Source organism: Carassius auratus, chromosome 17 (assembly GCF_003368295.1).
Source record: "Carassius auratus strain Wakin chromosome 17, ASM336829v1, whole genome shotgun sequence".
Lineage (NCBI taxonomy): Eukaryota > Metazoa > Chordata > Actinopteri > Cypriniformes > Cyprinidae > Carassius > Carassius auratus.
In genome coordinates this window covers 10,219,510-10,291,598 of record NC_039259.1, presented here as the reverse complement: position 1 = coordinate 10,291,598, position 72,089 = coordinate 10,219,510, and the positions used below count along the sequence as shown (strand labels likewise).

General features: G+C 36.7%; 3 protein-coding genes across 8 annotated transcripts; 2 read left to right on the top strand and 1 right to left on the bottom strand.

Annotated features, from left to right (window-relative positions):
- Positions 1–15,305: 15,305 nt before the first annotated feature.
- Positions 15,306–48,239, top strand: LOC113117211 (deleted in malignant brain tumors 1 protein-like). 4 transcript variants are annotated; one of them, XM_026285732.1, is made up of 21 exons: positions 15,306–15,383; positions 15,774–15,930; positions 18,138–18,322; positions 19,425–19,523; positions 19,680–19,721; positions 20,072–20,170; positions 20,327–20,368; positions 20,719–20,817; positions 20,974–21,015; positions 21,151–21,177; positions 21,366–21,464; positions 21,621–21,662; positions 22,013–22,111; positions 22,268–22,309; positions 22,445–22,471; positions 22,660–22,758; positions 22,916–22,957; positions 23,270–23,445; positions 23,606–23,997; positions 24,614–24,858; positions 48,077–48,239. In XM_026285732.1, exons 1-21 carry the CDS (start codon positions 15,335–15,337, stop codon positions 48,082–48,084), a joined length of 2,112 nt encoding a protein of 703 aa, XP_026141517.1. In that variant the 5' UTR covers positions 15,306–15,334; the 3' UTR covers positions 48,085–48,239. The 4 variants fall into 4 exon arrangements, with proteins under 4 accessions (XP_026141517.1, XP_026141518.1, XP_026141519.1 ...); XM_026285733.1 differs by lacking the exons at positions 19,680–19,721; positions 20,072–20,170; XM_026285734.1 differs by lacking the exons at positions 20,974–21,015; positions 21,151–21,177; positions 21,366–21,464.
- A 228-nt stretch (positions 48,240–48,467) lies between these two features.
- On the bottom strand, positions 48,468–52,676 carry LOC113117212 (zinc finger protein Pegasus-like). Of its 2 annotated transcripts, none has more exons than XM_026285737.1 (4): positions 52,265–52,676; positions 51,707–51,869; positions 50,399–50,572; positions 48,468–50,303 (listed from the first exon to the last, which is right to left on the bottom strand). In XM_026285737.1, exons 2-4 carry the CDS (start codon positions 51,837–51,839, stop codon positions 49,354–49,356), a joined length of 1,257 nt encoding a protein of 418 aa, XP_026141522.1. In that variant the 5' UTR covers positions 51,840–51,869; positions 52,265–52,676; the 3' UTR covers positions 48,468–49,353. The 2 variants fall into 2 exon arrangements, with proteins under 2 accessions (XP_026141522.1, XP_026141521.1); XM_026285736.1 differs by having other exon boundaries at positions 51,707–51,889; positions 52,265–52,675.
- A 14,744-nt stretch (positions 52,677–67,420) lies between these two features.
- On the top strand, positions 67,421–69,993 carry hmx3a (H6 family homeobox 3a). Of its 2 annotated transcripts, none has more exons than XM_026285731.1 (2): positions 67,421–68,086; positions 68,519–69,993. In XM_026285731.1, exons 1-2 carry the CDS (start codon positions 67,801–67,803, stop codon positions 69,121–69,123), a joined length of 891 nt encoding a protein of 296 aa, XP_026141516.1. In that variant the 5' UTR covers positions 67,421–67,800; the 3' UTR covers positions 69,124–69,993. The 2 variants fall into 2 exon arrangements, with proteins under 2 accessions (XP_026141516.1, XP_026141515.1); XM_026285730.1 differs by having other exon boundaries at positions 68,516–69,993.
- Positions 69,994–72,089: the final 2,096 nt, after the last annotated feature.

Sequence of the window (72,089 nt, the reverse complement as noted above, 5' to 3'; positions counted from 1 at the left end):
GTGCTCTGTTTGACAGAAACCTGGCTAAAACCTGATGATTACATTATTTTAAATAAGTCTACCACTCAAGATTAATGTTATAAACATGAGCCGCGTCTAAAAGGCAAAGGGGGAGGTGTTGCTTCAATTTATAACAACGTTTTCAGAATTTCTCAGAGGGCAGGCTTCAAGTATACCTCGTTTGAAGTAATGGTGCTTCATTTAACATTATCCAGAGAAACAAATGTTAATGATAAATCCCCTGTTATGTTTGTACTGGCTACTGTATACAGGCCACCAGGGCACCATACAGAGTTTGGTGAATTTACATCAGAGTTAGTTCTGGCTGCAGATAAAGTTTTAATAGTTGTTGATTTTAATATCCATGTTGATAAGGAAAAAGATGAATTGAGATCAGCATTTAGCACTCTATTGGGGTTAGACAACACGTTTCAGGACCTACTCATTGTCGAAATCATACTCTAGATTTAATACTGTCACATGGAATTGATGTTGATAGTGTTGAAATTATGCAGCCAAGTGATGATATCTCAGATCATTATTTAGTTTTGTGCAAACTTCATATAGCCAAAATTGTAAATTCTACTTCTTGTTACAAGTATGGTAGAACCATCACTTCTACCACAAAAGACTGTTTTTTAAGTTATCTTCCTGATGTATCCAAATTCCTTAGCATATCCAAAACCTCAGAACAACTTGATGATGTAACAAAAACTACGGACTCCCTCTTTTCTAGCACTTTAAATACAGTTGCTCCTTTACACTTAAGGAAGGTTAAGGAAAACAGTTTGACACCATGGTATAATGAGCATACTCGCACCCTAAAGAGAGCAGCCCGAAAAATGGAGCGCAGCTGGAGGAAAACAAAACTAGAGGTATTTAGCATTGCTTGGCGGGAAAGTAACCTATCCTACAGAAAAGCATTAAAAACTGCGAGATCCGATTACTTTTCTTCTCTTTTAGAAGAAAACAAACATAACCCCAGGTATTTATTCAATACAGTGGCTAAATTAACGGTAAATAATACCTCTATAATGCCTCTATAATACAATATAATTAATATAAATATAATAATATTTAGAAACGGTTCTTCGTCTACAGTTAACAACTCTTTCAGTAAATTAGTGGGTACAGGATCTAATAAACATGGTGTTGGTTTAAATGCAGTGATAAGTTTATTTAGCTCTTCCTGTCCTATAGTTGTAAAGCACTGCAGTTTATCTTTTTGGGCGATGGATGAAACTGAAGTGTTAGATGCTGTAGTATCTACATTTGCTATTATATTTCTAATGATATCTATTTTATCAGTGAAAAAATTCATAAAGTCATTACTATTTAATGTTGATGGAATATTTGAATCAGGTGGAATCTGGTTATTTGTTAATTTAGCCACTGTGCTAAATAAAGACCTTGGATTGTTTTAGTTATTTTCAATGAGTTTGTGGATATGCTCGGCCATGGCAGTTTTTAGAGCATGTTTATAGCTGGACATACTGTTTTTCCACGCAATTCTAAAAACTTCCAGGTTAGTTTTTCTCCATTTGCGTTCAAGACTATGAGTTTCTTTTTTGAGAGAGTGAGTATTACTGTTATACCATTAAACAGTACATGGTATCTCTAACCTTTTTAAATTGGAGGAGGGCAATAGCTTCTAATGTATTAGAGAAAATATTTTGTCTAGTTCATGTGTATTTTTGGGTACAAATAGCAGTTGAGATAAATCTGGCAGGTTATTTGCGAATCTGTCTTTGGTGACTGGTATAGTAGTTCTGCCCATACGGTAACACTGAGCCATATAGTTAATATCAGCGATACGCAGCATGCACAATACAATGAAATGGTCTGTAGCATCATCACTTTATCATTTGGGATTTTGCATTGGATACATTAAAAGGCAATTTTAAATAGTAATATCCATATTTGGGTTCAGCAGTCTTTCTGATTGTGTCTATGAATTGTTATTTTCTAATATTTATGAGCCCAAACTTTAAGAATTGTTTTTTTTTTTTTTTTTTCATTTATTTTAAATATTTCTGGTTTAATCACAATAAGATTTTTTCTATATCCTACATAAATTTATATTTGGACACCACTATTTGGAGAACAGACAAAATCTTAATAGATTGGTCAGCGCAAGTACTTCTATCATTTCAGTATGTAGAATAAAAGTCGTCAAAATAGTTATTTGAGGATTGGCTTACTACTCATATGGAGCGAAGTGTCCTGGAGATGTTGTCCGAGAGCAGCTCTGCTCCGACTCTGCTGGGGTGCAGGCCATCATCGCAAAAAAGCCTAGGACACTCCCAGAAAAGATTCCAATTATTAACAAATAGCAGTTTACTGTTCTTTACACCCTGACAACAACCATTCATTTAAAGCACAAGTCTACTGAAACTTTCGCGTCCTCGTCGATATGTGGACAGTGGTCCTGACCAATGATCGTTGCAGCGGGCGTCATGCTGCAAACAGTCTTGATCAGGCTCCAGAAGTCCCTCTTCTGCCGCAGCATGGTGTTGTTAACCCCTGGTGTAAAGCACGACCACTCTGGGGCTCTCTTTGGCCTTCAGGGTCGCAGGTATCTGTGCAGAAACATCGAGAACACGAGCACCAGGGAAGGAGTGAATGTGCACTTTACCTTTGGCTATCTTGGCATGGACATGTCGGACGATGGATTCTCCGATGATCACAGCGTCACATCCTGTCTCGCGGAGGGGAGCGAAGTGGTTCCGGGTGGAGATCTCAAAGACCGGAGGGGGAGAAGTCATCACCTGGGGCCTGGCTCGCGTACTCCGCTGTGGATGCACCCAGGGTCCATGGTGTCCCAGCGCCGGAGTGAAGTACATCTGGGAAGATCGCGTCCTGGGTGCACCGGGCCTGTGCAGAGAAACACAGGGTGTGGAAGTGGTGGGACTGTTAGCAGCGCGCTGTATACTTGCCCCGGACTTGTGAGCATCAGCCCGGGAGGATTCCAGTGCAGCTCTGGGCTCTCTTAGCTGGGCCTGCCTCACCTCCAGGTCGCGAATCTGCTTCTCCACGGCCTCGAATGCAGCTCAAACGTGCCTCACCTGCAATCAAAGGTAGACATACATCCACCATTAAAGCAAGAAAAAGTGAGCAAAGCAGTGGTAATGTGTGTGAATAGAGTATTAGCAATGCAAGCGCAGTTAGCAGCGACCACGCTACCAATGCTAATGGGCTATAAGCTAATAGCGGACCCAGGAGATCAAAATAAAATTAGTGATAATGAGGCGCTCTGATTGTTTTTGTTGTAGAATACGATAGAGGATATAGTCACATGTTATAGAATGAAAATGATGGTGTATACAATAGATTTTTAAGATAAAAAAAAATAGTAGATAAAAATAATATAGTGACAGAGCTCAAATGCAGTACACACCACAACAACCTTTCCTTTTGGGAAAGTAGTGAGGGAGTATATAACAAGTATGACCCGAACCATTTGAGGACCATCCTAAAAAGCCTGACCAGGTTTTCCAGTCTTTCTAGAAGTATGTTATGATCGACAGCATCAAACACAGCACACAAGTAGTACCAGCACAAAATGCAATGGAAGCTTTGGATATACTCAAAGGTAAACTTAACAATAAAGAGTGGAATTGAATAAATTAATTATGAATTGTTTAGGAAAAGGAGTAAAATTTGTAAAATGCAAGTGTTGTCAGATTTGTCAGTAACATCATCCAGCCATCCTACATATAGATATTAAAAAATGTAAAGAAAATGCTAAAGTTTTGTCAAACAAGGCATCAATATAAAATGCATTGGATTCCTTCAAAGATAATATTGGGGCTGGTTCAAGACCAGAGTCTACAGTCTAATCAAGATTTTGTTGAACAGCAGTACAGTGAAAAGAAAGAAATGTCCAAAGAAAATAACAATTCATAGACACAATCAGAAAGACTGCTGAACCCAAATATGGACATTACTATTTAAAATTGCCTTTTAATGTATCCAATGCAAAATCCCAAATGATAAGAATATTATACCACAATGACCATAGCACTTTTGCAAATGTTCAAAAGAGACACATAGTTCTTTGCTAAGTACAAGGAATTTATTAATGATATAATTGAAAAAGGGGTACGCAGAAGTTGTATGACCAACTGGAAGTAGAGAACCGAAAGCTATGGTATATTATTTCTATTACAATGCTGAAGTGAAAATATTGTTGAGATCTTGCAAAAAGCATGATTTGTTGAAGTGAAATTTATGCTTGAGGCATGATGTTTCTGGGGAAGTGATTATGGGGGAGAAATGACTGTTTAAGTTGCTAACATCTAGTAACCAGGAAAACCTGGAGAGCTGACGAGAAAGTGAGATAAAATAAATGCTTTGATTGAAGCTGTGGAAAATAAACGGTTGCTAAACATGTTGAAACTTTACAAACAGTTAGGTTCTGAGAATTTCTTAATATTGAAATATGGATGGGTGAAAATTAAAATAAGGTTTTGGAAGGTGCTGTTGGCCCTAACGACAGTATAGAGATCCTAAAAGATCCTCCGGTAAGTCACCTAGTAGAGTTTCTTTTAAAAGCAAAACAAGTGTTTCTGCTACTTTCCTGCAAGCTGAAACAGAACAAGCAGCGCTAAAAGCATCGAAGCTATAAATTCTGAAACATGAAGACTCTGCTACTCTAGCCAATACAGTTCTTGCAGATGTTTAAAAAAAAAAAAAACTAAATGAAATAGACTAACTGCTTTGTTGGTATCACAATTCGGTCAGGCTCATCACTCCCAGCACACTCCCTTACTCGAGCATTTATCACCAGCACCTGTTCACAATCCAATCATCTAATTACCAGCACCTGATTTCATTCACTCACCACCACATATAAGCACACACCTCAGTCATCTTCAGTTGTCTGATCTTGTAGCTGCACAGCAGAAATCTTTCTGTTATGAGCTATAAGCATTGATTTGCTACTGAATCTCGCTATCTATGACTTTGTCAGCACTATACTCCCTAGCACTAGAGTTCCTCCAGTGACCCCTCCTTCAAGATCTCCTATCGTTCCCCCTGAGGTGTGTGCAACTATTCCTCCACCCTGGTCACCCCACCAGCAGTACTGAGCAAGCCCATATCAAATCAAGTCATCATCACCCTGCTCAACGCCTCCTCTGGTTTCTCTCCCTGCATCTCTCCTGATTTGCACATCTGTTTTAAAATAAACTTGTTATCTTTAACCTTCTCTTCAGGAGTCCGTGTGCTACAGAAGATCGGACCAAAAACAGAATGACCTGGGCAGATGAGTATCTCTGTGGAATCCGGTGGGAGGGAAGGCCTTTGGAGAAGTATGTGGAGGAGTTCTTGAGCTTGATACCTCTGAGTTGGAACCAATCCATAATTAATGTATGTGAGATGAGTGGGGCCGGTGGAGTGATTGGAAATGAGTGACACCTGCTCGACCCACCGTTATTGAGTCCCACGGAGGAGATGGAAGGATATAAAACAGGAGCGACGAGAGAGGGGGGATTATTGGGGGTCAGGCTCATCTCCCTCACTTGAGCATTAATCACCAGCACCTGATTTCACTCGCCACCACATAAGCACACCTCAGTCACCTTCAATTGTCCGATCTCATAGCTGCACAGCGGAAGTTTTCCTATTACGAGCTATAAGCATTGACCCTCTACTAAACCTTTATACCTCTTTGACAGCACTAGACTCCTCTGTTCCTCCAGAGTTTCCCCTGTGTGTCTCTAGTGATTCCCTCCTTCAAAGTCTCCTCTCCTGCATTGATGCTGAAAAAGTGAATCATGAAATCCAGTTGTAAAAATTAAACTTATTGGATAACATGAAGTGTCACAGAATTTGTCAAATTTGGATGGATAAATCAAAAGCAGGTCGGTACACTTGGATCTAAACATGATATAGACTAATGTCTGTGAATATTAAACTGCAAAAATACAATTTCAATATGAATCCTGTGTGCCTCTGTATGAATGAAGACGAATGTATGAACTATCTCTAGAACTGCTCTGAGTCAGTTCATGATCATTTTATCACATCATACCATATACAAAAAGAAATTTAAAGATCTTCAAATAACCTACAAAAAAGCTTTTTAGTGTAATGATAGTAGTGCTACTACTAATAAAATTGTAAACATTTTTATAGGAATTTTTACCAGAATAATGTAAATGCACAACACTGTATTTGTGGAATGAATGAAGGACGTTTTATAGTGTCTTTTAAAATGTAACTTTGTTAAACTTTAAATAAATGACATTTAATTATTGCATTAAATTAATTAGACCAGCTTAAATTCAGCCATTAAAATGAAAAAAAAATTACAAAATGGATTTTCTATAGGGCCCTAGATATGGTGCAGCACTTAATTTTTTTTTTTTTAAAGATGCATCGTTATTTGCTGAGTTTAAGAAAAAATTTTTACGCTGTGGTATACAGAGCAACCGGGAAAAAAAAGTATGTATGTATGTATGTGTTATTCGACAGTACATCAACATTTGGCAGAACTTCCTTTAATAAAGACCGACAGACCCCCCCCCCACCGCCCACCCCCACGCCCAAAAAAGGTGTCTGCAACTATTCCTCCACCCTGGTAACCCCAACAGCAGTACTGAGAAAGCCCATATCAAATCCAGTTGTCATCACCCTGCTCAACGCGTCCTCTGGTTTCTCACACCCGGAATCTCTGTATACCTGTTTTAATTTAAACTTGTCAACTTTAACCTTCTGTTCACGAGTCTGTGTGCTAAATGTGATCTGGATTAGTGTCTGTGAATATGAAACTGCAAAAATACAATTTCAATATGAATCCTGTGTGCCTCTGTATGAATGAAGACGAATGCATGCTGTGTATTTACATTATTAAGATGAAAAAAATATATATAAAATTGAATTTCTATAGGGCAGCATTTTTTTTTTTTAAGATGCATCGTTATTTGCTGAGTTTAAGAAATTTATGTACAGTGTAATTGCAAAGGGGTATGCAGAAGTTACCCACTGGAAGTAGAGAACTGAAAGCTGTGGTATACAGCGCAACCAGAAAAAAAGACACTGTATGTGTTATTTGACAGTACATTAACATTTGGCAGAACTTCCTTTAATAAAGACATTTTTCCAAGGTCAAGGTTTAACAAATAATTTATTAGGAGTTCTATTTAGATTTCATCAAGGTCTCAATGCCTTCATTACCCATTTTGAAGGAATGTTTTACCAGGTTAGACTGGCCAAAGATGTGAATTTTCAGCAGTTTATTTGGTGGCTTGATGGAGACATTACAAAGGACCTCAAAGAGCACAGAATGGTTGTCCATATATTTGGAGCAGCATCTTCATTGAGCTGTGCCACCTTTGCCTGATTACATAGGTGATGTAATTAACACCATCAAGCAGAATTTCTGTGTTGTTGATTGTTTAAAATCTGTAAACACAGCAGACCAAGCTCAGTCTCTCTATAGTCGACTCACAGTGGTGTATAGCAAAGGCAGTTTCCATCTCAACAAATAGATCTGCAATTACCTTTCCTTTCTCAATGTAATCCCCTCAGGAAAACAAAGCCAAGGGAGTGAAGATGCTGGACCTTAACAAAGATCAACTTCCAGTGGAAAGGGTTCTGGGTGTTTAGTGGTACGTAGTGAAAGATGTGTTCACTTTCAGTATAGCAATCAAACAATACTCAATAACAAGACATAGCATTTTATCCATTATAAGTTCAATCTATGATCCTTTAGGTTTTCTGTTACCCATCAGTATTTTTGCCTAGCTAATTCTGCAGAACCTGTGTAAGATCAACTTCAATAGGATGAGAAAGTCCCTTTGAATACTCTAAAGAGGCAAAGATGACTCGATGAGTTGATTCCTTCACTGTAAAAATAAAAAAAAATTATTATTCACAAACAAAAAGATGCATTGTGGTAATGACAGCTTAAGGTCTTCAGTTAAAATTAAGTGAGTGGAAACAGAAACAAATATAATTCCCAAGAAAAGATAGATATTCGTCACAAGAAATTAAGGTGAATATTGTGCACTGAAATTATATTCCAAAGATTTTGCTTTAGGATCTGGTATAATGTTTAGACAACATTTAGCAGAATGGTGAATTCATACATTCACTTGTTTCATGATCATCGTGTTTTCTCGGTTACTTCATAATTATCTGATGGTAGCCTATAGCTTTCTTTTCCTCAAGTCATATATGTTTAAAACACTGTTAGATCAACTACTGAGATGTAATTTGCATGATCTGTGCACCATGAGACTTCTGAACACAGTGTTGTTAGGTTGCAGCTTGTGTCGGCCTCTTTCTTAATAAGCCTCATTATAAAATTAAGGTGAATATTGTGCACTGAAATTATATTCCAAAGATTTTGCTTTAGGATCTGGTACAATGTTTAGACAACATTTTGCAGAATGGTGAATTCATGCATTCACTGGTTTCATGATCATCATGTTTTCCTGGTTACTTCATAATTATCTGCTGGTAATCTATAGTTTTCTTTTCCTTAAGTCATATATTTGTAAAACACTGTTAGATCAACTACTGTGATGTAATTTGCATGATCTGTACACCATGAGACTGCTGAACACAGTGTTGTTAGGCTGCAGCTTGTGTCGGCCTCTTTCTTAATAAGACTTGTGATATCAAGCACATCAAGCTTGTGATTTTGTTATTCATTCATTTTATTTTGCTCTGATTAAATGGTATATCTCAGCCTCATTATAAAATTAAGTAACTGTTCTGTCACTTGTCAGATGTGATGCACAGGATTTTTGTCATTAACGTTGAAGTTTTATTTGCAGGTAGCTTTTGAAAAGTTTCTTCACCACATCAAGACATCCTGTTATGCAGAAGACTTCTTGAATATATTCAGTGTTTTTCCTTATTTCCCAGACCTTCTTCTGGCCTGGACAACGGATTGTAAGCCTGAAGTTTAGAATGGAATAAAGAGTGAATTTATTAAATTAATTATGAATTGTTTAGGACAAGGAGTAAAATTTGTTAAACGCAGGTGTTGTCAGACTTGTCACTAACGTCATCCAACCATCCTACATATAGAAACTAAAAAAATGTAAAGAGAATGCCTAAACTCCTCTTGTCAAATAAAGCATCAATATAAAATGCATCGGTTTCCTTCAAGGATAATATTGGGGCTGGTTCAAGATCAGAGTCTACAGTATAATCAAGATTTTGTTCAAAAGCAGTACAATGAAAAGAAAGAAATGTCCAAGGATCAACAATTCATGGACACAATCTCAAAGACTGCGGAACCCAAATATGGACATTACTATTTGAAATTGCCTTTTAATGAATCCAATGCAAAAAGCACAAATGGTTAGTATATTACACCACAATGAGCAAAGCACTTGTTCTAATATTCAAATGAAACACATTTTTCTTTGCTAAGTAGAAGGAATTTATTAACGATATAATTGAAAAAGGGGTATGCAGAAGTTGTATGACCAACTGGAAGTAGAGAACTGAAAGCTATGGTACTGTATATTATTTCTATTACAATGCTGAAGTGAAAATATTGTTGAGATCTTGCAAAAAGCATGATTTGTTGAAGTGAAATTCATGCTTGAGGGATGATTGCTGGGAAAGTGATTATGGGAGAAAAGGAAATGTTTAAGTTGCTCACAACTTGTAGAGGAAAGCTTTGACATCTGATGAGAAAGCAGGATAAAATAAATGCTTTGATTGAAGCTGTGGAAAGAAAACTGTTGCTAAACATGTTACAACTTTACAAAAATATAGGTATGAGAATTTTCACCCGTCTTAAAATATGGATGGGTGAAAAGAAAAAAATACAAATAAGGTTTTGAAAGGTGCTGTTGGTCCTAACGACAGTAAAAAGATCGTAAAAAATCCTCCGGTAAGTCATCTAGTGGAGTTTCTTTTAAAAGCAAAACAAGTGTTTCTGCTGCTTTTCTGCAAGCTGAAACAGAACAAGCAGCAAAAAAAAGCCTGTATTCTTGGATCAAAAGCTTATTTTAGACATTTAGACAGGAGGTTCAGTTGAAAGTAAATAAAAGTCATCTGTGAAATTCTATAAAAAAGCACACATCAAAGCCATATTCAGAAACATGAAGACTCTGCTACTGTAGTCAATACCGTTCTTGCAAATGTTTTGAAAAAAACAAAATCAAAAAGGCTAACAGTTTTGTTGTTAAAGCAACATTAATTACACAATCTCAATGACTGAACTTAATGATGAACATTAATATTTAAAATTGGCTTTTAGTGAATCCAATGTAAAAATGCTAAACAATAAGAATGTGAAGTGATTTTCTCAGTGCTGAAAATGTGAATAATGAAATCCAGTCATAAAAAGGGAGTTTATTGGATAATACGAAATATCATACAATTTGCCAAATTCTGGATTGATAAATCAAAAAGCAGGTCAGTACACAAAATTATATGGGCTAGTGTCTGTGAATATTAAACTGCAAAAATGCTATTTCAATATTAATCCTGCTTGCCTCTGTATGAATGAATGAATGATGCAGACAAGTGTATGAACACATGAATAATCTCTAAAACTGGTCTGAGTCAGTCCATGAGCATTTTATCAAATCACACCATATACAAACAGAAACTTAAAGATCTTCAAATAACCCATCAAAAGTCCAAAAATTGTATTTAAAGTGGCCCTATTATGCTCTTTTACAAACTCTTGATTTTGTTTTGGGGGGTGTACTAGAACAGGCTCTCATACTAGGTTGTTCAAAAAACACATTATTTGTCATTATTATTATTATTATTATTATTATATTATTATATTTTACATTATTACAATCTCTCCCCAGTCTGGCATGAACGGCTCGTATAGTTCCTGTATCAAATCAAGGCCTGCCTTCCGGAATACAAGAGGAGCTGTGATTGGTTAGTTGGGCCAGTCTGTGCTGTGATTGGTTATCTGGGCCAGTGTGTGTTGTGATTGACAGCACTCTGCGCCTGGTCGAGCCTACTGCCTACTGTGAGCTTCAAAAACACTCAAATCAATGAGGTCAAAACAAACTTGTAAATCCTGCTCTGCTTCATTAGTCCATCTTTTTACAGTCCTTAATACAGGTTTAGCTGATTTTAGTTTCTGCCTGTAGGTTGGTTTAAGATGAACCAAACAGTGATCAGATCGCCCCAAAGCTGCTCGTGGAACAGAGTGATTTGCATCCTTTATTGTGGTGTAACAGTGATCCAATATATTACTGTCTCTGGTGGGCCATGTGATGTGCTGTCTGTATTTTGGCAGTTCACAGGAGAGATTTGCTTTATTAAAGTCCCCAAGAATGATTAAAACAGAGTCCGGGTGTTGTTTGTTCTGTCTTTGTGATCTGATCAGCGAGTTTCTGTAAGGCCAGACTCACTTGCGCTTGCAGAGGAATGTAAACATTCACGAGAATGAAACTCCCACGGTGAATAGAACGGCTTGCAGGTAATGAATAGTGTTTCTAGATCTGAACAGCATATCTTCTTTAACACTGTTATATCTGTACACAACCTTTCGTTGATGTAAAACCATGTCCCGCCACTGTGCGATTTCCCTGCTGATTCTGCTTCGCGGTCTGCTCTGAACAGCAGCAAGCCTGGCAGATAGAGTGTGCTGTCTGGAATGGCATAGTTTAGCCAAGTTTCCATGAAATGCACAGCAGCAGATTGTGAGAAATCCTTATATGTCCAGGAGATCAGAAGGAATTAGTCTGTTTTGTTGGGTAGACAGATGGATGCTAGACAATGCGGTCGAAATCCGCACATTCTAGGAATTCATTTTTGAACTTTGCTTTTTGAAACATGCTTTTGCACCATTTCACTTGTTGTGTTGATTGTATTTTTCTTTTCAGGTGTGCCTATTATCCTTGGTTGGTCTGAGTACCTATGTTCACTTTGAGTTGGTCTGGTCTTACGTCTATATGTGTTGAATGTTGCTGTGTTATATTGTGTTTGAATTTACCCTTGTTGGATTAAAGCCTTATGACATATAACATTTCGTCTTTGTTGTGTGCCCTTTAATACAGTGTAGCCGTGACAATTATAGACTGTAGGCAGAGTCTGCAAGAGAATCATTTAGGTTCTAACTTGTGAAGAACTGTTTTTAAAGTCTTGGAATGTGTCTTTGAATATGTGTCTGTGACATTTCAATTGCTGCTTATGAAAAACTTGGGTTGGGATGATTTTACCAAGTATAGGACATATTTCTGGAAATTATTTGAACATTTAGGGAGGAGATTTTTATATGTCTTTACAATATTTTGACTATTGTTGATGCTTAAATCTATTAAGGCTTAGTGTGGCCCAGATAATGTACATTTATGGTTTATTTGGTTCCTTATTAGCTCAAATGTGCTGTGCAGTGGCCTGCTTGTGGACCAGTGCCAAAATGCCACCATTCCATGTAGCATGTGGACCACATAAGGAATTTGGGGAAGACAAGTTTTAGAAAAAAAAAAAAAAAAAATCAACTGTGGCCTACAATAGGGTCAGTTTTGGTTGGCTTACATGCTGCAATGCTAAGGCTTAATTGAGGCCCAAATCTAGAAAACAGCAGCAGACTGCCAAAGTGTCATCATTCTACACTGTATGTGTGCCGGAGCAAGACATTTGATCTGGGCCAGATTTGGGCCAGAATTAAAATCAATATGGCCCATATAGTGGCCAGTTCTGCTTAATTTGATTTATTCATGCATGGCTGACATTGGGTCTGCCTTTGGCCTGCTTGTGGTCCAAATTTGGTAAACAGGAGCAGACCACCCAAGTGCCATAATCCTTCACGGTACATGTGCCGGAGCAATGTGTTGGATCTGGGCCAGATCTGGGTCAGTTTTAAAGTCAATATGGTCCTGTTTTGGGCCAGTTCTGCTTTATTTGGTTTATTCATGGCTGACACTGGGCCTTACTTTGGCTTGCTTGTGGCCCAAATCTGGCAAAAAGGAGCAGACCATCAAGTGCCATCGATCCATACAGTACGTGGGTCAGATGAGAGTGTCTGATGTGGACCTGATTCTGTGTTCTGTATTTAGCTTAATGTATTTTGTCTTTTGGAATAGTGAGAAATAAACAATTGCTACAATAATTAAAAATATTTTAACATATTTCTGAGTGAACCAATGTTAACAGATTATTTCCACAAGTTAAATTCACAGTAAATCATTTTGGCAAATAGAAAATCTGAGATGTAATTGGTACAGAGTTTGAACACCTTTTGTATAAAACAGGAGATTCACATGTAAAGATTTCGGGAACGTAGCATCTGCAGAGTTACAACTTCTCTACAGGGCTGTGTCTTATCTCAGGCTACTGGATGACAAAGGAGAAGTGAATGTTGCATTTGCTGACAGTACTCTGACAGTACAATAGCACTGAAATACATAAGCCATAAAAAAAAAAAAAAAAAAAAAACAAGATTGTTAATGGAGTGTTGAGAGTGGGCGGGAGACTAAGTCAGCTTTATCAGAAATAAAATATTCAGCAATTTTACCAAAATCATGTCATGTTTCAAAAATTATTCTCTAGCATGTACATGAAAAGGCACTGGATTCCTCATACTAGCTCAGCTTCTAGGGTAAGTAATTTACAATGAAAGGATCAAAAGCCAGGTGAACACAATTCCCAGATCTGCCTGCTGAAAGAATTTCTGTAGAAACCTGCTCTGCCAAAGTCTCCAGGCCCTCTTCTTCTCCACAGGCCTAGCCCTCGATCCCTCCCCACATCCCCCATTCCACCTTTGCTACACTATCCTCCTGGGGTCCGTTCTTCACATCTCGCGTAATACATCTGAGATTATTTGACAGATGGCAGAACTTTTAATCATGAAAACTAATCTCTGGCTAATTTGGTTCTTCAAACAAGCTTGCAGATTTGATTAAAATATCTGGATTAAGTTCATTGGAATGGGAAGATATATTGATACTCGAAACCATGATCAGCAATGCAGAGCAATGATTGGCTGGTGGCAAGACAACAATGTAATGACATCAAATAATCACAATCAAGGAAAAAGTGAAGCAAAATGACATAAAGGTAAATAAAATCTGAAACTGTTTGTTAAATGACTATTTTTAAACAGGCTTTGCATTTTTCAATGTCAAGTGTATTGTAATTAGCGATTCATTAAATTTTGAAGAGGATTTGTTATATGTGACTATGATTGGTCAAAGTTTCCTAATCCATAAGGTCTATTTTAAGACTTTACTGTGTTGAAATTAAATGTGCATCATAAAAGCTTTTTGAGATATGAGAATTGTTCTGCGTCTCCTGCAATGCATCAAAGCCCACATTATAGTTCACCATTCAAATTCATGGCTTGGATAAACTGTACACAATGTGTGTGTGACTACAATAAAATTATGAGATTATTATTCCCTTTTTGAATAAATTCCTCAATGACTAAAATTGGCCACGTCTATTAGATTACACATTTTAATTATTTTTGAAAATCGTTTTAAAATTGTTTATTATTATTATTATTATTATTGAATATTTATTTTCCTGGTTTAGTATAGTGCTCTTGTAAGTAAATAGTAGTGGCTGGGACAGACTTTCAGTGTCATCTTCATTATTAATTTTTGAATTATACAATCTAATCCTGTTTTGGTGAAATAAACCTGCTCCTGAGCATGTTTGCGCTAATAGATCTTTTGCTATGACAGCAACTCCAGGATTAACTACGAAGAACCTAACAATCCTGGATCATGTGAAATAATCAACAAAATCCCTGGACTTTTGGTTTGCGTTTTTGTTTGTGTCGTGTCTGCAATCCACTCATTAAACTGGGGGCTCTATCACGTGTGCTTTGTGTAGATTCTTTGTATTTGTTTTTGCACCTCATTTGTTTTCTTTGTTACTTTAATAAGAAAACCTGCAACTAAATCCTTATCTCAGCCTGCTTTCTCCAGCGCATAACAGAAAGTAGCTATGGTTATGCAGCATTTAACAGTCTAATGTTCAAATAATCACTGTCATACATAGTACATATCTCAGACCATTCATTTCTTTTGGGTAACTGGCGCTACTTTCATGTCATATGGCTAAGGCTACTCTCTCTTTTATTTCATACATTAATTTAATATTTTTGTAAAACTGTACATATTTTTGTAATGTAATATTAACAACTTTGACCAACTTTGTGTACAATATAATTTCATTAACAATTACTTCATAATCACAAACATTGAGTAAACAGAAATATTGATAAACACAATACACAAAAAAATGCATATTATGCAACTCTCCATGATTATGCTGATCTATATAGCTTTTTCTGTTCATGCATCATAAGGACATCCCCCTTGTCATTTTAAATATATAAGTGATGGTTGAAAATTTTAAAAACAAACTTCATCAGAAGGGAAAGATGAAAGCTCTGACACTCCTTCTCTGTCTGTTTCTTACTAACTTTCAAGGTAAGATTATTGTTCACTGAAGACTGAATATTGTACTGAATTTGCAATATTTCAAAATTAGTTGCTAGTTTGAACATCATGTGTTTCATGCAAGTGATACACAAAATGTAGTTCATAAAGATAACTCTGTAATCATGAATAGGAAAAAAAACATTTAATACATTGCACATATATATATATATATGTGTTTGTGTGTGTGTGTGTGTGTGTGTGTGTGTATAACATGGCTATAGATGTTTTAATAATGCTGAACATCAATTCACATGATATATTTATTTTGTTTTTATAACTGGCTGCATTTCACCAAATGTTCCATCTATGTTTTTTTTTTTTCTCTCCACGAGTGAGTCTTCGTGTTAAATTGTGATGATCTTTTTCTCTGTTTTCTAGATCTATGTGCACAATCATGTGGTGGCCAAATGACAAATAGGAGGGGTGATTTATCCAGTCCCCGGTACCCTAATAACTACCCTGATAACTCACAATGCACCTGGACCATTCATAGCACAGGGAGAAGGACAGTGTCACTGACCTTCAACAGTGTTTCGTAAGAAACATTCATTTTCTACTGCCATCTCTATATTTTTTTTTCTTCAGATTTTTGGCATAGGAATATAATTATGTAATTTAAAGGCTATCTTTCAATTTAACGTATAACTTAATTTATACAGAATCTTGTATGAAAATGTTAATTTAAAAAGACATACATAAGAATACATATGTTTTACAACACCCACGGGCAGAAATTAAGAAAAAAAGTGTACCTTTTCTAAGCTACACTCCAAAAAAACGCCTTTTCCCAGAGAACGCATCATATGACACTGCCGCCCTGGTTCTCAGTGTGGGTTTAGGTCATGGGTGCCCAACCCTGCTCCTGGCGATCGACTGAAGTTTAGCACCAATCCTAATCAAACACACCTGCCTTTAATTTTTAAGTGAGCCTGAAGACCTTAATTAGTTGCTTCAGGTGTGTTTGATTAGGATTGGAGCTGAACTTTGCAGGACAGTTGATCGCCAGGAGTAGTGTTGAGCACCCCGGGTTTACGCAGCCTGAGAGGTGGTAACAGAAAAGAGAGTTTGTCGTTATCGTTATTATAATAGGTTTTTGTAACAATGACTGTATTTACATGAACAGCATATTCCCGTCCTAACCAGAACACTAACTGCTTTCATTCACATACTCCGCAGTATATGCGAGCTCAGTATAACAGCCGATTATGTTGTTCAGATATACGGCCCAAACGCTTGACATCAGAACATGCGGACACCTAGGTCTGAAAGCAGTTACTGATTAAAAATCAGCTAGCAATTTCTACAAAATTTCACGATAAACTATGTTGTGCAAAAATGCACAGCATTTCCATCCCTGTCCAGACTAGCTGACCGTCACATATGTAAGATATAGCCTACAGCCTACAGCATTCATTTAAAATCTGGGATCTATATTAAACATTTTAATACACATGTTGCTGGCATATATGGTGACAGTCTACATGGATGCTTGAAGTCGACAGCAATATTGCTAAATATGATTTATTAAAGATACTGCAATGTGATAAACATGGAGACAATGTTAGCCACAATTAGCTATAGCCTGTGGTCACTCCACCGATTCTCCTCGCACCACAACTCTATCTCTCTCCTCTGTCCATTTACCCTTCCCCTTAACTCTGCCTGACCCCTCTCTCGCCTAGGCAGCTCATAATTATATGGCAATGGCCCATCGTAAGAGTTGACATTAACCCCAACTGCAACCTCTTTGCTGTCTGACTCCATTACGAAGATAGGATATTTACCGGCCGTTGCCTCACTTCCAATCAGAGCATTTTTGACAGCGGAAGTAATTTTACTAACAATTTCTTTTAAAAAACGTTTTTAATGCACATTTATGATTAATTTTTTCACTGAAATTGAGTTCCTACACTATTTATCTACACGTACATTCACAGGGATCTTCAACTTGAATGATGGGCTTTAATATCTTAATTTATGAGGTGAAACATTTTCTCAAGGGAAAAAAAGTAAAAAAAAAAAAGGTTTGTGGAGCATCTGTTACGGAGTGAACAGAGGAAAAGTGTGAATCCATATGCAAGGCTTTTATTCCCAGATGTGGTCAAAGCAAGCAAGTGACAGACAACAACACATGTATAGCACAGGCAAGACCAAAGAGTAATCCAGAGACAGGCGTGGGTTAAATGACGGCAAACATAATCCAGAGGGCGAAGCAAACGGGTAATCCAACAGACAGTCTATATTCCAGGCAAGGTAGAAATATAGACCAAAACAGCAAGCCAAAGGGATAATCAAAGACAGGCTAAAATCCAAGGCAGGCAGAAAACACATAGAAACAAGATACACAGGCTAGGATAAAGTCATGAATGACTTCACAATAAACTGGATTAAACCAGACTTTGACTCAGAAAACTCAGAATGGCTCCATCACTTGGAGAGCAATAAAAGCTAAACAGTACTTGGCGATCAGAAAGAAGTCGTCCATGGCTTATAAATTGTGTTTGATTGGTTGCAGCTCTGTGTGTAATCAGTGCAATGGATGATGGCAAATGTAGTCTGGGGTTGTGTGGTGTGAGAGTCACTGTAACAAGAAGGCAACATCTGGTGGCGAACAGACAGAAAACCACAGACAGGATTTGTGACAGGATTTATGTTTTGAAATAGTCTGTGACCAAAGTATTAATTTGGTTTAAAAAACATATTTGCATTTGTTTTCTCTCTCATCTCTATTTGCTACTGTAGTTTGGAAACATGCTGTGATTACATCAAAGTATATGATGGTCCTTCTACCCACCACCCCTTACTGGGAGAAATACGGGAGTACAGGAGCCAGTCTTTCAAATCCAGCAGCAATGATCTGACTGTGTATTTCTACAGTGATCACAGTTCAACAAGTAAAGGATTTCATGCAAACTGGGTCTTTGTAGGTAAGCGAATAAAAAAGACAAATATAAATAATTTCACTTTTCAAACAATACTAGAATGAATGCTCAATTACAACATTGTTTTTTGCACATGCATTCAACACCCAGTTTAGTTTTATCCCTGAACAAATTAATGGTTCTTTTTATTAACCGAATCAAGAATTTAATAAATATAAAATGAATGTCTGAGTTGATTCTTCATTGTGAATCTTAAAATAATTACTTTAAAGCTGCAATCCATAACTTTTTAAATTTAAAATGATCCAAAATCCATTTCTGAGCATGTACTTAACCAGCAGTGTTCAAAACTACATCCTTAAATAGACCAGATTCATGACTGTAAGCTTGCAATAAAGTGTTCTGGTGGTAGGTTTCCACGAGAAATACTAGCTTGCAGATGTTTGTCTTTGTGTCATTACATTACGTCTGTATATATAAAGGAGTCCCAGCTAGACTTAATGTGAGGATGATGTAGGTGGTGGATTGTTTGTAGCTTCTTCTTACAGCAGCTGGAACAATTAAACTTGTCCTTTTAGAACGAGTTCTAAGGAACATTAAATTGCTCTTTGCAGTTAAAAGAACAATTTCTTTCTTTTTTTAATCATACATTTTACAATTTAAGTTTCTTTCTCAGAAGTATTTAAAAAATAATTTATAGAACCAAGGAAGCAGAACTAATTAGGTTAATTTAAATTGAGAAAATAATTGTTTAATTTATGACAAAGTGTAGATGACATTTATACTTAGTGAAATAGTGGCAGATACTATTTGCACCTCTGTATTGTAATAGGCTACATTATAAAATATGTTATACACATAGTATATGTAATTATAACATATTGATGATACATGAGTATATTCATTAAAGTTTAAACGGATGCTGGCTTATTGGGACAATATCATCCCTACCCCTACCCGTGGACACATTCTTATTTAACACCTGTTAGGCATAAGTACCAGACATTGGTGGGTGGAGTTTGTGTAAATAGCATCTACCAACAAGGTGGGCTATTTGCACTTAGGAATAAATAGAATTGGCCAATAGACTGTTACTGTTTACTTCCTGACTCATAATATTCTAATAATACATTTATCTGATCATTAGATTCCAATTCATGCAGGAATAACTGCGGATACTCCCTTAGCAGTTGTTCATGTGACTACTCCTGTCAGTACTACAGTAACTGTTGTTCCGACTACAGCTGTGAGTTCCTTTTTATCAGACACTTCAAGATCAGTCACTATACACAAATCTCTCTGGTATTGAGCAGAAGGTTATGCATTCTTTCAATTTATTTCCAGAAACTGAGTTGACTTCCTGATGTTTTTTCATGAAGATCTATGCTTTTCCTTTACACAGATTACTGTTCAAGTACAACCAGTTTGCCACAGACTACAACAGGTAAACCTATGATTCTATTATTTGTTGGTCAAATTCAAACCTGTCCCATGTATCCTGCATGTGGGAGGCTGATCTCCCTGTAGTATTCGCAGACTTCCTGTATTAATAACCATACACGTAATATTGGCTTTACAGAAATTTTCACTGGATCATGGATTACGGGAAAATCAATTTAACACTGTGTGAAATTCTAGGCATAAATATCTGACATTATTGTGTGAGGTTTATGTAAATAGTCTCTGCCAAAAAGGCAAATTATTTTTACATAGTGTGAATAGACAACCCGTTAATTTGTTATGACTCCCATTCTGACTCATAATAATCCAAGAATACATTTTTCTTATTATTAGATTCCATTTCATGCAGGAATAACTGCGGATACTCCCGTGGCAGTTGTTCATGTGACTACTCCTGTCAGTACTACAGTAACTGTTGTTCCGACTACAACTGTGAGTTCCTTTTTATCAGACACTTCAAGATCAGTCACTACACACAAATCTCTCTGGTACTGAGCAGAAGGTTATGCATTCTTTCAATTTATTTCCAGAAACTGAGTTGACTTCCTGATGTTTTTTCATTTAGATTTATCATTTTCCTTTATACAGATTACTGCTCAAGTACAACCATTCAGCCACAGCCTACAACAGGTACAGCTATAATTATATTATTTGTTGGTCAAATTCAAACCTTTCCCAGGTATCCTTCATGTGGGAGGCTGATCTCCCCGTAGTAGTCACAGACTTATTAATAACCATACACATATTATTAGCTTTACAACATATACCACTGGATCATGAATCACAGGTAAATATAATTTAACATAATGTAAAATACTAGGCATAAATACCTGACATTGTTGGGTGGAGTTTATATTAATAGTCACTGCCAACAAGGCAAGCTATTTTTATATAGTGTAAATATACAACCTGTTAATTTATTATGATTCCCATCCTGACTCATAATAATCTAAGAATACATTTCTCTGATTATTTATTAGGTTATAATTCATGCAGGAATAGCTGCGGATACTCCCGTGGCAGTTGTTCATGTGACTACTCCTGTCAGTACTATGGCAACTGTTGTTCCGACTACAGCTGTGAGTTCCTTTTTATCAGACACTTCAAGATCAATCACTACACACAAATCTCTCTGATACTGAGCATAAAGTTATGCATTCTTTCAATTTATTTCCTAAAACTGAATAGACTTCCTGATGTTTTTTCATGTAGATTTGTCATTTTCCTTTATACAGATTACTGCTCAAGTTCAACCAATTGGCCACAGCCTACAACAGGTAAACCTATGATTCTATTATTTGTTTGTCAAATTCAAACCTGTCCCATGTATCCTGCATGTGAGAGGCTGATCTCCCTGTAGTATTCGCAGACTTCCTGTATTAATAACCATACACGTAATATTGGCTTTACAGAAATTTTCACTGGATCATGGATTACAGGTAAATCAATTTAACATTGTGTAAAATACTAAGCATAAATATCTGACATTATTGTGTGAGGTTTATGTAAATAGTCTCTGCCAATAAGGCAAACTATTTTTACATAGTGTGAATAGACAACCCGTTAATTTGTTATGATTCCCATTCTGACTCATAATAATCCAAGAATACATTTTTCTTATTATTAGATTCCATTTCATGCAGGAATAACTGCGGATACTCCCGTGGCAGTTGTTCATGTGACTACTCCTGTCGGTACTACAGTAATTGTTGTTCCGACTACAACTGTGAGTTCCTTTTTATCAGACACTTCATGATCAGTCACTACACACAAATCTCTCTGGTACTGAGTAAAAGGCTAAGCATTATTTCAATTTATTTCCAGAAACTGAGTTGACTTCCTGATGTTTTTTCATTTAGATTTATCATTTTCCTTTATACAGATTACTGCTCAAGTACAACCATTCAGCCACAGCCTACAACAGGTACAGCTATAATTATATTATTTGTTGGTCAAATTCAAACCTTTCCCAGGTATCCTGCATGTGGAAGGCTGATCTCCCTGTATTAGTCACAGACTTATTAATAACCATACACATATTATTAGCTTTACAACATATACCACTGGATCATGAATCACAGGTAAATATAATTTAACATAATGTAAAATACTAGGCATAAATACCTGACATTGTTGGGTGGAGTTTATATTAATTGTCACTGCCAACAAGGCAAGCTATTTTTATATAGTGTAAATATACAACCTGTTAATTTATTATGATTCCCATCCTGACTCATAATAATCTAAGAATACATTTCTCTGATTATTTATTAGGTTATAATTCATGCAGGAATAGCTGCGGATACTCCCGTGGCAGTTGTTCATGTGACTACTCCTGTCAGTACTATGGCAACTGTTGTTCCGACTACAGCTGTGAGTTCCTTTTTATCAGACACTTCAAGATCAATCACTACACACAAATCTCTCTGATACTGAGCATAAAGTTATGCATTCTTTCAATTTATTTCCTAAAACTGAATAGACTTCCTGATGTTTTTTCATGTAGATTTGTCATTTTCCTTTATACAGATTACTGCTCAAGTTCAACCAGTTTGCCACAGCCTACAACAGGTAAACCTATGATTCTATTATTTGTTGGTCAAATTCAAACCTGTCCCATGTATCCTGCATGTGAGAGGCTGATCTCCCTGTAGTATTCGCAGACTTCCTGTATTAATAACCATACACGTAATATTGGCTTTACAGAAATTTTCACTGGATCATGGATTACAGGTAAATCAATTTAACATTGTGTAAAATACTAGGCATAAATATCTGACATTATTGTGTGAGGTTTATGTAAATAGTCTCTGCCAATAAGGCAAACTATTTTTACATAGTGTGAATAGACAACCCGTTAATTTGTTATGATTCCCATTCTGACTCATAATAATCCAAGAATACATTTTTCTTATTATTAGATTCCATTTCATGCAGGAATAACTGCGGATACTCCCGTGGCAGTTGTTCATGTGACTACTCCTGTCGGTACTACAGTAATTGTTGTTCCGACTACAGCTGTGAGTTCCTTTTTATCAGACACTTCAAGATCAGTCACTACACACAAATCTCTCTGGTACTGAGTAAAAGGCTAAGCATTATTTCAATTTATTTCCAGAAATTGAATTGACTTCCTGATGTTTCTTTCATGAAGATTTATCCTTTTTCTTTATACAGATTACTGCTCAAGTACAACCATTTCGCCACAACCTACAAAAGGTAAAACTATTATTCTCTTATTTTTATGTCAAACTTTCCTTAGCTTTTCTGCATGTAGAGGGAGGCTCATTTTCCTGTAGCAGTCACACACTTTTTAATAACCATACACATATTAATGGCGTCATTGGTTATGTCAGTTTCTCACATTAAAAGCTCCCTCCTATAAGTGAAGCCAAACTAGTTTTTCATTTCCTCTCAGTAAAATTAAAAAAATATAATAAAAAGAGGTACAAACATCTTTGTCTTTTTGAATTTAAATAAATACTTTAAACGTGCAAAATGACATTGAGGGATGAAACTCTTGTATTGCAGAACATGTGAATTGTTCCTCAGACAACATGACCATTGTCATTCAGAGGTCTTACCTGAATTCAGTCGGGTTGAGTGGAAGTGACCTTTATGTGAATGACCGTCTTTGCAGACCCACTATTAGCAGTACTGAAGTTATGTTCAGATTCCCACTTAATGCATGTGGAACCGTCAAAGAGGTATGATCTTACACATATTCCAGAATTGAAAACTAGTAGCTGCTTATCAGCTTTTAATGTATGAATTTTCTTTGTCAGATTAGTTAGACACCCTAACTGCATGCATTGTTGGGAGGCATGTTTACCAAAAACATCACTCTCTCTCTTTCTTTTTCTTTAGATGATGAATAGTAATGTGTCCTACACCAACAATGTGAGGGCCTCTCAGTCTCAGTCGGGTCAAATCACTCGTCAGTCACAGTTCCTGCTACGCGTGGGCTGCCGAATGGAGCCAGACACCATGGTGCAGATATTCTACAAGGCCCAGGAGAACATCAATGCCAACATCACAGAAATGGGCCACTTTGGGGCTAACATAGCCTTCTACTCATCCAGCAATTTTGACCGGAAAATTTATGACTCTCCATTTGAAGTGAACCTGAATCAGCTTCTGTACATTCAGGTTGCGCTAAACAGGCCTGACAACAGTCTGGATCTCTTCCTGGACACCTGTGTAGCGTCTCCAAATCCCAATGACTTCAAAGATCGCTCCTATGACCTGCTGCGTAACGGGTGAGACGTTTTCATTTTTAGGGGCTGTTTACACCACAATGTTTTCAGCCAAAATTTTTTTACTTTTTATGCACTTTGACTGTTTGTTTTGGGGACTGAAAATGCATATTTTTTAAAACAAGTTTCAAAGTGCAAGTTTCTGAAAATGGCACTGTTATCATTTCCTTGTAAACATCCAATACGGAAATCTTTGAAAACATGACATTATGAGTTTGTGTAGTACATGGTAGAAGTGGGCAATATGAGCTAATTCATATTATTATAATTTACAATGTCCAGGCTATATCGATATTATATTGTGATATAAAACATATATATAATTACAGTCTGGAGAAGAGAAAGCTGTCGTGTATACATGAAACTTACAAAAATAAAATAACGCTAGAGAAAAACTTTTCTGTTTGTTGCATTGACTACATCTTAAATGTAAAAGTAGCCTCAAATGTGACTCCAACATCATATGCAACAGTAGAATCATTTGGGATGGGTAGACAGCATTAGTAAGAATTATTTTGCTCCTAGTCTAAATATGTTTTTTGTTTTTTAATAGCAGTAATAGTTTGACTGTAGTTTTAATTGTATCCAAATTGTATTTCTCTTCTTTTGTCATTTGTAGATGTCCCAGAGACAACACATATTATTCCTACACCAGCGGTCAACACTATTATGCTCGGTTCAGGTTCCAGGCTTTCAAGTTCCTCCGGACTCATGCCTATGTGTACCTGCAGTGTAAGGTGATCATCTGCCCCGATAACTATTACAACTCTCGCTGCCGCCAAGGTTGTCGCTTCCGTCGCAAGAGATCCCTTGACAGCACCTACCACACCAATACTGTGATGCTGGGACCAATCAAACTCAAAGGTCAGAGGTCTCTCTGAGTCACACAGATTTAAAGCAATGATTTACTCAGGCCTATAGTAGCCAGAACAAATTCTTTATGTTTACAGACTTTAAGTAATGACGCAGCGCCATGCTCCAATTTCCCACAAAAACCTACCCATACCACTCAAATTAGAAAACATTATTATAAGGTTACCGTTACGAATCGGGTTAAAGGTGAAAGTTTTGAACACTAGCTGGTAATGTACTTGCTCAAATATTGATTTTGGATCATTTTTAACCAAACAACATTATGGACTGAGCTTTAAATAACTCAATACATATCAAACGACCTGTAAGACCAGACAAAGCAAAAGGGACCACGTAATGAAAACAGTTACTCACACTTGTGTAGCTACATTACTATGGATCCAATATAGTCGGCTGAAAATTCTGTCGAATTGTGCCTTGTTTTTAAACAAATCCGTGATAAAATGAAGTGAACAAAAGACCAAGTTCTTACTGATGCAGTCTGGATTTTCATTAAATAATAATCAAAATAATACTGTGTACTAAGCATAATTAAGGGCGTGGCAACTTGAGTGACAGGTGGATTGCCTGCTGTCACCTCGGTCAAGATAGGTGGGTGTGGTTTCAGCAACCAGGTCCCGCCTTTTTGCCCATTTTCATTTATCCGGTAGAGTAACATGGTGATGCCCTGGCAAGATGGTGACGGCCGCCTCCGCCCAATTTGAGCTTCAAAAAAGCTCCTTAGGATTCTTCGGGTGACTTCACAGATATGGAAGCATATGGGTAGCGTTATTCAATTCGGGATGTAATATGCAAAATGACAATGCAATATGTAAAATGGCAATGCATTTCTGTATTTACATTTACATTTACATTTTCCAATACATTTGTGCAACATTTGGTGCAAAATGAAAATGAAAATTAAATGACATCATTTTTATTTGCCATTTCTTACACCAGTTTTAATATGTAAAACTAGATAGTAAAGTTTGTTTTCAAACTTTAAGTTGGCTTGAAAAAGCCTGGCCAGAAAGTTAGAAAAATGTAAAAAGTTTGAAAAGCTTAAAAAGTTTTAAAAATTAAAAGTTTGAAAAGTTAAGAAGTTTAAAAAAGAAAGTGATTAACATATTATTAACATTATAAGCAAGTGACTACCATGTCGTTAGCATGATTAGCAAAGTTGTTAACATGTTTCTAGAATGTTGAGAGCATGATTTTAGCATGATTAGCATTTTGCTAGCATGTGACTAGCATGTTTCTAGCATGATTAGCATGTTGCTAGCATGTCGCTAACATTTTGCTAGCATAATTAGCATGTTGCTAGCATGTTTGTAGCATGATTAGCATGTTGCTAACATGTTTCTAGCATGATTAGCATTTGGCTAGCATGTCTCTAGCATGTTGTTAGCATGTTTCGAGCATGATTAGCATGTTGCTAGTATGTCGCTAACATTTTGCTAGCATGATTAGCATGTTGCTAGCATGTTTGTAGCATGATTAGCATGTTGTTAACATTTTAGTAGCATGATTAGCATGTGGCTAGCATGTCTCTAGCATGATTTTCATGTTGCTAGCATTTTATTAACATGATTAGCAAGTGACTAGCATGTCGTTAGCATGTTTGTAGCATGATTAGCATTTTGCTAGCATGATTAGCATGTTGCTGGCATTCCACTAGCATGTTTGTAGAATGATTAGCATGTTGTTAACATTTCGCTAGCATTTTGTTAGCATGATTAGCATTTTGCTAATATGTTTGTAGCATGATTAGCATGTTGCTAGCATGTCGCTAGCATGTTTGTAGCATTATTAGCATTTTGCTAACATGTTTCTAGTATGATTAGCATGTTGCTAGCATGTTGCTAACATTTTTGTAGCATGATTAGCATGTTGTTAGCATGTAACTAACATTTTGCTAGCATGATTAGCATGTTGCTAGCATGTTTCTAGCATGATTAGCATGTTGCTAGCATGTTTCTAGCATGATTAGCATGTGGCTAGCATGTCTCTAGCATGTTGTTAGCATGTTTCTAGCATGATTAGCATGTTGCTAGCATGTCGCTAACATTTTGCTAGCATGATTAGCATGTTGCTAGCATGTTTGTAGCATGATTAGCATGTTGCTAACACGTTTCTAGCATGATTAGCATGTGGCTAGCATGTCTCTAGCATGTTGTTAGCATTTTTCTAGCATGATTAGCATGTTGATAGCATGTCGCTAACATTTTGCTAGCATGATTAGCATGTTGCTAGCATGTTTGTAGCATGATTAACATGTTTCTAACATGTTTCTAGCATGATTAGCATGTGGCTAGCATGTCTCTAGCATGTTGCTAGCATGTCGCTAACATTTTGCTAGCATGATTAGCATGTTGCTAGCATGTTTGTAGCATGATTAGCATGTTTCTAGCATGATTAGCATGTGGCTAGCATGTCTCTAGCATGTCGCTAACATTTTGCTAGCATGATTAGCATGTTGCTAGCATGTTTGTAGCATGATTAGCATGTTGCTAGCATTTTATTAACATGATTAGCAAGTGACTAGCATGTCATTAGCATGTTTGTAGCATGATTAACATGTTGCTAGTATGTCTCTAGCATGTTTTTAGAATGATTAGTATACAACTAGCATGTTGCTAGCATGATTAACATGTGACTAGCATGTGGCTAGCATGGCTAGCAAGTGACTAACATGTTTCTATGCTAATCCAGGTAAAACCAGTTGATTCAGTTAGAAACCAGCTAAGACCAGCGTGACAGTGGCCAAAACTACTTTAAAACCATGTTAAAAGCATGTTCTTGACATGATTATCAAGTTACTAACATGTTGTTAACATGTTTCTATGATAATCGAGCTAAAACCAGTTGATTCAGTTAGAAACCAGCTAAGACCAGCTTGACAGTGGCCAAAACCACTTTAAACCATGTTAGAAGTATGTTTCTAGTCTGATTAGCAAGTTACTAGCATGTTATTAACATGTTTCTATGATAATCTAGTTAAAACCAGTTGATTCAGTAAAGAAAACCACCTAAAACCAGCTAAGACCAGCTAAAGCCAGCTTGACAGTGGCCAAAACCACTTTAAACCATGTTAGAAGTATGTTTCTAGTCTGATTATCAAGTTACTAACATGTTGTTAACATGTTTCTATGATAATCTAGCTAAAACCAGTTGATTCAGTAAAGAAAACCAGCTAAAACCAGCTAAGACCAGCTAAAGCCAGCTTGACAGTGGCTAATACCACTTTAAACCATGTTAGAAGTATGTTTCTAGACTGATTAGCAAATTACTAACATGTTGTTAATATGTTTTTATGATAATCTAGCTAAAACCAGTTGATTCATTAAAGAAAACCACCTAAAACCAGCTAAGACCAGCTAAAGCCAGCTTGACAGTGGCCAAAACCACTTTAAACCATGTTAGAAGTATGTTTCTAGTCTGATTAGCAAGTAACTAGGATGTTGTTTTCATTTTTCTATACTAAACCACCTAAAACCAGCTAAGACCAGCTAAGGCCAGCATGACAGTGGCCGAAACCACTTTAAAACCATGTTATAGGCATGTTTCTAGTCTGATAAGTGAGTAACTAGCATGTTGTTAGCATGTTTCTATGCGAATCTGGCAAAAACCAGCTAAAAACAGTGGATTCAGTAAAAACCAGCTAAAACCCAGCTAAGACCAGCGTGAGAGTGGTCAAAACCACTTAAAAACCAGTTTGGGAGACTAGCCAAAACAACTGATCAGCTTAGGCTGGTTTTAGCTGTATTCTCAGTAGAGAGTTTTTAAGGTTTGCTATGGTAGTAGACAGCTTAAATATATTATAAGCCTTATTTTTCAAAAGTTTGTACCCCCTCAATGAAAGTCTATGGGATTTAAGGTGGTTTTGGTAGTCTGGTTTACGAAAACCATAAGCTGGATTAGTTAGAAAAGATATAGCAACCCGAGTCAGACCAGTCTGAAGGTTTGGTGGTTCTAGCTTGAAAGCTCTAGGAGGAGATAGTGTTTAAAATTTGGCTCAGAAGAATAATAATAACTAGATAGTAAAGTTTGTTTTCAAACTTTAAGTTGGCTTGAAAAAGCCTGGCCAGAAAGTTAGAAAAATGTAGAAAGTTTGAAAAGCTTAAAAAGTTTTAAATATGTAAAAGTTTGAAAAGTTAAGAAGTTTAAAAAAGAAAGTGATTAACATATTACTAGCATTATAAGCAAGTGACTACCATGTCGTTAGCATGATTAGCAAAGTTTTTAACATGTTTCTAGCATGTTGAGAGCATGATTTTAGCATGATTAGCATTTTGCTAGCATGTTTCTAGCATGTGACTAGCATGTTTCTAGCATGATTAGCATGTTGCTAGCATTCCACTAGCATGTTTGTAGAATGATTAGCACGTTGTTAACATTTCGGTAGCATTTTGTTAGCATGATTAGCATGTTACTAATATGTTTGTAGCATGATTAGCATGTTGCTAGCATGTTGCTAGCATGTTTGTAGCATTATTAGCATTTTGCTAACATGTTACTAGTATGATTAGCATGTTGCTAGCATGTTGCTATCATTTTTGTAGCATGATTAGCATGTTGTTAGCATGTAACTAACATTTTGCTAGCATGATTAGCATGTTGCTAGCATGTTGCTATCATTTTTGTAGCATGATTAGCATGTTGTTAGCATGTAACTAACATTTTGCTCGCATGATTAGCATGTTGCTAGCATGTTTCTAGCATGATTAGCATGTGGCTAGCATGTCTCTAGCATGTTGTTAGCATGTTTCTAGCATGATTAGCATGTTGCTAGCATGTCGCTAACATTTTGCTAGCATGATTAGCATGTTGCTAGCATGTTTGTAGCATGATTAGCATGTTGCTAGCATGTTTCTAGCATGATTAGCATGTTGTTAGCATGTTTCTAGCATGATTAGCATGTGGCTAGCATGTCTCTAGCATGTTTCTAGCATGATTAGCATGTTGCTAGCATGTCGCTAACATTTTGCTAGCATGATTAGCATGTTGCTAGCATGTTGCTAGCATGATTAGCATGTTGCTAACATGTTTCTAGCATGATTAGCATGTGGCTAGCATGTCTCTAGCATGTTGTTAGCATTTTTCTAGCATGATTAGCATGTTGCTAGCATGTTGTTAGCATGTTTCTAGCATGATTAGCATGTTGCTAGCATGTCGCTAACATTTTGCTAGCATAATTAGCTTGTTGCTAGCATGTTTGTAGCATGATTAGCATGTTTCTAACATGTTTCTAGTATGATTAGCATGTGGCTAGCATGTCTCTAGCATGTTGTTAGCATGTTTCTAGCATGATTAGCATGTTGCTAGCATGTCGCTAACATTTTGCTAGCATGATTAGCATGTTGCTAGCATGTTTGTAGCATGATTAGCATGTGGCTAGCATGTCTCTAGCATGTTGTTAGCATGTTTGTAGCATGATTAGCATGTTGCTAGCATGTCGCTAACATTTTGCTAGCATGATTAGCATGTTTGTAGCATGTTTGTAGCATGATTAGCATGTTGTTAACATTTTAGTAGCATGATTAGCATGTGGCTAGCATGTCTCTAGCATGATTTTCATGTTGTTAGCATTTTATTAACATGATTAGCAAGTGACTAGCATGTCGTTAGCATGTTTGTAGCATGATTAGTATACAACTAGCATGTTGCTAGCATGATTAACATGTGACTAGCATGTGGCTAGCATGGCTAGTAAGTGACTAACATGTTTCTATGCTAATCCAAGTAAAACCAGTTGATTCAGTTAGAAACCAGCTAAGACCAGCGTGACAGTGGCCAAAACTACTTTAAAACCATGTTAAAAGCATGTTTTTGACATGATTATCAAGTTACTAACATGTTGTTAACATGTTTCTATGATAATCGAGCTAAAACCAGTTGATTCAGTTAGAAACCAGCTAAGACCAGCTTGACAGTGGCCAAAACCACTTTAAACCATGTTAGAAGTATGTTTCTAGTCTGATTAGCAAGTTACTTGCATGTTATTAACATGTTTCTATGATAATCTAGTTAAAACCAGTTGATTCAGTAAAGAAAACCACCTAAAACCAGCTAAGACCAGCTAAAGCCAGCTTGACAGTGGCCAAAACCACTTTAAACCATGTTAGAAGTATGTTTCTAGTCTGATTATCAAGTTACTAACATGTTGTTAACATGTTTCTATGATAATCTAGCTAAAACCAGTTGATTCAGTAAAGAAAACCACCTAAAACCAGCTAAGACCAGCTAAAGCCAGCTTGACAGTGGCCAAAACCACTTTAAACCATGTTAGAAGTATGTTTCTAGACTGATTAGCAAATTACTAACATGTTGTTAATATGTTTTTATGATAATCTAGCTAAAACCAGTTGATTCATTAAAGAAAACCACCTTAAACCAGCTAAGACCAGCTAAAGCCAGCTTGACAGTGGCCAAAACCACTTTAAACCATGTTAGAAGTATGTTTCTAGTCTGATTAGCAAGTTACTAACATGGTATTAACATGTTTATATGATAATCTAGCTAAAACCAGTTGATTCAGTAAAGAAAACCACCTAAAACCAGCTAAGACCAGCTAAGGCCAGCGTGACAGTGGCCAAAACCACTTTAAAACTTGTTAGAAGTATGTTTCTAGTCTGATTAGTGAGTAACTAGCATGTTGTTAGCATGTTTCTATGCGAATCTGGCAAAAACCAGCTAAAAACAGTGGATTCAGTAAAAACCAGCTAAAACCCAGCTAAGACCAGTGTGAGAGTGGTCAAAACCACTTAAAAACCAGTTTGGGAGACTAGCCAAAACAACTGATCAGCTTAGGCTGGTTTTAGCTGTATTCTCAGTAGAGAGTTTTTAAGGTTTGCTATGGTAGTAGACAGCTTAAATATATTATAAGCCTTATTTTTCAAAAGTTTGTACCCCCTCAATGAAAGTCTATGGGATTTAAGGTGGTTTTGGTAGTCTGGTTTACGAAAACCATAAGCTGGATTAGTTAGAAAAGATATAGCAACCCGAGTCAGACCAGTCTGAAGGTTTGGTGGTTCTAGCTTGAAAGCTCTAGGAGGAGATAGTGTTTAAAATTTGGCTCAGAAGAATAATAATAACTAGATAGTAAAGTTTGTTTTCAAACTTTAAGTTGGCTTGAAAAAGCCTGGCCAGAAAGTTAGAAAAATGTAGAAAGTTTGAAAAGCTTAAAAAGTTTTAAATATGTAAAAGTTTGAAAAGTTAAGAAGTTTAAAAAAGAAAGTGATTAACATATTACTAGCATTATAAGCAAGTGACTACCATGTCGTTAGCATGATTAGCAAAGTTTTTAACATGTTTCTAGCATGTTGAGAGCATGATTTTAGCATGATTAGCATTTTGCTAGCATGTTTCTAGCATGTGACTAGCATGTTTCTAGCATGATTAGCATGTTGCTAGCATTCCACTAGCATGTTTGTAGAATGATTAGCACGTTGTTAACATTTCGGTAGCATTTTGTTAGCATGATTAGCATGTTACTAATATGTTTGTAGCATGATTAGCATGTTGCTAGCATGTTGCTAGCATGTTTGTAGCATTATTAGCATTTTGCTAACATGTTACTAGTATGATTAGCATGTTGCTAGCATGTTGCTATCATTTTTGTAGCATGATTAGCATGTTGTTAGCATGTAACTAACATTTTGCTAGCATGATTAGCATGTTGCTAGCATGTTGCTATCATTTTTGTAGCATGATTAGCATGTTGTTAGCATGTAACTAACATTTTGCTCGCATGATTAGCATGTTGCTAGCATGTTTCTAGCATGATTAGCATGTGGCTAGCATGTCTCTAGCATGTTGTTAGCATGTTTCTAGCATGATTAGCATGTTGCTAGCATGTCGCTAACATTTTGCTAGCATGATTAGCATGTTGCTAGCATGTTTGTAGCATGATTAGCATGTTGCTAGCATGTTTCTAGCATGATTAGCATGTTGTTAGCATGTTTCTAGCATGATTAGCATGTGGCTAGCATGTCTCTAGCATGTTTCTAGCATGATTAGCATGTTGCTAGCATGTCGCTAACATTTTGCTAGCATGATTAGCATGTTGCTAGCATGTTGCTAGCATGATTAGCATGTTGCTAACATGTTTCTAGCATGATTAGCATGTGGCTAGCATGTCTCTAGCATGTTGTTAGCATTTTTCTAGCATGATTAGCATGTTGCTAGCATGTTGTTAGCATGTTTCTAGCATGATTAGCATGTTGCTAGCATGTCGCTAACATTTTGCTAGCATAATTAGCTTGTTGCTAGCATGTTTGTAGCATGATTAGCATGTTTCTAACATGTTTCTAGTATGATTAGCATGTGGCTAGCATGTCTCTAGCATGTTGTTAGCATGTTTCTAGCATGATTAGCATGTTGCTAGCATGTCGCTAACATTTTGCTAGCATGATTAGCATGTTGCTAGCATGTTTGTAGCATGATTAGCATGTGGCTAGCATGTCTCTAGCATGTTGTTAGCATGTTTGTAGCATGATTAGCATGTTGCTAGCATGTCGCTAACATTTTGCTAGCATGATTAGCATGTTTGTAGCATGTTTGTAGCATGATTAGCATGTTGTTAACATTTTAGTAGCATGATTAGCATGTGGCTAGCATGTCTCTAGCATGATTTTCATGTTGTTAGCATTTTATTAACATGATTAGCAAGTGACTAGCATGTCGTTAGCATGTTTGTAGCATGATTAGTATACAACTAGCATGTTGCTAGCATGATTAACATGTGACTAGCATGTGGCTAGCATGGCTAGTAAGTGACTAACATGTTTCTATGCTAATCCAAGTAAAACCAGTTGATTCAGTTAGAAACCAGCTAAGACCAGCGTGACAGTGGCCAAAACTACTTTAAAACCATGTTAAAAGCATGTTTTTGACATGATTATCAAGTTACTAACATGTTGTTAACATGTTTCTATGATAATCGAGCTAAAACCAGTTGATTCAGTTAGAAACCAGCTAAGACCAGCTTGACAGTGGCCAAAACCACTTTAAACCATGTTAGAAGTATGTTTCTAGTCTGATTAGCAAGTTACTTGCATGTTATTAACATGTTTCTATGATAATCTAGTTAAAACCAGTTGATTCAGTAAAGAAAACCACCTAAAACCAGCTAAGACCAGCTAAAGCCAGCTTGACAGTGGCCAAAACCACTTTAAACCATGTTAGAAGTATGTTTCTAGTCTGATTATCAAGTTACTAACATGTTGTTAACATGTTTCTATGATAATCTAGCTAAAACCAGTTGATTCAGTAAAGAAAACCACCTAAAACCAGCTAAGACCAGCTAAAGCCAGCTTGACAGTGGCCAAAACCACTTTAAACCATGTTAGAAGTATGTTTCTAGACTGATTAGCAAATTACTAACATGTTGTTAATATGTTTTTATGATAATCTAGCTAAAACCAGTTGATTCATTAAAGAAAACCACCTTAAACCAGCTAAGACCAGCTAAAGCCAGCTTGACAGTGGCCAAAACCACTTTAAACCATGTTAGAAGTATGTTTCTAGTCTGATTAGCAAGTTACTAACATGGTATTAACATGTTTATATGATAATCTAGCTAAAACCAGTTGATTCAGTAAAGAAAACCACCTAAAACCAGCTAAGACCAGCTAAGGCCAGCGTGACAGTGGCCAAAACCACTTTAAAACTTGTTAGAAGTATGTTTCTAGTCTGATTAGTGAGTAACTAGCATGTTGTTAGCATGTTTCTATGCGAATCTGGCAAAAACCAGCTAAAAACAGTGGATTCAGTAAAAACCAGCTAAAACCCAGCTAAGACCAGCGTGAGAGTGGTCAAAACCACTTAAAAACCAGTTTGGGAGACTAGCCAAAACAACTGATCAGCTTAGGCTGGTTTTAGCTGTATTCTCAGTAGAGAGTTTTTAAGGTTTGCCCTGGTAGTAGACAGCTTAAATATATTATAAGCCTTATTTTTCAAAAGTTTGTACCCCCGTAATGAAAGTCTATGGGATTTAAGGTGGTTTTGGTAGTCTGGTTTACGAAAACCATAAGCCGAATCAGTTAGAAAAGATATAGCAACCCGAGTCAGACCAGTCTGAAGGTCTGACCCGAGTTTGGTGGTTCTAGCTTGAAAGCTCTAGGAGGAGATAGTGTTTAAAATTTGGCTCAGAAGAATAATAATAATAATAACTAGAATTAAAAGTTAGTGAACTAACTTTGATGTTGGCTTGGCCATCTTGGCCATGGGGCAAAAGAGCCACAGTGATTGAGTGCCCAACATTCTTGAGTTGCCCCGCTGCAAAAAAATAAAATAATAATACCATAAAAAATACACCTGCAACAGTCTTTTTCCATGGTCCCTTGCTTTTTTCTTTTTTAATAAAAAGCCTAGGCTATGATAACAGCTACGACAGGGTTGTCTAGTTGAATGCGAAATAAGTCATGCAAAAACCATAATCTCCTAAATACCATTCAATTTAATCTTATTTTAATAGTACTGACAACATATTTTAAGTTATCACACATTACTGAAAAATTAAAGAAGGGACATTATATATAGTATACTTCGGCGAGTCAAGAGCTAAACACAAAGTCCTGTTTCATTACAAAATACTGTAACTTTTATAAACTTTATACTATCACCACAAAATTTTAATTACTATTTATTATAAAATAAATATTTCATAAAACTGAAACTTAAATATATTATTTCTATAGGCTATACAAAACAGAAAAGAAAAAAGACTAAATAATAAGGCTGAATAAGCTGATCTATAGCATGTTAAATGGTGGTTGCCTGTCTATGAATGGTACACCCCAACCACTAAGCTCACAGAAGTGGTTTGACCCAAGTCCTCAGCAGCCAATGACATTGACCTCTTCAAACTGATTTTTAGGGTGTACTTCAGTGTATTTCACGTGAAATACATGTTAAATACCCGCTGATTTTTCACTTGTAAACAACACTATTTAACACGTTAAATAATATTGGATATAACATTGGAGTAATATAGTATTTTAAGAAGCTCTTAAAAATATATATAAATGACTTTACCATGTTGTGCAGCGCCGATAAATAAATAATATTAAATACGTGTTGTCTACGCATGAAATACACGTATTTAACGTGTTGTTGACGCGTTAAAATTCACGTGTATTTGACCCTCTTGGCCTTCCATACACATGAGATATAATGAAAGGAGACGTGAAAAAAGGACATCGCTTTGTTTTGATATGGATTACTTTATCACAGAATATTTGTTCGTAGAAAAGTAGACATGTCAAGCTTTCTATAGATATATCTCTCATGTCTCTTCGTTGAGTATTCATGGAGTTACAGTTCATTTTAATGATGTGTTTGTAAATGAAGATCAGCGCAGACCAAGGCTGCAGACAGCACACCTTGTTTGTTATCTTTATTTTATAAGTGCCCAAAGTTTTGTTGTTATTATGTTTGTATCCAAAAAAAGTAGACCCTTTACAGAGACACGTTAAAATTCACGTGTATTTGACCCTATTGGCCTTCCACACATTAGACGTGAAAAAAGGACATTGCATTGTTTTGATATTGATTACTTTATCACAGAATATTTGTTCGGCAGCACTTGTTTGGTTTAAAAGTAGACATGTCAAGCTTTCTATATATATATATATTTATATCTGTCTCTTCGTTGAGTATTCATGGAGTTACAGTTACTTTTTTCCCCTCGATGTCAAATGATATTTCGTTTTGCACGGCTCAACAAACACCTGGATTTTTCTCTTGTTTGTTCTAATGAGTGGATTGTGTGCATTAATATTTTAAGAAGCTCTTAAAAATATATATAAATGACTTTACCATGTTGTGACGATGGATAGCAATTGATGTGACGTTCAGAACTTCAGCCTGACAGATAAAATCTCACAAGCACATATAAACACTCATTTTCATGTGTATAATATATTCTTCTAAGTGTTTTGTGCCGTTTCGCTGCAGGGTTTTAATGTGAAAGGCTCGGAATTCTCTATTTAGACTTAAAGTGTTCAGAGACATCGCGAGCTCGCGGACATTTGGCTGCCGCGAATATATCATGTTATTACTTTAAACAGTTCAGAAACATCTGAATTCAGCTATTGGTGTGTTCTAATGTGTGGATTGCGTGCAATCGCCGATATAATTTAATTACAAAAGGTCTTAAATAAGAATAAATTCGCTCGTTGCGAGCTCCGTGGAGACAGCCTGAACTGAGCAGCCGTGATTATTCTCTAGTCTTTCTGACTGCTCTCTGCCCAGAAATCAAGTATTCATAAGCTGTATCACGCTGTCAAATTATATTTCATTTTGCACACATAAACAGTTCAAAAACACCTGAATTCTGTTCTTGTTGTGTTCTAATGGGTGGATTAGTGCAATTCGCTTTGATATTATTTTTGGAAGCGCTTAAAAATGCGGATGAAGCGCTCTTTTCTCTCTCGTCTTTCTCGCTGTTCTTTGGCCAGAGACATAATTTATAAATGAGACCTGACCCGGTAATAATAACATATGTTGATTTAGCTTGTCAGTGTGAATGAAATGTGTAGCCTATTTATTTGTCCGATCTCGCCCCGAAACGCGGCTGTCATGTGACTTTTTTTTCCCTTCGCGATGTCAAATATTGCATTTTGCGCACATACACGGCTCAAAAACCCCTGGATTTTTCTCTTAGTGTGTTCTAATTGGTGGATTGTGTGCATTTGCAGGAATATTTATTTTAAGAAGCTCTTAAAAAATATATATAAATGACTTTACCATGTTGTGACGATGGATAACAATTGATGTGAGGTTCAGCCTGACAGATAAAATCTCACAATCACATATAAACACTCATTTTCATGTGTATAATGTATTCTTCTAATTGTTTTGTGCCGTTTCGCTGCAGTGTTTTAATGTGACAGGCTGTAAATTCTCTTCAAGTGTTCAGATAAATACATGGCGAGCTCGCGGGCAGTCGCGCTGCCGCAATATATCATGTTATTACTTTAAACAGTTCAGAAACATCTGAATTTAGCTCTTGGTGTGTTCTAACGTGTGGATTGCGTGCAATCGCCGTTTTAAAAGGTCTTAAATAAGAATGAATTTGCTCGTTGTGAGCTCCGTGGAGACAGCAGCAGTGATTCTTCTCTCATCTTTCTGACTGCTCTCTGCCCAGAAATCAATTATTAAAGAGCCCTGACCCCTGTAATAATCAGATATGTTGGTTTAACTTGTCAGTTTGAGGGAAATTGTATTATTTACTTGGTATTTTTAACCGGTTTAAAAGTTAAACGAAACCCGGCCGACTCCTCCCTTAATCTCGGCTATTGCAACTAGGGGCGCATTTTTTCTCAGTTAATGTAAGTCTATGGGTAATGTATTTGACATTTAAAAATTAATAAAAAAAAAACTTTAAGTCTGATCAGTCTGAAAAGATATAGCAACCAGCACCGCTCTATCCCGCAGGTTTCTGCCGAGTTTGGGGCTTGTGGCTTTAAAGCCCTAGGAGGAGTAGCGTTCAGAATTTCTGTCAGAAAAATAATAATAAGAAAAAAAAGAAGAAGAAGAAGAAGTTTAAATAGCATAACAGTATGTTGGCTTGTTGCCAAGCCAACATAACTAGAATTAAAAGTTAGTGAACTAACTTTGATGTTGGCTTGGCCATCTTGGCCATGGGGCAAAAGAGCCACAGTACTTGTGTGCCCAACATTCTTGAGTTGCCCTGCTGCAAAAAAATAAAAATAATAATACCATAAAAAAATACACCTGCAACAGTCTTTTGCCATGGTCCCTTGCTGTTTTCTTTTTTTAATAAAAAGCCTAGGCTATGATAACAGCTACGACAGGGTTATCTAGCAGAATGCGAAATAAGTCATGCAAAAACCATAATCTCCTAAATACCATTCAATGTAATCTTATTTTAATAGTACTGACAACATATTTTAAGTTATCACACTACTGAAAAATTAAAGAAGGGACACTATATATAGTATACTTTGGCGAGTCAAGAGCTAAACAAAAAGTCCTGTTTCATTACAAAATACTGTAACTTTTATAAACTTTATACTATCACCACAAAATTTTAATTAATATTTATTAAAAAATAAATATTTCATAAAACTGAAACTTAAATATATTATTTCTATAGGCTATACAAAACAGTTACGAAAAAAGACTAAATAATAAGGCTGAATAAGCTGATCTATAGCATGTTAAATGGTGGTTGCCTGTCTATGAATGGTACACCCCAACCACTAAGCTCACAGAAGTGGTTTGACCCAAGTCCTCAGCAGCCAATGACATTGACCTCTTCAAACTGATTTTTAAGGTGTACTTCAGTGTATTTCACGTGAAATACATGTTAAATACCTGCTGATTTTTCACTTGTAAACAACACTATTTAACACGTTAAATAATATTGGATATAACATTGGAGTAATATAGTATTTTAAGTAGCTCTTAAAATTTTTTGTAAATGACTTTACCATGTTGTGCAGCGCCGATAAATAAATAATATTAAATACGTGTTGTCTACGCATGAAATACACGTATTTAACGTGTTGTTGACGCGTTAAAATTCACGTGTATTTGACCCTCTTGGCCTTCCATACACATTAGATATAATGAAAGGAGACGTGAAAAAAGGACATCGCTTTGTTTTGATATGGATTACTTTATCACAGAATATTTGTTCGGGAGCACTTGTTTAGTTTAAAAGTAGACATGTCAAGCTTTCTATAGATATATCTCTCATGTCTCTTCGTTGAGTATTCATGGAGTTATAGTTCATTTTAATGACGTGTTTGTAAATGAAGATCAGCGCAGACCAAGGCTGCAGACAGCACACCTTGTTTGTTATCTTTATTTTATAAGTGCCCAAAGTTTTGTTGTTATTATGTTTGTATCCAAAAAAAGTAGACCCTTCACAGAGACACGTTAAAATTCACGTGTATTTGACCCTCTTGGCCTTCCACACATTAGACGTGAAAAAAGGACATTGCGTTGTTTTGATATGGATTACTTTATCACAGAATATTTGTTCGGCAGCACTTGTTTGGTTTAAAAGTAGACATGTCAAGCTTTCTATAGATATATCTCTCATGTCTCTTCGTTGAGTATTCATGGAGTTACAGTTACTTTTTTCCCCTCGATGTCAAATGATATTTCGTTTTGCACGGCTCAACAAACACCTGGATTTTGCTCTTGTTTTGTTCTAATGAGTGGATTGTGTGCATTAATATCTTAAGAAGCTCTTAAAAATATATATAAATGACTTTATCATGTTGTGACGATGGATAGCAATTGATGTGACGTTCAGAACTTCAGCCTGACAGATAAAATCTCACAAGCACATATAAACACTCATTTTCATGTGTATAATATATTCTTCTAATTGTTTTGTGCCGTTTCGCTGCAGGGTTTTAATGTGAAAGGCTGTGAATTCTCTATTTAGACTTGTTCAGAGAAATACAGCTCGCGGACATTTGGCTGCCGCGAATATATCGTGTTATTACTTTAAACAGTTCAGAAACATCTGAATTCAGCTATTGGTGTGTTCTAACTTGTGGATTGCGTGCAATCGCCGATATAATTTAATTATAAAAGGTCTTAAATAAGAATAAATTCGCTCGTCGTGAGCTCCGTGGAGACAGCCTGAGCTGAGCAGCCGTGATTCTTCTCTCGTCTTTCTGACTTCTCTCTGCCCAGACATCAAGTATTCATAAGCTGTATCACGCTGTCAAATTATATTTCATTTTGCCCACATAAACAGTTAAAAAACACCTGAATTCTGCTATTGTTGTGTTCTAATGGGTGGATTAGTGCAATTCGCTGTGATATTATTTTTGGAAGCGCTTAAAAAATGCTGATGACGCGCTCATTTCTCTCTCGTCTTTCTCGCTGTTCTTTGGCCAGAGACATAATTTATAAATGACATCTGACCCGGTAATAATAACATATGTTGGTTTAGCTTGTCAGTGTGAATGAAATGTGTAGCCTATTATTATTTGTCCGATCTCGCCCCGAAACGCGGCTGTCATGTGGACTTCAAGTGTTCAGAGAAATACATCGAGAGCTCGCGGACATTTGGCTGCCGCGAATATATCATGTTATTACTTTAAACAGTTCAGAAACATCTGAATTTAGCTCTTGGTGTGTTCTAACGTGTGGATTGCGTGCAATCGCCGTTTTAAAAGGTCTTAAATAAGAATGAATTCGCTCGTTGTGAGCTCCCTGGAGACAGCCTGAGATGAGCAGCCGTGATTCTTCTCTCGACTGCTCTCTGCCCAGAAATCAATTATTAATGAGCCCTAACCCCTGTAATAATCAGATATGTTGGTTTAGCTTGTCAGTTTGAGGGAAATTGTATTATTTACTTGGTATTTTTAACCGGTTTAAAAGTGAAACAAAACCCGACTCCTCCCTTTAATCTCGGTTATTGCAACTAGGGGCGCAATTTTTCTCAGACAATGTAAGTCTATGGGTAATGTATTTTGACATTTAAAAATTAATAAAAAAAAAACTTTAAGTCTGATCAGTCTGAAAAGATATAGCAACCAGCACCGCTCTATCCCGCAGGTGTCTGCCGAGTTTGGGGCTTGTGGCTTTAAAGCCCTAGGAGGAGTAGCGTTTAGAATTTCTGTCAGAAAAATAATAATAAGAAAAAGAGGAAAAAGAAGAAGTTTAAATAGCATAACAGTATGTTGGCTTGTTGCCAAGCCAACATAACTAGAATTAAAAGTTAGTGAACTAACTTTGATGTTGGCTTGGCCATCTTGGCCATGGGGCAAAAGAGCCACAGTACTTGTGTGCCCAACATTCTTGAGTTGCCCCGCTGCAAAAAATTTAAAACAATAATACCATAAAAAATACACCTGCAACAGTCTTTTTCCATGGTCCCTTGCTGTTTTCTTTTTTAATAAAAAGCCTAGGCTATGATAACAGCTACGACAGGGTTGTCTAGCTGAATGCGAAATAAGACATGCAAAAACCATAATCTCCTAAATACCATTCAATTTGATGTTATTTTAATAGTACTGACAACATATTTTAAGTTATCACACATTACTGAAAAATTAAAGAAGGGACACTATATATAGTATACTTCGGTGAGTCAAGAGCTAAACAAAAAGTCCTGTTTCATTACAAAATACTGTAACTTTTATAAACGTTATACTATCACCACAAAATTTAAATAAATATTTAATAAAACTGAAACGTAAATATATTATTTCTATAGGCTATACAAAACAGAAAAGAAAGACTAAATATGAAGGCTGAATAAGCTGATCTATAGCATGTTAAATGGTGGTTGCCTGTCTATGAATGGTACACCCCTCTAAGCTCACAGAAGTGGTTTGACCCAAGTCCTCAGCAGCCAATGAAATTGACCTCTTCAAACTGACGTGAAATACACGTTTAATACCCGCTGATTTTTCACGTGTAAACAACATGTATTTAACGCGTTAAACAATATTGGATATAATATCGGAGTAATATAGTATTTTAAGAAGCTATTAAAAAAATATATAAATGACTTTACCATGTTGTGCAGCGCCGATAAATAAATAATATTAAATACGTGTTGCCTACGCATGAAATACACGTATTTAACGTGTTGTTGACGCGTTAAAATTCACATGTATTTGACCCTCTTGGCCTTCCATACACATTAGACGTGAAAAAAGGACATTGCGTTGTTTTGATATGGATTACTTTATCACAGAATATTTGTTCAGGAGCACTTGTTTAGTTTAAAAGTAGACATGTCAAGCTTTCTATAGATATATCTCTCATGTCTCTTCGTTGAGTATTCACGGAGTTACAGTTCATTTTAATGACGTGTTTGTAAATGAAGATCAGCGCAGACCAAGGCTGCACCTTGTTTGTTATATTTATTTTATGAGTGCACAAAGTTTTGTTGTTATTATGTTTGTATCCAAAAAAAAGTAGACCCTTTACAGATTCGATTGATGTATTGCTCTTATCTGTATGATTATAACTGAAAGTGTAATTTAAGTAAATTTCGGGGTTATCAGGAGAAAATGATTCAAAACGACTCCAGAGTTAAAAGATCGTGACTTTTTTTCCTTCCAGTATTCATAAGCTGTATCACGCTGTCAAATTATATTTCATTTTGCACACATAAACAGTTCAAAAACACCTGAATTCTGCTCTTGTTGTGTTCTAATGGGTGGATTAGTGCAATTCGCTGTGATATTGAAGCGCTCGTTTCTCTCTCGTCAGAGACATAATTTATAAATGAGATCTGACCCGGTAATAATAACATATGTTGGTTTAGCTTGTCAGTGTGAATGAAATGTGTAGCCTATTTATTTGTCCGATCTCGCCCCGAAACGCGGCTGTCATGTGGACTTCAAGTGTTCAGAGAAATCGCGAGCTCGCGGACATTTGGCTGCCGCGAATATATCATGTTATTACTTTAAACAGTTCAGAAACATCTGAATTTAGCTCTTGGTGTGCTCTAACGTGTGGATTGTGTGCAATCGCCGTTTTAAAAGGTCTTAAATAAGAATGAATTCGCTCGTTGTGAGCTCGTGTAGACAATGCCTCCAGCAGCTGACCAGCCGTGATTCTTCTCTCGCCTGACTGGTCTCTGCCCAGAAATAAATTATTAATGAGCCCTGACCCCTGTAATCAGATATGTTGGTTTAGCTTGTCAGTTTGAGGGAAATTGTATTATTTACTTGTATTTTTAACCAATGTAAAAGTGAAAGTAAACAAAACTCCGGGTATTGCAACCAGTAGGGGCGCGATTTTTCTCAGACAATGGAAGTCTATGGGTAATGAGTTTTTACATTTAATAATTAATAAAAAAAAAACTTTAAGTCTGATCAGTCTGAAAAGATATAGCAACCAGCACCGCTCTATCCCGCAGGTGTCTGCCGAGTTTGGGGCTTGTGGCTTTAAAGCCCTAGGAGGAGTAGCGTTTAGAATTTCTGTCAGAAAAATAATAATAAGAAAAAGAGGAAAAAGAAGAAGTTTAAATAGCATAACAGTATGTTGGCTTGTTGCCAAGCCAACATAACTAGAATTAAAAGTTAGTGAACTAACTTTGATGTTGGCTTGGCCATCTTGGCCATGGGGCAAAAGAGCCACAGTACTTGTGTGCCCAACATTCTTGAGTTGCCCCGCTGCAAAAAATAAAAAATAATAATACCATAAAAAATACACCTGCAACAGTCTTTTTCCATGGTCCCTTGCTGTTTTCTTTTTTAATAAAAAGCCTAGGCTATGATAACAGCTACGACAGGGTTGTCTAGCTGAATGCGAAATAAGTCATGCAAAAACCATAATCTCCTAAATACCATTCAATTTAATGTTATTTTAATAGTACTGACAACATATATTAAGTTATCACACTACTGAAAAATTAAAGAAGGGACAGTATATATAGTATACTTCGGTGAGTCAAGAGCTAAACAAAAAGTCCTGTTTCATTACAAAATACTGTAACTTTTATAAACGTTATGCTATCACCACAAAATTTTAATTAATATTTATTAAAAAATAAATATTTCATAAAACTGAAACTTAAATATATTATTTCTATAGGCTATACAAAACAGAAAAGAAAAAAGACTAAATAATAAGGCTGAATAAGCTGATCTATAGCATGTTAAATGGTGGTTGCCTGTCTATGAATGGTACACCCCTCTAAGCACACAGAAGTGGTTTGACCCAAGTCCTCAGCAGCCAATGACACTGACCTGTTCAAACTGATTTTTAAGGCATACTTCACGTGTATTTCACGTGTATTTAACGTGTATTTAAAACGTGAAATATAGCTGATTTTTCATGAGTAAACAACGCGTATTTAACGTGTATTTGACCCTCTTGGCCTTCCATACACATTAGAAGGGAGACGTGAAAAAAGGACATCGCGTACTTTATCACAGAATATTTGTTCGGCAGCACTTGTTTAGTTTAAAAGTAGACATGTCAAACTTTCTATAGATATATCTCTCATGTCTCTTCGTTGAGTATTCATGGAGTTACAGTTCATTTTAATGACGTGTTTGTAAATGAAGATCAGCGCAGACAAGGTTGAAGACAGCACACCTTGTTTGTTATCTTTATTTTATAAGTGCACAAAGTTTTGTTGTTATTGTGTTTGTATCCAAAAAAAAGTAGACCCTTTACAGATTCGATTGATGTATTGCTCTTATCTGTACGTTTAAAACTGAAAATGTAATTTAAGTAATTGTCAGGGTTATCAGCAGAAAATGACTCAAAACGCGTATATGCGTTAATCGACTCCAGAGTTAAAAGGCTGTCGTGACTTTTTTTCCTTCCAGTATTCATAAGCTGTATCGCGCTGTCAAATTATATGTCATTTTGCACACATAAACATCTCAAAAACACCTGAATTCTGCTCTTGTTGTGTTCTAATGGGTGGATTAGTGCTGTGATATTATTTTTGGAATCTCTTAAAAAATGCTGATGAAGTGCTCATTTCTCTCTCGTCTTTCTCTCTGTTCTTTGGTCAGAGACATAATTTATTAATGAGATATCTGACCCGGTAATAATAACATATGTTGATTTAGCTTGTCAGTGTGAATGAAATGTGTAGCCTATTTTTTTGTCTGATCTCGCCCCAAACGCGGCTGTCATGTGACTTTTTTTTCCCTTCGCGATGTCAAATATTGCATTTTGCACACATACACGGATCAAAAACCCCTGGATTTTTCTCTTAGTGTGTTCTAATTGGTGGATTGTGTGCATTCGCAGGAATATTTATTTTAAGAAGCTCTTAAAAAATATATATAAATGACTTTACCATGTTGTGACGATGGATAACAATTGATGTGAGGTTCAGCCTGACAGATAAAATCTCACAATCACATATAAACACTCATTTTCATGTGTATAATATATTGTTCTAATTGTTTTGTGCCGTTTCGCTGCAGTGTTTTAATGTGACAGGCTGTAAATTATCTTCAAGTGTTCAGAGAAATACATGGCGAGCTCGCGGGCAGTCGCGCTGCTGCGAATATATCATGTTATTACTTTAAACAGTTCAGAAACATCTGAATTTAGCTCTTGGTGTGTTCTAACGTGTGGATTGCGTGCAATCGCCGATATAATTTAATTATAAAAGGTCTTAAATAAGAATAAATTCGCTCGTTGTGAGCTCCGTGGAGACAGCATGAGCTGAGCAGCCGTGATTCTTCTCTCGTCTGACTGCTCTCTGCCCAGACATCAAGTATTCATAAGCTGTATCACGTTGTCAAATTATATTTCATTTTGCACACATAAACAGTTCAAAAACACCTGAATTCTGCTCTTGTTGTGTTCTAATGGGTGGATTAGTGCAATTCGCTGTGATATTATTTTTGGAAGCGCTTAAAAATGCGGATGAAGCGCTCATTTCTCTCTCGTCTTTCTCGCTGTTCTTTGGCCAGAGACATAATTTATAAATGAGACCTGACCCGGTAATAATAACATATGTTGGTTTAGCTTGTCAGTTTATATAGCTAGCCTATTTATTTGTCCGATCTCGCCCCGAAACGCGGCTGTCATGTGGACTTCAAGTGTTCAGAGAAATACATCGCGGGCTCGCGGACATTTGGCTGCCGCGAATATATCATGTTATTACTTTAAACAGTTCAGAAACATCTGATTTTAGCTCTTGGTGTGTTCTAACGTGTGGATTGCGTGCAATCGCCGTTTTAAAAGGTCTTAAATAAGAAAGAATTCGCTCGTTGTGAGCTCCGTGGAGACAGCAGCAGTGATTCTCTTCAAGTGTTCAGAGAAATACATGGCGAGCTCGCGGGCAGTTGCGCTGCCGCGAATATATCATGTTATTACTTTAAACAGTTCAGAAACATCTGATTTTAGCTCTTGGTGTGTTCTAACGTGTGAATTGCGTGCAATCGCCGTTTTAAAAGGTCTTAAATAAGAATGAATTCGCTCGTTGTGAGCTCCGTGGAGACAGCCTGAGCTGAGCAGCAGTGATTCTTCTCTCATCTTTCTGACTGCTCTCTGCCCAGAAATCAATTATTAATGAGCCCTGACCCCTGTAATAATCAGATATGTTGGTTTAGCTTGTCAGTTTGAGGGAAATTGTATTATTTACTTGGTATTTTTAACCGGTTTAAAAGTGAAACGAAACCTGACTCCTCCCTTTGATCTCGGTTATTGCAACTAGGGGCGCATTTTTTCTCAGTTAATGTAAGTCTATGGGTAATGTATTTGACATTTAAAAATTAATAAAAAAAAAACTTTAAGTCTGATCAGTCTGAAAAGATATAGCAACCATCACCGCTCTATCCCGCAGGTTTCTGCCAAGTTTGGGGCTTGTGGCTTTAAAGCCCTAGGAGGAGTAGCGTTCAGAATTTCTGTCAGAAAAATAATAATAAGAAAAAAAAGAAGAAGAAGTTTAAATAGCATAACAGTATGTTGGCTTGTTGCCAAGCCAACATAATAATAATAATAATAAGATTAAATAGTAGATCAGTAAGTTGGCTTTTTCAAGCCAACTTAATAAGATTAAATAGTAGATCAGTAAGTTGGCTTTTTCAAGCCAACTTAATTAATATTAGAAAAATAGCATTTGAATTATCATTTTGCCACAGTTTTTGCTTGAACATCTTATATCTAATCATTTCTGTAATACATTTTCATTTTCATTTTGCAACTTATAAAGCGTTAAAATTAATATTCATTTTACATATTAAAACTGGTGTAGGAAATGGCAAATGAAAATTATGTAATTTAATTTTCATTTTCATTTAGCACCAAACGTTGCACAAATGTATTGGAAAATGTAAATGTAAATACAGAAATGCATTGTCATTTTACATATTGCATTGTCATTTTGCATATTACATCCCGAATTGAATAATGCTACCCATATGCTTCCATACACAGACACTATGTCCATGTTTTTATACAGTCTATGTTCCAAACACAAAGCTACAATCAACCTTCCTCCCAGCATGTGGATGAGGAGGGGTGGGGGTTTAGGACGTGGTCTCACAATTAAAATTGAATAACGCAGACATAACGCCCGCAGGGGTAACACAAACTTTTAATTATTATTATTATTTTGTAAATTCATAATACATGACAATATTGATTGGGTAAAATATATTAATTTCTACCCTTTGCATATAACATTTAATCGTATTAAAAGCATGTTTGACACATTGATGTATAATTTACTGTGGCATTTCTAGCTGTTCAATCTTGAATTATTCTACTCAACCATGACTCTCTTTGCCATACTCCGCAGGAGCATAGGACAGCGACGCGCTTTCACAGACAGAATGAGAAGATGAAGGCAACAGTGATTTAATCATCAGCTTTTTCATTTCTGATTTGTATCATTAATCAAATCACATTAATCTTACTAATGATGTTTTTTCCTTAATCCATTAAAGCAATTCATTAAAGCAGTCCTTCTTCAAATTCTTTGTTAAAGCACATTAAAATACAGTATGGTTATTTTTTTATTTTGCTTTTATTTAAACAAGCAAGTCACTTCTAAATAGTCCAAATTATATATTAATGTAAGTCAACAAAACATTTTGCATTACATTAGAAATCAATTGGTATAATAATTGCCTTATACTTTATAACTTTTTCTGTTGAGAATTAAATGACAAGACAAACATAACATGTAATTTCAGTATACATCGCATAAGTCAGGTTTTATTGACATTCAACATCAAATCCACCAAAAAAACATGTTATACAATAATTATCTAATAATTGAGTTCATTATGCAGACAGGCATATGAAATGTTTAAATAGTAGCACCACAGACGCTTCCGAAAACATTACACAGCATGGCACTGGTGGTAGTGAGGAGGGAGAGAAAATGAAAGAGAGAGAACAGTGTGCTCACACTGCCCAGAACACAATCATCAACACTGCTTTACAACCCCAGTGTATACAGCCATGTGCGATGGTGCTCACTAAAGAAAAGACCTCAGGCCACTACAGTGAATTTGGACAACAATCCTACAGGACACTATTTCTCACTGCTAAACAGTCAACTTACCTGTGCTAGAAAATGTTTATCTTTATTCACAATCTTGCTGACTTAAGTTAAGTTTAAATAATGCAGCACTCTCAACCAAGAAACAAGTAATAATTTGTGATCATTTTAAATTAAAAGAAGAAAAAATTAAATGTGGCAATGTTATTATATATTACATTTAAATCCAAAGTGTAAGAATAGCCATAACATTTACTCGTTAAATTTACCATCACTGAATTTGAAATGTAAAAGATAAAAATAATACAAAATTTGAATGTAAACTTTCAGAAAATAACAGTAGGCACTGATTACTGAACTCTGGCACTTATACAAGAGTGTTTAGTAACCTTTACAAAGACCAAAAAATCTACACTCTGAAACTGGATTACTGACTTCAACATAACATACCGATAACAGTTCAAATACAGTAATTACAAAGCAGGGATTTTGTCTTTGGAATGTTCCAGATACTAGAATTGTATTATGTAAAACAGGGCAAAGTAGAGGCCAGCATCAGCCACCTGTCCTTATTTGTGCTGGCCTCTCGCAAAGTGACAGGCAAAATCATAGCTGTTTCTGCACCTGTGTCCGCATATGTTACACTGGAAAGGGTTCTCATAACCATGGCAGCCCATGTGGATGGTGTAAAGGATGTTGTCAGGGAAATATATGTGACAGTGGGGGCAGTGGTGGAGCATCTGGGGGTCTTGTACTGTGGTGGGTGTCCCTGGCTGGCTGTTGGTACCACTCGGAGTGCTGGTTCTCTCACTGCAGGGTCCAATTCCTGGACTACAGCCGCTGTGTGCAGCCGGTCGGGGCTCGGGGGTGATGGGAGAAGAAGCTTGAGCCGCGCTGACAGAGACGGCCGCAGGTGCTGTCACAGGCTGTTGGACGAGGAACGTGGGTTTTTCATCAGGTAGAGATTCTGCTCCAGGAGATACCGGTGCACCTTGAGCTTCCGGCGGGATGCTGGCAAGCTGACCCGCCAAAGTCGAAAGCTGGTTCAGCGGGTTGTCCAATGCCATGTCTTGTTGCTCTCTGGAACCACTTCCAATCACTCCACCAACTTGTGCATCCTTTCCTAGAGCGTTATAGGCCTCCTGATGGAGGTGGGCGTGAGAAGGGAGATCATGGGAGAAATCACCCAAGTGGTGCTGCTCTGAATTAGGTTTTTGCAATACCATGGATGGTGGGCTGAGGTTGATGAGCAGCCGGCGGCCATAGCCAAGTGAGTTTCCTCTCTTCTGCAGGACACTGAGCATCTTTCGGTGAGAGAGAGCGGATCGGGCCCCTTTCATGGGGAGGAGTTTGTGCCTGCGACGCCGGTGATGAGAAAGGTTGCTGCGATCGCTGCAGCGGAAGGAGCACAGCTCACACTTGTAAGGTTTCTCGCCTGTGTGAGAGCGCATATGCGCCTCCAGGTGGCGTTCGTACGCTGAGGCGAAAGGACACAGGTGGCATCTATGGGGTTTTTCACCTGGAGAAGGAGATTGAGAATATCTTATGAACTTGGTAACCTGAGGTAAAGAACAAAGAGTATAAATAAGATTTTAGATCAGTTTTCATTCTTACCTGTGTGGATGCGAATGTGCTCTATAAGCCGAGCAGTGCCTCTGGTGGCATAGTTGCAATAGCGGCACTTGAGTTTACCATCATATGTTCTCTCAAAACCATCCACCAACATCCCTGAACTATCTTCTAAGGAAATGTCCACTGCTGGGTGCTCCAGGCCATTCTGACCAAGTTCTGTAAAGTATGAATGAATGAATGAATTAATTAATAAATAAATAAATAGAATATTAACTAATATTAAGATATGGAACGCCTTAAGATATTATGTTGTTCTACTACAAATTAACCAGTTTTGCATTAAGCACACTTGAATCAGCAGGCACTATTTTTTTATACTGTACACTTTATAAAAAAAAAAAAATTAAAGGCACAATAAAATGAAATGCTATGATCTAATAAAAACTACTATCTAACATACAGTCCTCAAATTCTCAACTCAAAACACTCAAATTAGAAAAATCTGTTAAACTGATATTAAATTAATAATAATAATAATAGTTTATATATATATATATATATATATATATATATATATATATATATATATATATATATATATATATAACTAACTTTACTTAAAACACAATAACAACATTAGGGCCCCACTGCATATTTAGAAAACATAAATAATTAAATATTATATATTACATTATTGTAATAAATATAATAAATAAAGCAACTATTGAATAATTTAAATAATAAAATATTTTGGGATGTTATATATAAATCAATAAACGCATATATATTTAATAATTTATAGAATCAATAATTATAACTAACTACAACATTTGGTCTCAAATTACCCAGCAAGCAACTACAGACTGTTGGCTTTAATTTAGGATTTTAGAATCCTTTGCATAGATAACCAACCCTATTACTCATTCTGGCACAGTTTTCATTTGATTTCCTTTTAATTATATTTGACATTTATAAAAAAAAAAAAAAAACATAATAATGAATGCAAATCTCAGAAAATAAATGGGGAAAGGGGATAAGACATCCAGATACTTTTAAAGACTGCAGATATTTATAAAAACCGGAGTTACTCCTAAAGCATAAAGAAAGATAAAATATATATATACACACACACTCACGCATGCACGCACACACACACATACACACATACATACATCCCGGGGAACACATAGTGAAAATAGTTAGCCTGAATGCAATGTAAGTCGCTTTGGATAAAAGCATCTGCTAAATGCATCAATTTAAATTTGTAATTTAATTTAATTTAAATTTAAAATATAAATTTACATTTTGACCAGTCAAAAACAACACAAAGAAAGGCTCTCTAAGTAATACCTCCTTGGAGGTCATCACTGTCTTTCCCTCCGATGACAGAGCCAGATATCATGTTGACATGTTGGGTCTGCTGACTCAAGTACTCCTGAAAGTCCTTCACAAAATCCAAAGGTTCTGGCTTCTCCTCGCCCATTGAAAGATGTGCACCGTCGTCTTCTAAGATCTTAAACGGGACCACACAGGCTGTAAATCAAATTCAAACAGAATATCATATAGATGCAACTGAATTACGAGATACGTAAATAAAAATCCTTGTAACTTAGTATAAAAGAGCAACAAAACACAACTTTCCAAGCAATCCTTTAAGTGTAAATCCTGTCGATTATTCTAACGTTACAATAACATTCATCTACAGGCCAACGGGTGCAGTAAACAACATCTTAAGAGTAGAAGTTATATTGGAAATTGTGACGGTTGAAAGACTAATCAGTTGTATTAGTCTGGTTATTATCCAGTTGACAAGGTAACACTCGTTGCTAAGATAGCGAATTAACATTGACGTTGCTAAGCATTCCCAACCATTACCCTATCATTAAAACAACGATTTAAACCAGTTACCTTTTCAAAGGCTTCAGAGAAAATAAAAACAGACTCGGTTGCTCGGATGTTCAGACTGACGGCCCGTTCTTTAACGATATATTAGACAAATCTGGTGGAAAAAAGCTCCATGGTGATGCTGGCCAGCTAATTTCAGCGAGTTAGCACGACTGATTCAGTTAAAAACAGATCTTAAACGAGCTTTACATTTGACCGAGAGTTGGATCGACGTATCTTAAACATATTCCGTGCGTCATTTAGGACTGTGTCATTGGCAAACAGAGAGTAAAAAACGAATTTCGGTGTGTAAAAATAATGCTCTGCGACATCAAAACAAAAGATAACGCAGGGGTGAAAGTTCAACCAGACAGTGCGCCGCAGAAATGATTCCGACCTTCGTTGCGACGGTTGAACATTTAGTTCCTGTGTGTCACTCTGAGTGGATCTGTATTCTGCAGCGCAAGCGAATATAGAAATAAACTATGTTTAATTTCCATATTTTGACTTATGACATCAGATGCTGTCTTTTTGCAGTTTAGGCTATGCCTATGTCAAATAAGTTGTTTTATTTTATATATCGTTTAATTGGCAGTTGTTTTAAAAGGCTCTACACACATCACTTTCTGTCTTTTTGTCACATTCTGTTAATCTTTTTTGTAATATTATATTGTTTTAAATAACAAAAGCCATGTTTCTAATTAAACAAATGACAAGAAAAAACTCAATTTAGAGGAAAAACAAAAGCATGGAGTTTAACTTGATGTTTCATGTTTTAATTTGTTTGTGTCACAATTCTGTAACATTTGTTGAAATTACACAAATAAATGTGGTATAAAAATTCAAAGAGTAACTTTATACTCTCACTCTCAGTCCCTATTTAGCAATGACTAACTAGCTCTGTAATTCTATCCAGGCTGATTTTCTTGTCACTGCATAAATAATTGAGTTAAAATTAAAATATATTTCTGAAAGTCTTTTACATGCTTACTTGGTCATATTAATTTACATTTATATCCAAAAGGTATTGCATAACAGCAATGATCCAATTATTTTAAAAAACCTTTTAGTATTCTGCATCAAGTGCATTGATGATTCATAATTCTTTTACCAGATTAGCTAAATACATGGATAATTTCCATATTCAAATGTCATGAGCAATTTGATGAGTACTTGAGCCAATTGCATTACTTTAAATAGCAGGATTGGCTCATTTATGTTTCATAGCGTTTAATATTTAACTAGAGGGGAAGTTAGCTGAAGATCGCATTGCCCCATTTGTGTCAGGGTTGTAGGAAAACCATTGAAGAGGGTGTGACAAATGACCAGTTAGAGCGAGAGCTTTGGATTCTTATGACACTCTTCAGAGTAGTAATGAGAGGGTTCTAGTGTAACACTCAGCAATTCATTGCCTGTGATCATGGTTCAGATGACCACAGAACAATCTGCCAGGCTCCTGTCTTGGGTTAAAATGTTAAAAATCATAGCCTCATTGCAGAGTTGTACATCTACCCCTACAATAAAACTGTGCTCCATGATTCCAGACTTATAAATTATGCTGCATTTGTGTTGTGATCTCAAACAGACTATTCTTCTTACCAAACATAATACCATTGATGTGTTTCTTATCCTGCATTCTGCCATTAATAGCGTCATTTCACTGATAGGACACTAGATGGCGCAGGATGCCAAGTTGTGATGACCATGTAGGGAAATAAGACAAGCCTGTATGGCCAACCTTAACATTTTTTAATATCAAAATTTACTTGAACTCTTTTGCGTTGCATTATTCACAAAACATAGTAAGAGTATTCAATGTCAGTATTTTGTTTGTTGCATATGAATGAGCAGAGAACACTTTGAGAGGATGCATCCCAGTAATTCAAAGTGCCCTCTTATATTAGCGTTATTGAATGAGAATTATAAATGAAGTCAAACAATTACTATCACGTGCAGTATTTACAGTCTGTGGGTTTTCCAGTGAAAAGCTGCGTAAACTGATCCAAAAGCAGGCACAACAGCCCGACCTTGTGGGGTTGAACTACGACCCCTGAAGCAGTCAATTACAACACTTCCTAATGGCCTGTCCACACTAATGTTATTTTATAGCAATTTAATTATGCTCAGGTTTCCCGTGAAGCCACTTCCCCTTAAATAATTCAAGCAGGGTGACAGTAATTTGTCAGTTGAAAAAGATTAATTGGGGTTTCAAGTGGGCTTCTTTTCATGAAGCGTTATTGTTTTCAAAGCTGGAGTGCAACAGTACATGCAAAAAATAGTTGCATAGATAACAGATAGCATGTATAATGTGTTTGGTCAAAATCATAATAAGAGCGAGATAGACAGAATTGTAAGTCTATCTATCTATCTATCTATCTATCTATCTATCTATCTATCTATCTATCTATCTATCCAAGGAGGCTGCAATGTGATTATAAATGCCTTATAAATCTTTTTTCACGTATAATTTATTTATATACAAATAATGTATTTGATCACAGCTTGATATGCATCCAAACTCTGCACAGACGTCGGTTCATTCGGTTCATTTTGTTTGTATGTCTTACAGCTTCCTCCCTTCTCAATCTCCACTTTAATTTAGCATCTGCTGAGTGTCTGAAGCTGCTCCGTCTACACCTGCTCGGGGGTAAGTCAGACCAAGTTCCCCCGCTGCCCTAATTCACATTTAAAAGCCTTTGAACGAGCGGGCCCCCTTCTCTCCTGCAAAGCGCTTGATTTATGTGCTGTTTGTGGTTTTATAGAACGCGAAACAATTCATTTTCTCCTGAAAAGAAATTGGGTATTAATTTGGAGAAGGCCCCTGAGCACTTTTTTAAGACTGCAATCATATGCTGGAGTCATTTAAAGGCTGCCATGGACATTAGCCCCCGAAGAAAGGCTTTTAATCCTGCCTGAAGAGCGCAGCTATAGAAACGGCTGCCCCAACGCCAAATCATTACTGCTAAAGGGTGAAGGAGGACCACGGCTGGATTTATTCTTCACGCCCCCAAGACTATTTATTTCTGGAGAGACCCTATCTTACGCCCCCACCCCAGTGCGACATGGGGCGTGTGTAGAAGGAGAGAAAGGAAAAGAAATAGGATAAAGGAAGTACATATTAAGCTTTTCATTTTCCTGCCACTTAATTTCCTCGCGGCCGCCTGTGTAATGAATGTAATTGCTACCTTTGATGAGAACACTATTATCTGAATCACACTTTAAATGGGCAAACAAGGCCCCCTCCATCCTCTCTCTCCCCCATCACAAAGCGGGTATGAGATCTCTAATTATGCGACAGAACAAGTGGTTTTCCTCAAAGCCGTGGCGTTGCGCTCGATTGCCAAAGAGCAGCCCTGGTTACATTTGCACAAAGGCGCAGATTAGCGGCGATACGCGCGCCACACACAAAGATGGGCGTTTTTTGTCATTAATTTCCTGCGTGAACCAGCGAATGTCTCCATACAGGAAATTCTCATTTAGTCGAATGCCAGATCTCATTTTCTAAAATATCTGGTCCAATCTGGATGATTGGAATATAAGCCAAAATCGAATCAATAAATAGCCTATAGGGCCTATGTGAATAAAAGGACTGTCACTCAGCATACGAAAGCAAACGATAGAGTAAACTTTATTTAGGAAAGCAGATGGAAAAAACAAACAAATTATATAGGATGATACAGTAGGCCATTTATCGAGTTTCATTAGGCTTCAGCTTTAGATTGGCCTATAGGCTTACGCACACACAACACACATAATTTTATTGCTGTTGGCAATTATTTTTTATTTTTTTTAATGTCCTATAGCCTAGATCTATCTATCTATAAATATTTCTATGGATCTATGCTAATATGTATAGCCAATGTATTCATTTAAATAACGCAATAAAAAGTCACATATATTTCCTGAAAGCTATCATTTTACCTCCTCGTGCGGCTTGGAGCACGTTCCGACTTTAGTATGACACGCCGATCCCCAAACAGACAGTTCAGTTATTCATGAGGATTTATCTTCGCACATCTCTCGGCGAGCACGCGGTGAATATCTGTTTAATAAAAGTGTCGGGCTCGTCCTACAGATGACGTGACTTTACGAGGCGACGCACGATAAAACCGCTGTCACCTTATGAAGTCTGAACGCGCGCGCGTCCCCCGGTAACGAATTAAAGCATCGCCGGTGAGATTTTCAAACTTCACAGGTGACAGCACGCTTCTATTCGGTCGAGCTCTTTAGCCTCGCCGAGATGCAAAAAAACTATAAAGCAACGTCATAAATGACGAATTACACAATTATTCTTAAATGGCTGGTGTTTTGAGCTATATGCAAAGCCATTTGGCACCTTAAACGTGAGTTATTATTCTTCAAAGCAAGCTATACTTAAATGATAAAGTGATAATCAATTCCTTTGACTATGATGCCTCGCTTGGAGCCTGGGGGAAAAACTACTGATCACTTCTATTGGTCTGCAAATGATGGTACTTACAGCATGACAGATGGCTGGCAGGAGCGCTGTGTGACTTCAGAAAGGTTTATAATGTCTAAAACAGGCTGCCATTCGGGCCCAGTCAGGCAGCAGAGGAATGGGCCAATATTTCTGAGTGAAGTGGCATTTTAGCTGTATTTATCTGAGGATCTCTACACCAAAACCATAGGCACTAATAAAGAAGATGCTGTAATAGCTTTTGACTGGGTCCAGTCGCTCTGGATGGGGAATGAACTGTCCTTTGCTGAATTATTGTGGCCAAATGCCATTTGTACAGCCTGAAAAGTGGGGGCATTTATCCTGACTGTCAGTGCTTGGCCATAGCTCATGGTCCTGAATGATATCTCCCAACGCACAGTTGCCCCAATACTCGCATTTCATGCTCGGCACTGAGAGGGGAACTAATGGATGGCACTGTCTGAAGGCAGATAATTTAGAGCATCTTCTGTCAAATCTTTAAAACACATGGCTCTACACAAGCCAGTGCACACAGTGAAGTGCATCCAGCGGCACCACCCCTTCGCCTCCCTGCCACACTGGGCCACTGAACCAGGGAGATTCATTAGAAATAGCTTTTGAATTCTCAAAAGCAGACACGGGTATGGGTATCAGCTGATTTAACGCTGAATTTGCTGAGTGTAGTTTAGTTTTAGTCTCCTTTGTCACAAATGGTTACATATGTACGCACAAGAATACATGTTGAAGATGGCTTTCCCATGAAATTTGCAAGTACCTTGGCAGATTAAGTAGACGTTTGTAGACAGTTCTCCCAGTTCATAATTTACTCAACCTCATGCCTCTCCAATGTAAATAGTGTGTTGCCATAGAAAATAATTTCTCGAAGTATTGTAAACGAAGCCTGAAACTTAAGTTTAATATAAGTAAATCTAAAGTCTTAATTTATTGTTATGTGCTCATGCTGTTCTTCCCTTGCCTGGCTGTCTGTGTGTATTAGACAGCATCTAGGCACAAAGGTTAATGAGAGCTAATGAAATGACCAGTTCAATTGAGTATTGAATATTGATTAAAGCTTATCATTGTCTAATAGACTCCTCATCTCTTTTTCAAACTAGAGCAGAAGTTCTGCACCTCCAATCCTGTTCAATGTTTTGTAATGGGTTTCAGCTACGACTCTTTTACAAACTGTTTTCTATAGCATCGCATTCTATTTCACTATGGAGAAATGACTCTCTGCCTAGTGTTTTCTGTAGCCCATTCTCTACTGTCATTTTTATACAAAGGTCCAGGTTGCTTTCCACATCACAGTGGTTAGTATGTTTTATTTATTCTCCACACAAGTTGATGCCGTAACAAGGAAGTACTCCATTACCTCTGTATTCTGTTTCTGAATGAATAGCCGTTCTAGTATTATTCACTTTCCCTGAACGCTGCTCTTATCTTGCACTGTGCCCAGTAGGCCTCGTTAGTCACCATATGAGGTGAGTGGCCAGGTCATAATGGGAGGGAGGAATGACCCTCGACCTCCATGACCTCTTATCGATCTCTGGGCCTAGTGCAGCTGGTCCTCTCTGTTGTAATGCATAGGGGGAGGAATTTAAACACGACACGCACTGTACCATGCCAGTGTGCGGTTGGAGAGATCATTAATAACATGCCTTTTACCTGTACAACACTGACAACCAACCGGACTGTGGAGCGGTAGGGAGTTTATGAACACAAACATGGGGCTCACGTAAAGGAGCAACAAAAGAGAATAGATAAAGAGCTGTGGATAAACAAAAACCAATAAATCAATTTATCTGTCTGAGTTTTTCATTTGTTTAACATATTTCGTGGTTGACTAGGTGATGAATAGATTATGAAGTGCACTGAATAACCTCAGTAGCAAATGCCATGATTATCTTAATCAGAAGAAGCTGTTTGTGTGATTAAGGTAATCATGGCATTTACTACTGAGGTTATTCAGCGCACTTCATAATCTATTCATCACTTCATCAGACACAAAAAGTCAAACAACTGTGTATTTATTTATTTGCTTATTTTTTATGTGAGTAAATGCTCAAATATTTGACCTTTTTATTATTATATTCACTTTGACATATAAAATGCGATTAAAATTATTACAACAATATAAAAAAATAGTTTTCTTTTAAATATATTTTAAAATGTAATATATTCCTGTTAATTTTTAGCCATTATTCCAGTCTTTAGTGTCCCATTAATCTTTCAGAAATCTTTCCAATATGATGATTTGCAAAAATATATATATATTTTTTTGTAAACAAGAGCTAATTGGAGTACATTTATGTGTACATTTATGAAACAATTGTTTCTACGCTGATTTTTTTTTGTTTTGTTTTTTTGTAAAATTATGAATATATTTAATGTCACTTTATATATATATATTGTATGTATAAATTATTTATTGGCTGATTTATCCGCCTTTAGTGTCTCTTTTTTCACTTTCTGTGTCTCCCTTTGATTCTTATTCTTTTTGTTCTGGTCTTTTGTGAGGCTTCTTCTCTGTTTTTCTTTGGCTCTGTCACACTGGCCTTTTCTCTTTTCAAGATCCTATCACTCCTTACACTTTCAGAGCTCTTCTTCTTCTTTCCATCTTCCTTAGCACACACATATGCACTTTTCTTCACCTTCATCTTTGGTCCAATGAAGACTTCAACAGCAGGCCTGTAGACCTATAAAGAATGAGCTTTGTGGTTTTCTTAAAAAAAAAAAAAAAGTTGTAGGCCACATGGGGGAAGTAAGCTGCTAATGTAAGCATGTAATAGTTTTCTATAAATAATCGAATGACAACATGGGCGCAGTGGTATCTAGGGACTGTAAAAGAATATGTAACCAATTTTAGTGCTATTAAAGCGAAATAGAGAACAAAATATATAAGAGGTCGAGGGAAAGGTTTCATCTGGAACCAGGGAATAAGGGCTTTATAGCAACATGTTCACTGCCATAGAGAACAGAAAAGAAAGAAGAGTCTTAACATTGAATGAATAGAATTAAAGCAGAGGGGAAAATGCGCAGTGCATAAAATCAATCGGTCGATAATTGGCTCACTTCTCGTATGTGTGCATGTTGGTTGGCCATATATCTTTTCCTAGGAGCACTGATTTGATTTGCACTTATATTTTTTACAAATAATCAATGCTTCATTTTGACCGCATAACAGATTGTGTCTCATATAGTACACTTTCATCTGGAGACAGTGACACCTTGAAATTGACAAGAAAAATATTATTAAACATCGCCTAGATTTACTCCTGGGTTTGTGAAAAGAGTATCAAGATTTTAAACTATTCCTGTTGCATTGTATAGATTAGTTTTGGTTTCAGTAATACTTAATATACTGTACAAAAGCACACAATTACTAAGTTAGCGTCTTAGTCGTCTATGCTCATTGTAATCATCATCCAGCTAGTCATCATTATCTCCTCTCAGGCCTATCATCGTCATTTGTTCTCAATCTAAATAAAGGTATTTAAAATAAGTGCCTCTGTATGATTCGTACATCTGTGTCTGTACTCGTCTGTACTAATATTTATTTGCGAATTTTAGGTATACATACTTAGCATCTAACTTATGACATGTCATATCTTTCATAATACTGTTAATTACATTCTTCAGTGGTTGCATGTGTGTGTATTTGATAGTTATAGCAAGGGGAGAGAACAGCATTTAAATTTGTTTGCCATTGATTTGTGGTCCATGTGGGGCTAGACTGATATTTATGGGGAGAAAATGCCCCTCTGCCCCCAGGACTCTGGTACAAATCAGATGTGAGATCCAATATGGTCGTCATGAAGAACGGATCGGATGATGTGAGGCGAATAAAAAGAGTCTGTCTTATCTCAAATGGATTTGTGTGGTGACACTAACAAGGGCTTTTAATCTTTAATTCAAGATGAATTCTATTCTCCTCTAGATCTCATTCGATTTTTCTATTAAGCCGTACATGTGTAGTAGCCTTTATTTAGCCAGTTTCATTTTTAGTATAAGATCCCTGTGAATGTCATTCATGAGTACTTTTCCATAGAAGTCTGTCGCTGTCTTTTATTTCTCTCTTTCTCTCCTCTAAGACGGCCCCCTCTCATTGCTCTCTTTGAGCGGTGGCAGTAGCTGCTTAATTATGTAGGGAGGTAGGAGATCTTTATTCTCTGTGTCCATGCTGATAGCATCTCATTCACTCTCAGTGTTTGAGGTTTAGATTTTATCTTGACAGGCTGGCTGACAAACAGAAGTCATCGTACACCTGCAGTGGGAATCAGCACTGGTGTTCTGGACAAACATATTTGTGTATAATGTCACTGGGCTGCTGATGAGGTTAATATGTTAATCAGGAAAACGTACAAATGTATAAATGTACTATTTTTTTTATAAAATAAGAATAAATTAATAAATAAGTGAATTAATAAATTTAAGATATTTCAATTATAAATTGTATTTAACACAGAAAAATAATGTGTGTATGCAAAATTAATATAAATATATATTTTTTAAATTCATGAAATATAATTATGTATTTATAACTTATATCTGTATTTTAAGTATATTTATTTACATGTATTTATTGTCTACAATATTTCTTATTTTTCTTGTTTAAATTGTTATATACATATAATTCATCATATTTATATTATGTGTGTGTAAATAGGCCTGTAGCCCTGTGAAGAATGGGGTCTGAAGAGAGAGAGAGAGAGTTTTTGTGTGTGTGTGTGTGCGTGTGTTTGTGTGTGTGTGCATGTGTGTGTGTGCGTGTGTGTGTTTGCGTGTGTGTGTGTGTGTGTGTGTGTGTGTGTGTGTGTGTGTGTGTGTGTGTGTGCGTGTGTAAACACTTACCAGTGGTGGCCAAAATTATAAGAAAACTAGTATTTTCACCAGCTACAAAATGGTTTTAAGTCAGTTATTTCTATGTTTTGCTGTAGTGTGTCCGTAGGAAATAACAGTTTACATTTGCAAACATTCATATTACCATTAATTGTAATAATCCAGTGAGATTTTGTTTGCACAAGGAGACAGCCAGTGCTCCACACAGAGATCTGATCTCAACATCATCCAGTCTGTCTGGAATAACATGAAGAAACAGAACAAACTGAGACAGACTAAATCCAGAAGAACTGTGGCAACGTTTCCAAGATGCTTCAAGAAAACTACCTTCACAGCTACCTGAAGTGCAACTATGGCAAAACACTATATACGTTTATAATATAATTGTATTCATAATTTTATAATAATAGAATAGAATAGAATTATATTTAATCTGCATTTTTCCCTATGAAGATCCCTTTCCAGAGCATGACAGCTGCTATTAGCTTACTCATTTTAATTAAAATGCATATTTAATATCTAATGACAATAATACAATTAATAATGTGGAAGTATTTATATGTACGCTTGTATCTGAGGACATGACAATGAAATTAAAGCTCCTATAAATGACCCGTTTTAATTACTGTACTCAGTTTGTTTGATTAATAAGCCCCATTACAGCATGTCTCTCTGTTCCTCTAATCTGGAAAGGTTGGTTGCTATGGCCACATTTATATGTGTTCATAAGTGGCCCTGAGTGACTGCTCACCATCTCGGCTCCAAACAACGAGCAATAATCAGCTCATTAAAGAGCTTCTCTCCCTCCCCTCATAGCCCCACGCTCATCTAAATAACAAATAACAAGCTCAGTCTCCATTGCATCTCCTTCTCCTCTCTGCCCCCCTCCACCTTTAAAACACATCTCATAGAAATGTATTTATATCTCTATATCTACAATCGGGGCTGTGAGTGGGGAAAGAAAGGGAGAGAAAAAGTGGGTTCTGTCAGAAGTGGTGGGGAAGAGTGTGAAAGTAGCCGATTTTCTTAATACATCCCCTGGGAGCAGATAAGTCTATCAATCTGTTAGATTGGAAAGCCATTAGGTGCCCTGGTTTATGCGTCTCAAGCTGTTAAAGCAGAGCAGATTGATTGTTGAGCCTTTGATGGGATATGCTGATCTAATCTCACTGTGCTTCAGTTTGCAATAAATTACACAATTCATTTCCCCCCATTTAGGGGAAGAAAATGACACCTCCAGGCACGCCTGGCCTCTCCGGGCGAAACAGCACACAGAAGCTATTTTATGGGGCCATTTAGCCAGCAAGCTTTCAGCCAACCAGGCCAACCGTCTCTCGCTCGCTCTCTCTCTCTCTGCTCTCCTTCCCCAAAAATCGAAGCATAATCAAGGTGTATGTTTAGAAAATTTATTGTTATAATTTCCACCCATAATCTCCTCCATTTTCCTGCAGCCAGAATGACATAGATCATCATCTGGGAAAAAAGGGGGGAAATGGATAGCAGTTTAAAATTTATCGGTCTTTGATTCTCAATTATAGGTGTTTATGACTTCATCCGTCTTCAGCCACCTCAACCTTTTCCATTATGGTGGAATATTATTTGTACGGAATCCATTAAATTCACAAGGCAGGACTCTAATGGCAGGGCTGCAGTGCTTTGCAGAGGGAAAAGTTTTTTGAAAGGTTAGCTTTAGCAAAAGCACTGCTGTTATGACACCAGAAATTGCTTTATTGATGGGCTTCCTCAGAGCCTGAGCATTTGGGCCATTTGTAACGGGCTCCATATCTCTATCTCCCTTCAGACGCTGATGAGGAGCCACTGCTGCCTCAACCCGATTACAGCGCTGCAATGACACACGGTCAGAACGCTTGGCCCAAGAACGCTCACACCTGGCTTTTCTACGAAAGGCATCACCTGTGTGTGTGTGTGTGTGTGTGTGTGTGTGTGTGTGATCCTGGACAGGTGCTGCAAAGCCATTCCACAGATTCAGCCATGTCAGAAAGAATGAATGGGGTCTTTTAGCTCTTGGTTGGCACAAGTAAGACACAGATCACTGCAGCAATGTAGGACACTGAGGGGTCAGGGAAACCTGTTGAACATCTCTGTACCTGTAAGCAACATTTACGGTTCATGAGGTGTTACATCAGACGCCACATTCTCCTACCATAAGCACATATCTTCAAAACTGTTCGTGTAATTTAGAAGAGCTTGTTCACCAAAAAAAAAACAACAACAACTGAAGAATTGTTTTTGTCCATACAGTAAGTGGGGTTCAAAAAATCTTTCACTGTTAAAAACAAATGTAAAAAAAAAAAACTGTGAATAGTATCCTATGAGTATAGACAGACAACCATGGTCCTGATGAACATGAACTGACCTGTGGCCCACTTGGTAAGAGCTTCCTCTCACCCTTTAAGTGACATTGAATTCTGCTCTTTTCTCTGTGGTCAATGAGCATATAAAAACAGCTCTCTGATACTTGGCTAATCACGCTGTAACTCAGAGCCTCTAACTATCTCTCAGCCAATCAATAGCTCCACCATCCCAATTAAGGTGGGCCAGGTCAGGGCCAGGCCACAGTCAGTCCTTTACAACTTAAATGCCATGTTTAAATCCATTGTGTGTGTTACAGTGAGACAGGCAGCCTGACCTTCAAGCTTTTAATGCCTCGTTTCAGTAGTGCTGGACATTAATGCACTGGGAGAGAGCATGTGGTCATTTCGTACAAGTCGGTTAAACAGATCAGGGTTTAGACTAAGTGTGCTAATAATGCTGCTTAGAATTTTTTTTTTTTTTAGCTTATTTACATTCATGCATTTGGCATATATACTGTTATAGAAAGCCACTTGAAGTGCATTCAAGCTATAAAATTTTTTAGTGTGATTACTTAAGTTCCTTATAATGATCAGTCCATCTAAATCTGTAATAAATCTATATCAATTAGCCTAATATATATACAATAAATCTGGTGATGCCAAATTTAAATAAAATTATCAAAACAGACCTTTAAAAATAATTAGCATCAACATGATTATTTAATCTTTTTATAGTGATGTGACCAAACACATTGGCGTAAGATCCAACAAGCGCACATCCAAGAGTTAAAGGTTTAGAATAGGCCTACCTCCTCACCCATTTTTCACCGTGTGGTGCTTTTCGATATTATACTCATGTCGTTTATCACAATTTCGACCAGACGAGAGAAACTCACAAGATATCAAAACAAAAATCTATATATAATACGTGGGCAATTACAGTCCGAAGTTAGCGGCGTCGGGTCATTGTCACCGCGCGGCGCGCTTTTCTCATCTCCCGGGGTCGTTAGACGATGATGGATTTAAACCTATAAAGTATCTAAACTGGACCTTTTAACAAACCATGAGCAATACTATCATTTCTTTAATAGAACCTGCTGACCGTGTCATTCCGTTCTGCCATTCGTCATTTTCCTGGTGAAATAATCAATAACTCCACGCTCTGAAATAAATAATCTAAAAGTCAGGGAACATTATATCTTCTCACCAGGCAGAGAGACACAAAGAGCCGGGACTAAGACTAATATGAAATATCTACACATAGCCTAGGCTACATGGAACAAGCCCCCAATAAAGGCATGGAGCGAACACTGATTCTAGTCTTTAGGTTCGTGTGTAGCGACATTCACGGATACAATTATTTGCTTGAACCATTTGTGCGCTGTTTACACTGAATTAATTAGGCCTGAATTAGATCCTCTAAATCGCATTATTTTTTCGGTAATAAAACATCTGCATTTTTTAATTCTAAGGCTACTAGAAAAAAAAAAGAAAATGTGAAATGTGAAGAAAAAAAATGTGTTTATAACATGCATTTTTGTAGAGGGGGCTGCCATCAAAAATCTCTCTTTTTCATTTTGAGAGATATTTGTATTAATTGTTATTATAAATAATTAATAAAACAATCTTATAAAAACATGACAACTTTGCAATATATCTGTAGCCTACATGAGTAACATCATTGACTAGGGCTATTTAACCTAACACCTGATGGCGCTAGGGAACGATTTATTTGCTCGTAGTTTTAGATGATAAATATGCATTGAAGGTAAACATATAAATTATCAAAAAATAAACTATTTTAACTGTTGCATAGTATATTTTATTTTCTCTACACTTTATTTTGTCTGATAAAACTAAGCGTCTTTAAAACTAGCATTTATTCTGCTAAATCAAACAGACTCTTTGTCTTTGGACAATGTCTTTACAATCTTATAGCTAATTAAACGTTAGCCTACTATTTTGACATAATAAGGTTAATCTTATTTACATTAAAAATAACATTGGTATTTAGAAAACCACAGTCTGTTTTGTTTTATATCACCACTTTTCGAAATCAAAGTTAAAGTAGAAAAATGTGGATCACATGTCAGCAAAATTTTAACAGCAATCAATAGTTTCATAATCAGATATGACAGCAGTTTTAAGTTGTAATTCTTATGCATTTGCACTTTAAATATTTTATTATTATAATAGTAGTAAATAAGAAGAAGAAGAAGAAGAACAATAATAATGCTATTGTTTTCATATTCACCGTTTTATCATGATCAAGAGTGAATTACTCCGTTGATATAACTATACTGTCAAAGGGCTTGAATCATTTTAGTAATTTTACAGCAACAAGATGGATTTCATTGGTTTGTTGACTTGGCTTACCGTCTTATTTTTTAAGCATGCAGTGATTCTTTATAACCCATAGAGGACGCCCTCGCCTTGTTCAATCTGAGACTTGTGGCGTTCAATTCACTTATGGAATCAAAATGATCGTTTTCACAAGACTACACCAACAAGAAAAGGTTTTGATTAAAGATGGACAACGCTGGGAACTTTATAGTCCATGAGTTCGTTGATGTTTTTAAAGAGGCAATGTGTTGCTCCCGAGCAAACTCAACATTTAGTGGCACCAAAAATATGACCTCATGACCTCTTGGTTTAATTTTTCTTTGCTAGGATTTTGTTTTGTTTTATAAGTTTATTATTATTATTATTATTATTGTTGTTGTTGTTGTTGTTATTATTTTGTTAAACTGTAAAGTGATACTTTAAAAACATAATCCATTCATATTTAGAACTCGGAGTTAAAAAAGTAACAAATGTATCGAATTTTTAAATTGGTTGCAAAGAGAAAGTACTAAATATTTTAGCTTAAAAGTAATGCCTATAAAGAATGGATGGTTGAATGATTTTAATTGAATCGACCTATTGATTTCAACTATTTTTAAAAACGTATAAAGGCTCTTATAGGGCAAGCTTTAACAATACAAAATAATGCCTGATTTTAGAGAGAAAAAATAATCTGTTAGACATATACCAGTATATGCACACTGTATTCGCGATATGCTAGGCCTACACGTAAAAAGTAAACAATATATCGTTTACAGTATAATAGTCAATACAGTGTTTATTAATATAGCAACTACAAATGCATTTTAAGTATAGCTACTTGTAGAAATTATTTGATAATAAAAATAATCAACATGCTTGGGTTAGATTTATGCTTTAGTTTATTTGTCTGTATATGTGAAAAAAAGAGAATAAATGTTTCTTGCAACATCAACACCAAATGTATGTGTGTAATTCCGTATCTCTGTCCCTAGCTGCAGTTGTGTACGCCAGTGTATTAAGGGTTTTGTCCAAATAAATATAGAACGTCTGTAATCAACTTTTTAGAGATGTACTGTTTAAAAGTCAACTGTAACTTTACAATGCTCGTGGCCTAAACCACCTTTTCGCTATTGCCTTCATCGGCGCACCGCTTGAGCTAAATCCTTGTTCCTTTGTGTTAATGGTCCGTCCTCATTTGCCACCTAATTGGACTATATAAGACCAATAACAGGAGAGAACTCTCAGCCCAGCAGCCAACGCGAAGAGTCTGGGAGGCCCCTCCTCTCTCCAGACTCTCCACTTCCCTTCTCTCCCTTCATCCCATTTGCTATTGTACGTGCCCAATCGCCGTATACTTTCTGCATTTAACTCGGGTGACATTTTTATTTCATCATTAGCATCTGGCGCCAGACGGACGCGGTGAGCATCATTTTCACCAAGGAACTCTCGGAAGATGATCAGCAAGATTAATATTGTTTATCTCGCTCCGCATTATTAAAGTCAGTGCTGACCGTAAACAACCGCGTTTAAGTTCCCACTACTGGAAGAGTTTACCAAGGACCTTCAAACTGTTAACAGATAAAAAAAAAAAAAGATTTTTAGCGATTTTCAATATATATTATAAGCCCGAGTTTCAAGTCAACATGCCCGAAACAACACAGGATACATGTGCTTCGGCGAAAGACTCTCCATTTTTCATAAAAAATCTTCTAAATTCTGACAGTAAGCCGTCAAAGCCTAAGCCTATTTTGGCATCAACTAAAGCAGGACTTGATGGCGGCTTCTCGCTCTCTCAGGTTGGGGAATTAAACTTTCCTCGCTTTGAGCTGCCGACCCAGCGCTTTGCGTTGCCGGCTTACCTTGAGCGTGCCTCGGCGTGGTGGTACCCGTACACACTCAGTGCATCTGCGCACCTTCACAGAACAGAAGGTAAGGTCTGAGCTCTCAGGACTGCTTTTTGTGAAGCGTGCATTGATTTGTTATGATTTATCATAAATAATACCGTGGTTCTGCTATTCAATGATGTTGCATTGTATGATATGATATGTTAATTGGATTCAAGTGAGCCTATAGTTTGGAAAATATTTCCGGAAATATTATAAATAATATAAGCATACAAGTTCTTAAGCATTTTGCATAAGCTTTTTGCGTTCTTTTAATATACAATTTGCATGTTTTTAAATTGTCTTTCTTTAAACATTTTCTTTTTAATGCTTAAGTTTGAAAACACTGAGATTTGGACAGTACGATCCACACTTGTTTGCACCTGTCATGTGGCAAAGTGACGCGACCTGTGAAACTTGATATGAATATTTTTCTGAAAGAAAACGAATGCTAATTTGAGCTCTCCCACTGTAGCAGCACAGAAAGCGAGAGACTCCTCGCCGATCACAGGCACCGACCGAGATTCACCTGAGCTCGTGCTCAAATCAGACCCGGATGCCAAGGACGATGAAGACGACAACAAAAGTGGAGACGAGATCGTCCTCGAGGAGAGCGACACCGAAGAGAGTAAAAAAGAAGGCGGCTTGGACGACTGGAAGAAGAGCGATGGCGGCGCGGACAAGAAACCTTGCCGGAAAAAGAAAACTCGCACGGTGTTCTCGCGGAGTCAGGTGTTCCAGCTGGAGTCCACCTTCGACATGAAACGCTACCTCAGCAGCTCAGAGCGCGCGGGCCTTGCTGCCTCCCTTCACCTCACAGAGACCCAAGTCAAAATCTGGTTTCAGAACCGCAGAAACAAATGGAAACGTCAGCTGGCCGCAGAGCTAGAGGCCGCCAACCTAAGCCACGCTGCGGCGCAAAGGATTGTGAGAGTACCCATCCTGTACCACGAGAACTCGGCCTCTGAAAGCTCCAACACAGCGGGCAACGTGCCCGTAAGCCAGCCACTGCTCACTTTCCCTCATCCGGTTTACTACTCGCATCCCATCGTCACCTCCGTGCCACTCCTCAGACCGGTTTGAGAGGACGAGGGATGACTTTTTATATGTAACTATGTAACTAGAACGATTTTACAAGACTGGAGAAGAGGGAAAGAGAACAGGGGAAAATGAAACAAAGAGACGAATTATTTTTGTTTAGAAAATAGTTAAAAAAGACACAAAAGAAAAAAAATGTACAAAGACGCACTATCATGCATTTGAGCCCTATACATTTCTTTTATATAACTTATAAAATACCCATAAACTTCACATGAATAAGGCGAATGTTTAGAGGCCTACATTTCTAATGTTGATGTTGGTTAGTGGTGAATTATAATGACTTCGTTAATTTACTGTTATTATTATTATTATTATTAAAAACTGCTACGGTTTATCTATGAATATCACAGATCAACTTGCTACCACGTCAAAGGAAATGTTTTATACACATGGTTCGATTTCTTTATAGCCCAGGGGGGAATCACACAGCCCTAAACACGGATGTGCAATACTACTGTGTATGATCTATATATTAAGGCAAAATATCCTTTTTGAAACTCTTTATTTTAGACACTTTTTTTGTTTTTATAACCAAACAGTTCTTAGTTTGAGAAGATAACCGCTGAAAACGATTTTGGTCCCGCGTTCAATGGACAATCATAGGGTAGGCAACAGAAATTGCAGTTAAACTGAAGACACACAAACACGAAGAATAAAAACTTTTACTTTTATCTATATTATTTACAGATGTAAATGTACATGTACAGATATAACGAACCAAAACGAGGAAAGGTGTCATTTGTACAGTAATAGCTGTTTTTTTCTTCTTCTTTTTTTACACTGTATTGCTAAATTCTGTTGTGAAATAAACGGAGACTATTAAAGTCTACATGTCTTGAGTGACTAACCTGACTTTGTGTCACGACTGTTGTGTGTTGACGCGAATAACGAGAAGGCTTCTTTGATGTCTCACAATTTATAATGCTCATGTGTAAATTTGGACATGTTGCATGACTAATGCACTCGCGTGAATATTGATAAAATATTATTTTCAGGAAATAATATAGGCTATTTACAAATTAAGAAATCAACATGGGAGACAAAACTGACATAAGATCGCACAAACCATATAATAATTTAGTTTAATTATAGGAAGCTCGATGTGTGTATATAGGCTAACAATTGTCAAATTATATGGAAGTAATTCTGTACATTGCAAAACATCGAAATATGCTTAAAGGGATGTTAATAAATTATTATATAAATAATGTATTAATTCAATAATTAAGTGGGCTAATTAGTTTATTTATGAATAAACCATGTATTTTTTCAGTGCGCTTTGCTAAACATTAAAGAAAGTAAAATAATGTTAAATATAAAAAGGTGAGCTCATTTAACCGTGCAGCAAAACCGGAATTGTTTCACTTAACGCCTCAACAAGCTGAAATACCCATTACCATCTCAATTACAAGCAGGTGCACCTTTAATTCTGGCGGACTCTAGAAGCGATGTTTTGCAAAATCGCGTTGTCAATAAGAACGTATAATTATCGGTGAGAGCTGGCGGAATTGCATTAAGAGTTTTACCGCTCATTGTGAGAGTATGCGTGTGTGTGTGTGTGTGTGTGTGTGTATGAGTGAGAGAGATAGAGGCGGAAGGGTAAAAACTGTGCCCAATTGTTATGTGTTGTGTTGTGTTATGTTATAAAAGCGTGGTCAAAATCGCAAGTAGCCTAATGAGTTTACTGCTGGTGCTGTAAAATGCGTGCAAAAATTGAAACACGACCCATTAACTGCTACAAACCTTAAGCCAATGGAAAATAGTATTGAGTTGAGTGGAAGAGGTTAGCCAGCAACTAAATTATATAAAATCAACAACATAAAATAAAATAATATTATTATTATGACAAATAAATATACAACAAATAATTAACAACTCTACTTTAAACTGATTAAATGCTCAGATACCTTAAATATTAATTAGGCTTAAGAATCGAGGCTTACTGATATTTTTTTTAGAAATATTTAAATTAAATCAAGTTTAGTAGTTTGTCACAACAACTAGTCTTACAGACAATATGTTGTCTATTTCCGTCGTGCGTTGTAATATAAGCCTATTACTAAAACTGAACCTATAAAATGGAATAGACATAGACCAGTATCGAGAGAACTTTAATATGGGTCAGTCAGGCTCATCGACAAGCATTGGTCTTCCTATTCCACTCTTCCTCTAGTCGAAATCAACTCTGCGTTGGGTCTGAGCACTCAGCCAAGAGCACATTCAAATACCACCGCCTAATAATCATAATTCCTTTATTGACGTATAATATAATGCAAGCTCAGCACGAGCCCATTACGGTGAATTAATAGATCGCGGAGGCATTATCGCCTGTCGAGTATTGATCGGGTAGCGTCTGTAAAATATTGTTTCAAATCAAGGGCATTGTTAACAGTTCTTTTTTTCCTGATGGCTTACTGATGACCTTGATCCACTGTCATAAACTGAAAAATAGGCCTATATATAACCTATAACTCGATAATTTCCATTTGACCATATCTTTATGCAAAAAAGGGAGGCGGAGTAAACAGATAAAATGCTCTTTGCGCGATAGCACATATGACAGAGAATAGCCTATATAGAAGAACAAGAGTTTGAACAAGTTTGAGTGCATATTTAAACAATCCCCTCCCATAATGTGTTCCAAAGTTTCTGGTTATCATTCCTATTTGCGCAATGGTGTTTTCTTTGTGAATATGACGGGGTTGTCAGCTAATCAAAGCCTGGGCTATTCAAAACTGACGGAACGGTGATTTAACAATTTCGATAAAACACAATACGTTTAGTTAGCCGACCTCACATTTTCGAGCAGCTCGCTGCGTCACAGTATGAGGCTGACAAAATGGACTATCATCTGCCCTATTGAATTATCTTTCGCTGTGTAGGGGGAAATGTTTTTCAGCGCTCTGCAAAGCACATTTACCCACAATAGACGACGAGAACGTGAACTC

Bases quoted from the DNA above. Each gene is read 5' to 3' on its own strand.
- LOC113117211 (XM_026285732.1), top strand. From the start codon at position 15,335: ATGAAAGCTCTGACACTCCTTCTCTGTCTGTTTCTTACTAACTTTCAA. The intron at 21,016-21,150 runs GTAAACCTATGA...TTGGCTTTACAG, and splicing joins TTGGCCACAGCCTACAACAG to AAATTTTCACTGGATCATGG. The intron at 21,178-21,365 runs GTAAATCAATTT...TCTTATTATTAG, and splicing joins CACTGGATCATGGATTACAG to ATTCCATTTCATGCAGGAAT.
- LOC113117212 (XM_026285737.1), bottom strand. From the start codon at position 51,839: ATGGGCGAGGAGAAGCCAGAACCTTTGGATTTTGTGAAGGACTTTCAG. The intron at 50,573-51,706 runs GTATTACTTAGA...CATACTTTACAG, and splicing joins CAGTGATGACCTCCAAGGAG to AACTTGGTCAGAATGGCCTG. The intron at 50,304-50,398 runs GTAAGAATGAAA...CTCCTTCTCCAG, and splicing joins GCACATTCGCATCCACACAG to GTGAAAAACCCCATAGATGC.
- hmx3a (XM_026285730.1), top strand. From the start codon at position 67,801: ATGCCCGAAACAACACAGGATACATGTGCTTCGGCGAAAGACTCTCCA. The intron at 68,087-68,515 runs GTAAGGTCTGAG...CTCCCACTGTAG, and splicing joins GCACCTTCACAGAACAGAAG to CAGCACAGAAAGCGAGAGAC.